This window comes from Elaeis guineensis, chromosome 10 (assembly GCF_000442705.2).
Source record: "Elaeis guineensis isolate ETL-2024a chromosome 10, EG11, whole genome shotgun sequence".
Lineage (NCBI taxonomy): Eukaryota > Viridiplantae > Streptophyta > Magnoliopsida > Arecales > Arecaceae > Elaeis > Elaeis guineensis.
In genome coordinates, this window is record NC_026002.2 from 34,724,346 (window position 1) to 34,796,434 (window position 72,089).

Below are 72,089 nucleotides of genomic sequence, written 5' to 3' on the forward strand. Positions count from 1 at the left end.
AACACTAAATTTTAGATAGCATTGCCCACAGGTTTGAAGAAGATGGGACGAATTTTACCAAATTTTAGTATGAGAAGATGGCCTCTACTTCTGGACTACCTTACGGAGTTTGGACTTTGGAGGACTTGCATGTGATTTTTTTTTTTTGAGTAAATTACATTTGATCTTGAGCCACTTGATTGGTAGACTCCAACCACACCCACCTGCTTAACTGTGGAGAAAGTCCACTGGGGCAAATGGTTTTGTGAATCCGGTGGGCCTTCTCATCACCAACATCATTTCTGTGGGGAGACTCGGCTAATGGTGGTTTGAGTATAAATTATTTTGGGAGATCGTAGACTCTCCTACTAAATAAAGAAAACAGACCCTATAATTTGTAACGCTGGTTAATTAATTGAAACAAACGAATTTATTTTTCTTTTTTGATAAGAATTCATTTCTTTATTTGAAAGTAAGAAAAGCTCTGATTCTAGCAACATGAAAAAATTCGTGCATGGAGCCAGGAGTCCTATATCGTGGTGCCCTGCAGTTGCTCTCCCCTTTGTAAGGAGATTTATGCTCGTGGGACTGCTATTTTGGCTCAGATTAAATAGCTAATTGGAGATAGAACTTCGGTGACCGTGAGCCAGGATGCTTAAATCTACAATCTTTTTTTTTTTTTCAGTGATTAACCTACATCAACAGTGAAGTGGATGATCATCTAAGTGTCTGCAATCTACTCAACACCGATGGTACAGACTGAAGAGTATAGGAGATCACTAGATTATTTGGAGGTCCGCTTGCTAATCTAATCCTCACCACTCCTATTTCGGTTTACCGCACTCAGAATCTAAGGGTGTGAGGCTGATCTTGCTGCCCTAGAATTCTCCCGAGGGATCTTTATGAGTTGTGTAGGCCGGCGATGGGCGATGGTTAGGAGGATTGAGGCAACTTAGATTTGAAAAGTATTCGCCCACCCCAGAATGAGAAACTTTCTTTGAAAGCTTGCATGGGATTGATTTTCGACGCGCATGATTCTCAAAAATAGGAGCATGGAGTTGTCAATTTCTTGCCCAATCTATGGGTTGAAAGATGAGTCAACACAGCATGCCATCCTGCATTGTCCGAGGGTCAGGCTGATTTGAAGAAGGGCCAGCGGCTGGCCTTAAGAGATGACTGGGGATGATTGGTTGGTGTCTTTCTTGAGTACGATCCATCGGAGTGCAGCTGACAAGATGACCTTTACTTAAGAGGTACGATGGTATATATCGCCTATCAGATTTGGCTTTCCAGAATAGCCTAATTTTCGATGGTAAGGTAGTTCCTGTACACCAGATGTTGGAGAGAGCAATCTGCTTGGTAGTGAAGTACAGTCATTTGGATGCTGCTAACCCGTTTCTTGATGCTTCCATTCGCTGGGACTCCCTTGCTGCTCCTGTATTAATCCGGAGGGTCAGTTTCATCTTCTGGGAGCCTCCTCTTTCAGGGTTTGTCAAGATGAACTTTAATAGTAGTGTCAGAGATGGAAGGAGTAATGCGAGATTTGTCATCTAGAGCTCGAATGCCAAGCAATTAGCAGCTGGAGGTTCTCATCTCTTCGAGCCTTCAGTTATGAGAGCTGAGCTTCATGTCGCTTGGACAGACATTATTTTTGTCAGACAGAAGCTGCGAACGGAGAGAATTTTTGTCGAGAGTGACTCTACTACTGCGATTGGATAGATCCGTAACATTAGGAGACAGCTATAAATCCATCTTCTCTCTGACATCTGGACTATGTTTCGCCTCTCAGATGCAGTGGTGGTGTGGCATATCTATCAGGAGGTAAATAGTATAGCAAATTGGGTAGCATCATTTGTTGCAGATCCTCTGGAGGCTGAGCTTAGTGATAAGGTGACAGTATCCCACCAGTGATGCGGGAACTCTTGTATTAGAACTTCTTAGGCTGCTCTCACATCAAAGTGGTATAACCATCCGCATGTACTAAAAAAAATTCATGCATAGCTGGCCAAACATTGCACCAGCCTTTGGAGGGTTTTTGGTTCGCAATCGGAATCGAAATTAGAATTAAAATGAAAATAGATTAGAATTGAAATTGAAATGATCGTATCTCTTGAAGTATTTGATTCATGACCAAAATTATAATTGGAATTGCAATCACAATCGTAATAGAGATTTGAATCGTTAGGAAAGAGTTGGGATTAAATTTTGGAGGATTGAACCATTCCATTTCATTTAGAATCGGAATCAAAATAGGACTCTCCCAACTTTTCAACCAAATAATTGAATGAGAGTCATCCATTTTCATTTCCATTCGAGATCTCATCCTTTCCCCACTCCCCCCAATCCGGTTGGGTTTTAAATCCTCCTCCGCTATAATTATTATTATGCAGGTCCTTGTTCCAAAGGAGAACACCACAAAAACGTGTGTGACGTGCCACAAAAGATTGGTAATTCAAACATTTTTCATATCCTTCCAAAAAATAATACCATATTTGTTCAAATATGTGAGGTCTTATCTACAAATATCTAGAAGTAAAATAATAATTATTAAATAATTATTATATATTATTCAAAAATTAACAAAAAAGTGACAATAAAATGAGATTATCTTATAAAATATTTTCTTAATTCAGAATTAAGAAAACATAATTATTTATTTAAACAATTGAAATAAAATTTCGAGTTTGAAACATTTGTGTTATTTATATAGATAATACGTAAGTTAGATGACAACGACTATTCTCATTATATGATAATTATTGTAATAAAGAACATTCACATAATAGTTGTTATTTATATTTTCATTTACGATATATATATATATTCATGAAAACAAAGGAACAACCTCAGCCATTATTTTGTTTCAATGTTTATGTTTCAACTTTTTCTTGACCTTTTCTCTGTTTTTTCCGTCGACGGAGTGGGGCCCGGATCGAGTTGGTAGGAGCGGTAGGTAAGGTCCAGGTCCGGTCCTGTGACATTCAGCGAACAGCAATTTAATTTGGGGTACGTGTCCACATTTGAAGAGGTTGGGTGTTAGCCAAAATTTTTGAGTGGATTCTCGCAGGTAGAGAAGCGTGGCATCGTGGGAACGGAAGCATGACGCTACTGTCCTCCAACCCAAAAAAACTTATCCGAGGCCATTATCTTTGAGCACCAAATGAGCACAAGAGTAAATTACAAAAGTCTCTGGAAATTAAAAGTAAATCACACTTACATATAAAAATTTGAAAAATTTATATTTATCCTTCTAAAATTTATTTTTATTTCATATTTTAACTTGTTGAAATAAATTGACTGACATCCATACGTCGATCAATCTCCAGCATAATCCGCTTGACACCCGATTCAGATCCATTAAATAAAGACGACCCTGAAAGTGATTACCAACTCGACAGACGGATGCTATTCTCGACCAACCAACCGAACATCCCTCACCGAATCAAGATCAGTGGACGGCCAATATTCGGACTCTACAGACAATAAACTACTTCGATTGTCGGTATTTCAGAGTTACTAACCGACAACCGACTCCCGACGCACAGTCGGCAGACTCATTCAAATATATCATAACCGTCACGGATGATTACTCCACTGATATCATGGCGTAATCTTTAGAGATTAATAACCCATTACGAGATTACCGTCCTGTGATTTTACACCGCTAAATGCGGAACCATATCCGACAGTTACGACGATTTACTCTATAAAAAAAAGGTAAGGCAATAAATTTCGGTAAGCTATTTTTCATGCTGAGTTCCGTCACCGTTCTCATTCATTCTAGTATTGCCCAGTCTCCCTCTCTGATTTAAGCATCGGAGGGTTTCCGTCGGAGATAACTTTGGTTGGTGTAGACTTCGTTTTGCAAGTGTTCGTTTCCGACGATAGACGACGAGAGAGTTGGTCGCAACATAACTCATAACTTAATAGAATGTTGGTTAGTCAGTTAATTTTAAATGAAATACAAAAATCATATCAAAATAAATAAAAAAATTATTAAAATAATTTTAACTGACGTAGTAGCTATCTTAAAATATTAGAAAATATGTGTATTCTCTTTTTTTTTCAATAGCAATTTAGATTTTTCATACGAGATAAATAATTTTATTAATATCGTTAACTTAACTGAATATAATATAGATTTTATAAATTATTGAATATAAATATAATAAATATAAATTTTAATAATATTTACTATAAATACAAACAAGCTATTAGTGAATGGTTGCTCATAATAGTATCATTACACAAGCAAGGAGAATGAAAAAGCTTTTAGCTTTGCAGGCCGCATTATACGATAAAGCAGCTTTCATTTCAGAATGCTTTGTGTCTCTCTGATGTATTCATTGCAAGCGCAATTGCCAAAATGACATCACATAATGTTTGATAGTGCTATCATTGCATGGCACAGTTATCCCTTTCCATCTACTTGGGCAAGACTACATGTTTATCCTCAACCCTTTCAAACGCAACCAAGTGGAGTTAACCTCAGAAAAATGCTCTTTCTCTTGCATTGGGCAAATCTGCTAGTTGCCTAACATTAAGAAATTTAATTGACAGGTGAATATAAACCTGATATCTATCGAATACGATGGTGAGAATGTATTCGTCATTCTCTAAGCAAAGGATTACGAGAAACCCTATGCTTATAGAGCTTTAATCCAATGCACTTTATTCTCTATAATTAAGACAATGATGAGGCTTGTACATTCATTCTTAGAACTTCTATTCCCATTAGGATGGCAAGATCCATCAACATCTTCTTAACCTGCACTGTTTGACAATGCAAGAAGAGGGCATTATCACTGGAATTACGCACGATTTCCATGCCTAAGAAAATGTCTGATCAGAACAAATGCATTAGAAGAACAAGATAAAAGAATCTATTGCTGAGAAGTGTGTTCTAAATAGATCTGTTTCTCTTCCATCAAAAATTCCAGCCAATTGGCAATCTCTTATATTCTTTCAATCATATAACAAGTGCATGAGTAACGGCCAATGGTTCTTGCGCTGACGATAACTCATCACGTATTCTTTCTTAACAGACTATTAGAAACCTTGTATGATCTCTTAGAGGCACTACTCATAGTTTAAGATGAGACCCAAAAGCTTCTCTGTAATTGAGGCCCTCGACTCTCTAGGTCCTCACCTCAACTTGCACCTCGAGATTCAAATGCTGCGTCTTTCCCTTGCATGGTGGAGCCACACTATTATCTCAATCCATTGACCCCACTTTGTTTCCTTAGAGATTTTAGTACCTCAAGATATTTGCCTTGTGACTCTGTTTGCATCCCAAGTGCTTTAGCATTTACTGCATTCTTTATCCAGAACTTTTTTTGCCACAAACTAGTGGATCTTTAATCCTTTATGGGCATTAAGGGTGCAAATGGGTCAGATCGGATCAGATCATGAGTGATTCTGATCCAATCCAGTTCCTTGATCGGGTCCTAATGTTGGACCCAGACCCAATCCAATTAAAAATTGGATCAGATCGGGTTGAGTCCATAATCAAAAAATCTGCCGCATAGGATTATTTGGGTTGGATCGGTCCATGTATAATCCGATCCCAATCTAAAAATTTTGGATCCGACTCAGATTCAAATTCTGATCCGAATCTTGTTCATATGATAAACCAACATATGCGAAGTTTATGACAAAAGAAAATAAATATTACTTTATCTTGATAATTAATTTATAAGCAATTTTTCAAAATCTCACGATCAAATTAAGTAAAACTGTATGAAAAATAACAATACTACAAAAGCATTTAAAATTCTAATCACATTTTATTTGTTCTATAGTTTACATGTTGGATTCAATGCTGAATTCAGATTGGATCAAATCCGATCGAATCCAAATTTAGTAAATTCAGACCCGACTCGAAATATTGAATGAATCCAATTTTAGAACCTCATCTGGTCCCATGGATCCTTTAAAATGGATTGGATCGGATCTAAGCAAATTGAATTGGGTCGGATCACAGATCGACCCGACCCATTTGTAGCCTTAGTGGGTATCCATCCTCCCATGCTAACAATAAACAATCCTTGGTCATTCAACACTGAGCACATAGCTTTCCTAATATGCTCCCAACTCTGAGTTCTTGACATCACAACAAACTCAAATGCCCTACTCTTCTAGCATTGACCTACGGTAACTCTTTATCTCTAATACTAGTGTCTAGGACTGTTCATTTGGTTTTAACCGATTCGATCCAATTCGACTCGAACTGATCCAACCCGAAAATCAAATAACAAAAAAATAAAAATCAAAAACTGACCCAAATAAGAGAGGAATAGAATTGAAACCGAACTGAGAATTTCGGTTCAGTTTGATTCAGTTATTTGATTTTTTTAATATTTTTTTTATTTTCAATTATCTATTTTTGGTACAATATATTTAAATAATTATTATCGATTCATTGTTAGTTTGTTACATTACATTTAATTAAATTTAGGATCCGTTGAATTTATTGTTTGATAATTTCTTACATTAAAAATTAATAATGATAAATAATGATATGTTGGTAATTGATAAATAATAAATTAATAATAAATAAAATATAACATATCAAAAATCATATTATCTACAATACAAACAAGCAGTCAAGCATCACAGTAAATTATAATAATAAATCAAATCTAATATCTAATCATCCATCCATATAGCCAACAGATTCTTAAAATAGTAAACAGCATAAATTTAAATTATGATTTCGATTTTTAATTTGATTTTTAGATTTTTTGAGTTTTAACCGAACCAAATCGAAAATTAAAATTTTTGAAAATAAAAATTAAAAATCAATCTGAATTATATTCGATTTGATTGTGATTCAATTTTTTGATTCGACTCAAATTAATTTTCGATCTAAAACTGAATTATAAACAATCTTGCTAATGTTCTGTGTTTACTGCCTACATGTTGGGACATGCTGGGCCAAATCCGGCACACTTGCACCAAAACCCAATAACCAACTTGATTCTACGTGCATCAGCAGCAAGCAATGCACAACAGCCGGTCACAATATTAACATTAGTGTTATACTAATATTCTATTATAATATTATTATATAACTAATAATATTATTTAATGTCATTTCATATTAATTTTAATATTTAAATTAATGACATTATGATGATTAAAAGAGAGCAATATAAGTGATATATAAATAATAATCCAAAATATTATATTAAATAATAAATTTAATTAATAATGGGATAATTAAAGAATATTAAAATTTTAGGAATAAATTTGGCTAATATGCATTGTATAATATATAATTATATAGTTAAAAATAGCATATTCTTAATATAATACACAATATAAAGTATTGATATTAACAATATGATAATAACATGGTACGGTGTAATATTACAAACATATTTTTGTAATATTTATATATATTGAAATATTATATTATAAATAATCAATGTAATATTATGTAATATATTTTTAAAATAAGTAATTTAATAATACATTTTTATTTATCCCATTCTTATTGAAAATCTATATTAAATTTTTTTATTATTTTTTTATTCTTTAATTTCAAAAATACCTCCATCCGGAACTTATTTTCAGAAATACCGTCCACGTATGAAATCACCTCTTGAAAAGGCAATTTCATGTCGTACGTGCCTCCTACGTGGCAGAAAGGATGCCACATGGCCAGGTGCTGAAATCGCCATTTCACGAGGTGATTTTAGAACTCACCCGATCAACCAGCGAGATTAGTAATCACCCCTTCATCCAATGATTTCAGGCGGCCTGTACCAACTCCCCCGATCCCCCTGTTCTCCAGCCGTTCAACCTCTTCCCTATTCCAAGACTGGTCTCCCCACCCGTCTGAGCTTTTCTCTGTTCCCAGATCGATCCTCCAACCCCGTTGCCATCCGTATCGACGTCGTCCGGCCGCACCTTCCCTTCCTTTTTTTTGATTTTTTCTTTTGATTGTTGGATCACCGGCTTCCCCACCCGACCTCCGACTTTCCCACGTGTTTCTCGTATTGCACATTTCCTCAACAGGCCATGGTATTTTTTTTTTTGATTTGATAATTTTAATTTTTTTTCAAAATATGTACTTAGATTTAATTATTTTTGTATTATTATGACTAATTTATGATCTGCTTATTTTATTTTAATTACACTAATTAGGTTGATTTTTTTAATTTGATTATTTAAAATAAATTCAAATAATCAGAAATAAAATGTATTATCTACGATTAAAATAATTTAATTAGGAATAAAATAGATTAATGAGGTTAATTTGATTTATTTTAATAATTTATGTCATAAATTTGATTAATTTGTGTTAGTCACGATTAATTTGTGTAGTGATTATGTTATATTAATCTAATATCCTCATTTGAATTTTTTTATTAATTTGAATAAAATTAGATTAATTAGTTTAATCTGATTAGAATTTGTGCTATGTTAGATTAATTTCTATAATGAATTTGATTAATTAATTTTTGTTAATTAATTTTTGCTATATAATTATTGTATTATTTTGATTAGTGTGAATTTGTTTGATTAATTTGAATTAAGTTGGATTAGTTACATTAATTAGATTTAAAACTGAATAAATAGATTAATTTTTGTGCTATGTCAGATTAAATTTTGTTTTCTTTTATTATAATTTTTGTTAATTTAAATAATTTGAATTAAATTCGAGTTGAACTTGAATTAATTTGAAGTAAATTAGATTATATTAATTAGTTTACTTTGAATTAACTTATATGAATTCGATTAATTTGATTAAGTTGTGTTAATTTAGTGCTAGGTTAAATTAATTTGTGCCATGCATTCGATCAATTTAAATAATTTTTGCTATGTTAATCGGATTAATTTATTCTGTGGGTAATAGAAATGGCAAAAATAGTGATAGTCTTATGGTATATAAATGGTTCTATGGTTAAAGAATCATATGGAATAAAGTGTACTGACCGACCACAAAAGGCTATTAGATTAAAATATGGAATGAAATTTGAGGAGTTGGAGGATAAATTATGTAAAATTTTTCATATAGATAGAAGCCCAAATAGAATAATAGTAACATATAGATATCGCACTATTGTGCAATCGACAATTTTGAACTATGAATCTGTTCCGATTGTTGACGATGAAGATATGGAGATTATATTTTCAACTGTAAGCTCACATTCTTGTTTATCTAGTACGGAGTTCTATATTGATGTGCAACCCATTGAGGACACCATAACTATTCCTGATCTGGAGTACGATGAAGTAGTTGATTAAGATATTAGATTAACAACACAGATGAGCGAACAGGTTGGAGCTTCTAGTCCCTGTATGGCCAGTGTTCCACTAAATACTTATCAAGAGATATGGAGGATCAGGTTCATTTGATAATGGATAGTGATGTGCCAGATCTTATTATCAGACAAGCCTCACTGTACACTATGGCTGATGATGCCGTCCATATTGACAATTGGCTTTTTGAGGAAGATGATGTACATAGTGAAGAAGGTATGGATGATGATGCTCAATAAGTCGGTACATCTCATGATGTATAGCTCCCACCTAGTGTAGAGCACCCAAATTATCCTATGTTTGAAGCTCCTTCAGTCACATTCAGGAGCATTGATTAAACGGCTATCAATGTACCAATGTCTTCTAGATTGCATGCACTTTGTAGTATCTGGGAAAGAGGTGATGAGTTTCATAAAGGGTTCCATTTTGTGGATAACACAGATCTACAAATTATAGTAAGACAATATTCAAAGGACACACATCATGAATTCAAGGTTGTTGAGTCAGAGCCGAATCTTTGGGTTGTTAAATATAAGAATATTGAGGTGGGATGTAATTGAAAGCTCCAAGCCATTAAGCGGACTGATTATTTTGAAATCATAAGATATGTTGGTTCACATATATGTATTTCGATCATACTTTCGTAAGATCATTTTGGACTTAGTTCGAATTCCGTCGTCAACAAAATACGGGATCTTGTAAAAGAAGTACCCATAATTTTCATTGCCGGTATTAGTGCAGTCATAAAGAATAGATTCAATTACACAGTTGGTTATAAAAAAATATGGGAGGCGAAGCAGAAAATAATAGCCTTGGTATATGGAGATTGGGATAAGTCATATGACTTATTGCCAAAGTGGTTGCGTGCTGTAGAAGAATTTAATCCTAGATCTTGGGTGAAGTTTATTAGCACTTCTATCGGTCATCCATCATTTGCTATATTTGATCGTATTTTTTGGGCATCTGCATCATCGATTGATTGGTAATTAGTATTAATGCGACATTTTTATATGAAAAGTATAGAGAGAAATTGATGATCACAACTACTGTTGATGGAAATAATCAGATTTTTTTACTTTTATTTGCAATAGTAGATGAAGAGTTGACAGATACATGGGGCTGGTTTTTAGCTTGTCTGAGATCTCTTATTAGATCATGTCAGGATATTTGTTTGATTTTAGACCAACATGTAGATATATTAGCTACTATACAAAATGAACATCTTGGTTGGTAGCCACCCTCTACACATCATGTATACTGTCTACGTCATGTAGCTAGCAATTTCAACACTAGATTCACGGATACAAGACTAAGAGATTTGTTGAAGAAAACCGATATGCAAACACAACCCAGAAAGTTTGACAAGTACATGAAGAAAATTAAAAAAATAAACTTGAAAGCCTTCCAATAGTTGTCTGAAATTCCAGTAGACAAATGGTATCTTGCACATGATGGTGGCCAAAGATTCGGCCTGATGACTACAAATTTATCTGAATATTTTAATGGAGTGCTAAAAAATGCTCGTTTTCTGTCGGTAATTTCATTGGTACAGCTCACATTCTTTCGGCTTGCATCATATTTTGACGGGAGACATGCCCAAGCAGAGGATGCATTGCATAAAGGTGAAAAATTTATCCTTTTAACTACAACTCGATTGATTGCCAACCAATCTAAAGTCACATCCCACATAATATAACAAGATTCGATAGAGCAAGTGGAATGTTTCTATTACAAATGGCATTTCGTGGACCTTATAAGAATAAAGGCAACACTCGGGTGAAAGCCTAATGCAAGACCTTCATTATATTATTAGAGGATTTTTTTAATAAATGTAGAGATATATTTTTTAAGATTGTAATTAAAATATGCAGATTGTAAGATTGTCAGAGCGTACGTGTACATATCAGAAATGACAGTGCTATCATTTGCCATGCTCCTACTTGATGGTTGCTTGTGCTCATGTATCAATTGATTTCTGACAATATATTGATGGTTGTTACAGTCTGGATGAATACCATTACAGTTACGCTCATCAATTTCATCAATCTCGTATGTCAATTATTGGTCGCAGCAAACAAATGTTATGCTGATAGTACCACAGTACCAACGATTATGGCAGAAAGAAAGACCACGATCCTCGCGGCTTAGTAATGAAATGGATTGGACAGAAGTCGGTAATAGATCTAGATGTCGAATTTGTGGCCAAGAAGAACATGACAGACGTTCATGTCCAACAAATAGAGCATGAACATGAGTTTAAAATGAGTGAAACTTTGTATTACATGTGTTTTCTTGTTAATCCTCATATTGTTCGTAAGCTTTCATGAACATGAGCATGTACATAAGATGTCATGAAACACTTTTGTATCGTTGGATACTAATCCTTATGTTGTATGTAATCTTTAATTATGAAATATTATTTTTTATATTTGCTCAACTTTTGTTATTGTTATACTTATTTGTTGAAATACTTATACGTTGACATTAAACTCTTTTTTGTTATTATTAATGTCAGCAGCATATCATATTTATGGAGCCAGATCCATTAGATCAATTTGTACTCTATGCACAGGCTACTCATCGCTCATCAGCTATCTGGGATGATCAGATATGTATAAACATGAGCTATTGTATCATATATTTATAATTTCAACATCATGTGAACAAAATTATTAGAGTATATTTAAAATTGATAAACCATTTTTATCTGGTGTTGCAGGAGTCCAATTTTTTATGATAATGACGGAGGGATCTTGTTAGGTCTAGGTTGACCTCGTTGGATTTACGTATAGTGCTATATTTACGGCAAGCCGACTTTTACGATATCTTCTATATTGGTTTTATATCGTTAGATTGGCACTTGGTCACTGCTTTTGTAGAGCGGTGGCGTCCGAAGACACATACGTTTTATGTGCCACACAGTGAGTGTACTATCACCTTGGAAGATGTCGGCATCTAGTTGGGTTTACCAATTGATGGGCATACATGTACAATGCATGCACATCATAAGATTGCCGATCAGGCTGCATATGATGATTGGGCTGGGCAGTGCTAGTAGGCTGACTTTTTTCTTCACCAACAGATGTACGCTTCCAACCATCGTCAGTAAAAATGTAGCCCATACGCCTTATAGATGACTTGTTGTAGATGACTTGTTGTAGATGTCGGTGGATCTGACTTCAACAACTTCATCATCATCAGTGATAGGGACATCAAAGGCCTCGAAGATAGCAGTTAGAACAGCTCCATAGGGCAAATATGTTTTGGGGTTTTCAAGACATTCAATCATATAGTTTATCATTACATATGACAGATTAACTTTATCACCCGAAAGAATTTTTGTGAGGAGATAAATATCCATATGTGATACATTGTCTCTATGACCTCCTCTAGGTAGAAAATTATACGTTAAAATATGATGAATTAATCTATTCTTCAATGGTAATAGATGTGCACTAAATTTACTTGTTTGTCCTAAACTATCATCCTCAAAAATAGTTCTAATATAACTACGATAACCTAATCTATTATGACTCCAATAAGTGATATTAAAATATCTATCATCATCTGACTGAATACCTAGAATTTGATCAAAAACATCGCAGTCAAACTCGATAGTCTTTTCTTTCACAAAAGATAAAACAAAACAAACTGATCTATCAAAGCTAAAATTACTATAAAAATATTTAACTATAGTAGGATATGTTGGTTTGTTCAATGTGATCATGGAAAGCTAACCCATTCTTTTAAACAAAAATTCAATTCGAAAATCACTAAAAGAACTTAACTATCCTTCTCCTTACAGCTCTTTGTTGAGAAAAAATTGATTGATATTTTTCATTAGACTCAGAGTTCAGAAATAAATCCTATTTATACCTATCCTGAGACTTTTGTTTTCCTTCGTCTACTTGAGCTATTTTTTTTTTGAAATATTTTTATTTTTTTTTGAAGCCATGAGATTGATTTAGATTACAATGCAGACACAACAGAGAGAAGAGGATGCTCTTGATGCTTAGAGAGGAGGGGCGGGGGGGGGGGGGGGGGGCGTTTAGAGAGGATTCTTAGGGTTTTAGAGAGGGATTTAGAGAGCAACGGAGGTTGGAACTCGCCATTTGAGATGGCGAGTTCATTGAAATCGTCGGTCTCGGTGATTTCTCTAAACTCACCATTTGGATCGGTGATTTCTAAAATTGCCACTTAAACTAGTGAGTTCGTTGAATTTGCTATTTTAAACAGTGATTTTCGGCGCCACATCAGATGCTTTCATGGCTATGAAATTGCCACTTAAATTGGCGATTTCACACGTGGACAGTAAATTCAGAAATAAGTTCTAGACGGCCGCATTTTTGAAAATATTTAATAAAATAATAATAATAATAATAAATCTATCTATATCTATAAAAATCAGAATTTTTATATCCAACTTGAGTTATGAAATATAGCAATAAGTTGTATGGAAATCTGATATCTGTTCTCATCTCAATGAAAGATGGTTCAAATGTGGCATTTTTCAGGTTTGGGCCGCCGGAAAGCATCTTATCTGGCTTCATCACCGTGCGCGCTACTTTAATTTCAAGTCACCGAACCAAAACCTACTTATACCCGTTCCCCCAGGGTCCCTTCCAAGTCCAAGCTTTCAGAATTCAGAAGCCTCGACGCTTCAACCAGAACGCCATGGCGTCTTCGCCCCCTGGAAACCCTAGAGATGATCTCATTGACTCGGAAACCCTAATATATTCCTATCCCAATCGAATCTGGCGAGCTTTTCTCAGCTACCTCCCCTCCCCTGATTCAAGCCTCCTCACCAAACTCGCCAATCTCTTCGCTCTTCGGTCCCGCGGCCGATCCCGGAGGCGGAAGCCAGGTCTTCCGCTTCCGCTGCTCTCCAACGCCATCCAATCCTCTTTGTAAGTCGTTTCGCCTCTTCCTCGTCTTTTCTTGCTGTAAATGGGCCGTCTCCGGGAACAAAATTAACGCAAGAACCGAACAATATCTTGATCTCGGGAATTATGTAGATATTTGGATTATATTTTACCATTTCTGTTTTGCTAGTAAGTGGAATATACGTTTGTTTCCTTTTTCCATTCGCAAAATGACTCAACTTTGTACATTTTTGGCTCTGGAATGTGCCCAATAAATGGAATTTTATTTGACTCGATCAGTACATGCCGTAATACCTGCTGTAAATGGTTCAGCGAGACATTGGACCAATCTCATTTGAATGGTTATGACTGTAATGATTTTTTTATTGCATTTCTTGCTTAGTGTTCTGAATTAGCGTTGGGAAGTTTAATATTAGAGAATTTAGGCCTGATAGCTGAATTGTAGCTGGTTTAGGTAAAACCCCTTGATCCCTCTTTCTTGTTTCTGTCCAACAGGGTAGTAAAGAGCGAAATATTAGAACTTTTGTTTTGAAGTCTCCATGAACGATAGATGTAACGTAAGCAACAAGCCCTAATTTGGTATTAGTATAACATCCGTCCCTCAAGTATTTAAGAGAAATCTTAAGTTCTTCTTCCCATTTGTTCTTGGAGCTGAAACCTTTTCTTCATTTCGTTCTTTTCCTGTATCTGACTTTAACCTTTCTTGTTTAGGAAAGTTTTAAACCATAATATGGATATATCATTCTTCAGTGCAACCAGTTCTACCCTAACCTTCTCCACCAGTTTCATGCTTTCACTACCATGGCCTCATGAAAATTTGTGAAACTGTCGATCACTACTCCATGCCACATTATGTGGCATTGAATAAGGGTGAATACCCCATCAAGTTGACTAAAAACTAACCACAAAATGATTTGAATTGATTAAGCGTAAATTTTATGGAATGGAGGAAACTTTATCAGGAGTTATTTGACTTTTGGAACCACAGAGCGTGATAATGGAAGGTAGTGGTAAAACTTTTGTCCATCCTGTAGTTTTATGAAAATGTGGAGCAGTCAATGATCTGATCCTCATATTGGCTTTATTGAACTTGGATCAAAGATGTTGAATTGGGAGTGGCTGTTCTAAAACATTGGGTTTAATACGGAGATCCTGTTTAAATTTCTCATTTTCACTATTTATTTTAGGTTGAAATTTGTGCTTCTTCTATGATGCAGTATTTATATTCTACCAGTATTTTCATATTTATTCAAATGACCAAAGAGCAGGAAAACAGACTTACTCACCGTCCGTGGTAGAATGAATCAAAATATGTTCTTGGATTGGATTTCCAACTTCTATTATCTTCTTGTCAGGCTACTGTTTAATTGTGCTTTAAAAAAATGCTGTTTTGCAACATTTAAGCATCAGACATTTTGATTTCTGATCAATACATCCTTAAACCATATGGAAAAGCAACTTAATTTCCCAAATCTTCAATTTCAAAAATAACCCTGACTAGATTTCGCTTTCTTTAAAGAGAAAGCATGTTGGACTTCTATAGCAGAAGGGACTCCGAAGACTTGTAAAAAAGATATCGTAGTATATCTGGCTCTAAGAACTTTCAAGGGAGGAAGAGAGATAGTTCTGAACAAAGAGGTGAAGGTGAGATATAATGCATTATGAAAAAATTTAATTTTCTGTTAATTATTTTAGGTCTTTTTAGAATTCAAATTTTAGCTAACTTAACAGTCACATGCATTACAATTCACCATTTAATATGTGTAGATCATTATCAACAAAGTATATTTTCAATCTAAATGCCCTATCATGTGTTTTAGCACATTACCATAATTATTACCATCCATTTTTGCACTCACTTGATATATAGGTCGGAGATCTTTAAAAAATATGATTTTTTTATTTTTATTTTTATGCATTTTTAGAGGTGTGGATTAAAACCGGTATTGTGGATCTTCAATTTGGATGGTTCATTATTTATTTTGGAATTATTAGATCTACGACCAAATATCTCACTTTTATTGTGCAGTCCAATTCTTCTTTTATTTCCTTTTGTTAATGCCATATCTCCCTTAATTTTCATTTTTTATTGTTCTCCTTGATCTGATGATCTTGATCGCTTTCAACATAGAGAAAACAGCAGGCACTTTTGTATAAATTAGAGGATGATCCTTTTGAAGAAGTGGCAATATATATGGAAGGGGATGTGGGACACAGCTTTTATTATGTGGAGGTGAGTGAGTTGACTGCGCATTAGCCAAGACACATGTGACTGGTAGTTTGGTTAGCAAATCAAGTAATTATCAGATTTGTTGGATACTTGGATCAACAAATACATAGAAGATCAGGTTTAATCAGACTGGACTCAGATTGGAGCCAAGTTAGATACAATCCATTGGTTGATGTATGCAGAACTTGTCATGGTTTCTTTGCCTTATTGGAAAGCCAACGTGCATTATAACTATTGGTAAATAAGAGTAAAAGATTTTGAATTTGAAAAACCAGCCATGTACTAGAGATGTGATATGAGATTATATTTGAATGCTCATTCTGCTTTAAGCCTCTGTTAAATTCTTATAGATAAAAGAACTAAAGACCTTCTTTCTGGCCAATGTCAAGAATGTGTTTTATTATCTGTTTCATTTGCTAATATTCAGCCAATTCTTATACATTATCCTTGTCTTTTTTTTTTGATTTGCTGATATTTAATCGATCCTTATATCGTACCGTTTGTTATTTATATGCTATATTTTTCCTCTTTTTTTGTGTCCTGACCTCTTGCAAGACTTTTTTTGGCATATGCCATCTAAGCGAAGTGGAATGGGGGGGGGGGGGTGCAAAGAGAGAAGAGATAGTTTATTTTCCAAGTCTCCCCTAGAAGAATCATGATTGCAATATTAGAAAGCTATTTTGATCCACTGACATGTGATCATGGGAAGAGATAAAATGTCATACTCTATATCTCAAAAAAATTTACATGAGATAATGTTAGTGTGAGGACCCATTCGGGCATGTATCTATTCTCACATCAACTATACACTAGGTAGATCTTGGGTACCTATATAGGACCAAGGAACCTAAATAATATTTTTGGCTTGTCTTTTTGGTTGAGGTCCTGGATTATTATAAATAGTAGTAAAACAAACCTAGCCCATTGCCCATGTGGACTGGAGGACACTGTGGGGCTGACTGTACGGGCATATGCTTAGTCCCACATTGGCTATAAACTGGATAGATCTTGGTTACTTATATAGGGTGAAGGAACCCAAATAATATCTAATTGGCTAGCCTTTTTGGGTGAGGTCCTTAGTTGTTATTGTTAGATTCTAAAATTCCATGGCAAGGTCACCATCAAGAAACAACTCATAATATGTTTATATTATATGGCTGACATTCTAATAACATTTTTTCTCCCTCTAACCTTAGGATTTGGTTGCCTTTGGTGGAAAAGATAGGTAGATGTTGTGAGGGATGTGCCTAACTGCCTATTCCTAGTGTAGTATTCCTAGATTTGTGCTTCAAGAGAGACAGCTTACTCACTCTGTTGTTGTTGAGAAAGGGAGAATGGCTTGATCTTTCCTCATATCATGTGGTAAACGATGTTCAAAGCTGAAGATCTTGGGCAGGATTATTACACCATCATGAGATTTTAAGCATGACCTCGTAAGATGTATCTTGAGGGCAGCTAGTGTCCGATTTTTTGCTCAATGTAGTTTTTTTTTTTTTTTGATTGTAATGAGTTATTTGTAGGATGTATCTAAGTACTATTGCCTGCTGTTTGGGATTTTCATTATTATTTTGTTAAATTCTAGGACCTTTTGTATCCCTTTTGGGTTGTAAGGTATATGCCCTTCTATGTGACCAACTCTAGTTGTGATCATTATAGCTGCATGTGGTATTCTTCTAACATTCCACCAAAAAAGAAAAGCAAGAAAAAAGGGGGGAAAAAAAGGATGTCTAACAGGATGCAGTGTAAAACCTTTTCAACTATATACCGGCCCATATTGCAGAACTACTAAGATTACCAAATGCAGTGTCAAAACTGAACATATATGATGGATATGGTACACAAATGTGAATTTTTTTTTCTGTTTTCCCACCTCATATGCTGCTGAAAATTCACATTAGTGCATTTAACTAACTAATGTACACTTTTTTGGTGCATCTGCATCATAGTGAAAAAAGGCTACACACTATGCTAACTAATTTCAAACTCCGTATTTGCAGGACTGCAGCAAAAGCATCTAGAGCCATTGTTATACTAGAAGATATTATGGAACACATCCTATGTTGTCTACATAATATTCAGAAGAGTCTGGTATTTTGGCAGTCCCGGGCTGAGGTGATATTTATTCTCTACACTGAGAAATTGCAAACTAACTTGTTCACTTTCCTGTAACATCTGTTGGAATTATTTTGGTTTCTTCTGTTTTTTAGGGAACAAAAACTCAGAAAATATACTTCATGATCTTTGAAAGAGGACCCCGAGCATTTGTTGATGGAACATATCAACTGATAAATAGACTTGTCACTGATGTGTCTCCAATACAGCATCTATGTTGTTCTGCATCAGATATGATATCTGACAAGATAGCTGTCTTAACAAGCCTACAACATTGCCTGGCCACCTTTCTTGCACAGGTTAGCATGATCCCAATATATTTGTTAATTTATTACCTTTGTGATGGTAGAGATACAGTTAATTACTTCAACTTTCATATGCTCACAGTTACATAAATGCCAACACTTAGCATTTCTGAATTTGTTCTTATAGGTAGTTTCTTTCAACTCATTCAAAATATGCCTTGCTTCTCAAGGACCACTTGTTATTTTATTTTTGGTTTCTTTGTGCTATTTGTCTAGTGCATGAATTCTGAAACCAGAGGCTTTTCACTTCTTGATATATGCCATTATTGGGTATCATAAACTTGCTATCATTGGCTGTTCTTGTAGGTACATTTGGAGGTAAACAAATACAAAGAAGTGTTGACAAAGGACTCCGGCAGGTCATTGCCTTCATTACTGGTTACCATCAATAACTTTTTTTAAAACTGGAAGCTTCAGTATGCCATCCAAGTGAAATCTACAAGGTTGTATGTTCTAACTTTTTCATAATCCCTCTTCTTTTTTTTTTTTGTTACCAACCCTAAACACTTCAGTTATATAAAATCTGAGAAAAAAGGGCATCCTGCTACCAGCTTTCTGCCCTACTTCTTAATTACTTCATCTTGGGTGCCAGAGTGGTAATTCATTCTCCACAGAAAGGGGCAGCTCATGCGCACTTCTCTTTGAAAAAAATACCTGAAACTGACCCTGAAAGATCACAGTGGACCGATACTGAAATAAGGGATGCTACCAACTTGATTTATCAAAATCTTCAAAAATTGGATTCATATTTATCTTTCATTGTAAGTGGACATCTCTTTTACATTTTTACATAGTTGCCTTCTTTAGTAAGATACGTGTAGGTCGATAACTGGATTAGTGTTGAAACTGTAATAACCACAAATCTTTGCATTTCCTTTTCTGAAAAGTTAGAGGACCACCTATGGTAAGCTGGCTGCCTTAATATTTATGCATACCACATGGTGTTTTATAGTATAGCATGTACTAGGATGCAAAAAAAAAAAGGAGATTTGGTAAATAAACTGATTTTTCCTGAAGAATTTTTTTTGATGCTAGGTTATGAATTAACATATTTGGATTAATTAGTTAACATATTGAAGTGACAAAGTAAACATTATACTTGACCGGTGATGTGTTTGGAGTTTTGGTGTTTAGATTTTTCCCCATCATAGTTTTTCTTTATTTAAATTGTTAAATCGACAAAAAGGGTGTCCTAGTGCACCAGGTACCTGTCACCGCAGGGTATAGGGAGGGTCATGTATGCAACTGAATCCCTACATGTGGGGAGGTTGTTTTCGTGTTTTGAATCCATGTCATCTAGGTCACAGTGAAGCAATCTTATTGTTCAGCGAAGGCTCGCCATGGTTCCATCTATAAGGTGGCCTAGTGCACGAGGTTCTTGCTACCATACAATCTAGGGAGGGTCAGATGTATGTAGTGTTACCCCCACTTGCGGAAAGGCTGTTTTCATGTTTTGAACTTGTGATACATATGTAAAAATGGAGCAACCTTACTATTGTTAAATTAAGTCAACAACTTTTGCTTAATGCACTCTGATTTCTTTCTCTAAGAGGTTATAATGGGAAAGCGCGGGTAGAGTATCTAGAAGTTGTATTTAGTAAGGAAGGGAGTTTCTTTATAGAGGCTAGCCTCATAGCAATGTGCACTCCTACTTTAGAATGTTTCATTCATCTTGTGTTTCTTTTCTCATGATCTTGTCTAAGTTCATGAGAAATGTATTTATGACAAAGATTGTTGGTCTCTTATGCATATAATATAGAAACATATAGAATTACTTGACTGCTTCAAAGTGACGATTTCCATGAGGTGGAGACAGACTTGGAGGTATCCCTAATAAATATAAAATAAAATAAACCAGTATCAATCTTTTCTCTCGGAACTTAACATGAGACTCAGAACTGCAATAATGAAGGCAATTTAAATGTTTATGCTTCATCTGTAGCATCCAATCATATTATTTCTGTGATGATGAGACTGCTGCTACATCAATAATTAATCTATCCTTATAGAATAAAATAGACAAGTATGAATCCTTTTTTTCTGGACTTAACATGAGGCTCAGAACTGCAAGAAATCAGGCAATGTAAATGTTTGTGAATCATCTGTAACATCTGATCATATTGTTTGTGCAACAAGCCTTCTGCTACATCAATGTGTAATGTATCCTGATTTTTATAGGCCAAATTTTGGCTCAATAAGAGATTACTATCTTCTGCTTTGTTATTATGGTTTTTGATATTGTTTTCTAAATAATAGAGTTGGACATGAATAAGATGTAAAATATTAATGGATTTCCAATGACATCATTCATACTTCGCTGTGATTGCTTGGTTATTTTATATTGTTTTGGATTTTTGTTAAGTTGTCTCTGAACTCTGATAAAAGTTTCCTTGGCTGAGAAATTGCTACTGTTCATTTAGCTTTCCAGCTGTCAAAAACCAAGGAGAATGACCTTATACTGGTTGCACTATACCTGTGGAGCAGTTGGCCTCTCAGCATTGGTGGATGTATGCATGTAAATGTGGGGTCAATTGACCCCACAAAAAAATTAAAGGGTAAAACATTGACCTTATATCTCATATATTAGTAGAAAATTTGAAATTGACCTCACTAATTTAATGAATTAATCCCATATCTCATGTAAAATTTTAAAAAAGTAAAAGATAAAAAAGATCACATAAAAAGAGTAATTATGATCTAAATTCTCTTTTTTTAATGACTCATATGTCCAACCTCTCTCTCTCCTTCTCTCTCTTTCTTTATTGATTACTTCTTTTTTATTTATTTTTTAAGACCTCATCCCAACCCCATCCGTCCACCTCTTATATTTAAACCCCATATGAATTTATTTTTTATACCCTAGAAGAACTGGCCACATCAAAAGATAAAAAGAATAATTATGACCTACATTCTCTCTCTATCTAATGACTCACATATCACATCTCTCTCTTTCTCTCACGTCACTTTGACCTCTCTCCCCCTCTCTCTTATTTTTTTTCTTTTTTTATTTATTACTTCTCTATTTATCTTTTAATACTCCATCCCAACCCATGGTCCCTATCTGTCCATCCTTTACATTAAAATCCCACATCAATTTATTTTTTATATCCTAATCAATCCAAATGCAATGGAAAACCTTATATTCTTCCTATCTCTTTTCTCAATATGAATTATGTATGTCCCTTTTGGCTTTTTTTTGTAACACTCTTTTAGTCTTTTTCTTTATCTTCTCCATTTTTTTACTCATATCAAATATATATGATTAGAATAATTTTTGGCTAGCCATTATAATTTTAATGTTTAATAATATCTAAGATTTTACTATGGTGCTCCTTTCTAATATTTTATTATAAAAAATATTTAAAGTATTACATATTATCATTTTTTATATTTTTTTTATTATTTTTTAAAAAAATAATATTTTATTATTGTTATTTTTTCTTTCTTCTTTCTCTCCTACGACTCCTTCGCTTTTTTTTATTATATTGATCCCACAAAGCAAAATTTCTAGATCCGCCACTACCTCTCAGTATGTTCAATTTGGCTTTTGCACCATAGTAGTTTGATGGGAAACTCTGACATTGACAACTGGCTCCGTGAAGCAAAAGAATCAACAGCTGGATTTTGGAAAGATCATGTGGAACAACCAGTAAGATTTCCATGCTTATGTGCTTATTAATACTTCTATGTTATTTCTTTTGAACAACTGTTAGTACTTGGTGCTGACAGGATCTGGTATGGTATTAAGAACCTTTTGCGACTTCTGTTCTTGGAAATAAATTCTGCTAGCAGATATCCTGAATGGAAAGATTTATGCACCAATGGTTTGTTAGTACTTAGTACCTTCAGACATAATATCCTAGCTTGCACTAGATGATTTTGTTCATTCTTAAATTTGTTTCCTCTTGAGATTAATCTTTATTATCTTGATAAATGGTAAAGTAAATATTTTAATTAGGTATAGAGCGCATTAAAATTTTGGGTGTCAATGAACATTGTGAGTGACTGAAGCAGGAAATCATCTACTTCCCAAGATTATTTACAAATATTTATCTGAAGTTCTGAACCATGAAGATTGTGAGTATGTTGGCATGTCTGTGGTCTTGACATGTGTATAAATTTGGCATGGGTCTGTATATGTATGTGCAGATGGATGTATGGTTATGGCTGTGTAAGGTATGCATGCATAATGTTTGTGCAAGTATGTGTATATAGGTTGTCAGATCCAGTATTCATGTATACAAATTTTCTTGGGTGAAAATCGATAATGAAGTTTCCTGAGATTTCACTAACAACTGCAGTTTCACTTGATGCCATATGGAGTTCAGATAAGCATGGGCTTTGTACATGCTACACTATCAAAATGGTGAAAAGAAGTCACTTTACCATTTAAAGCATGGATTCACCCTCTTGGAAATCCTTTTTTCTTTTTTCAATCTACATTTATTTTCTAGAGTATCTTGAAGTTATCTAGACCTTCCTCGGATGGTTGGACCTCATGTAACTGTGGTTTCAAAGAGCACAAATTCATCATCTCTTCCCTAGGGAGTTCTATCATTTGCCATCACATTGATCAAGTACATAACTCATTATTTTTCCACTTTCTGTGAAAGAACTATTACACTGAAGGATGTGCTTTCATATAGTGCCATTCTCTTCCCTCTCCGTTTTGACTGTATTCTATTTAACATTAGTACTTTGTTTCTCCATTGAATTTCCTTGATATTGCACACATGAAATGCTTTTTTACATAATTGATGGTGAAATTTTGATCATGTTCTAACTTGAATCCACAGCTTATTTCCATCAGAGATGAGCTTTTCAAGACATTCAGGAGGAGACATAAAGGTGTGATGGAAGTTGAAGAGGTGAAGTTGACTGAAGATTCCCTGCACATGTAATCCTCAATGTTTCCATATTTTGATTCAGTCCATGGGTCTAATGAGAACCATGATGCTAGAAGTTTGCTCCACTTACCTGCCAAGATGCAAAGGATGAAACACATGTATGTGGTGTGAGCAAGCACATTTTGGACATTATGGGACTTTATGTAGATGAAAACATATAAATGATATGCTGGTCACTTCATGTAAGATTGGAAAATTATGCCAAGAAAAAATAAAATTATCATAGTTTATTTTTTTTTGGTGGCTTTTCAGATCTGCATTTGTGTTTTTTTTAGTGATAAAAACTAAATTTACATAATGATGGGAAAATGTAAAGAAAGAAGATCTTATTCATATAATCTTCTTCATTTCATCATCTAAAAGTCTCAAATTTATAGTTGATTTTAGTAGAGTACATACATGTCAGGGTGCAGCTTGTAAGTTGTTAGACTTTTATCATATTGTGCTCTTAATGTTAGAGGTGGGCTTGCTGGTGAATCTTCACACCCTTGTACCCTGTATACATTTTTAAGCTTTCACATTAATGAGTTGAACATTAATAGAAAGAGTGTCAGGTAAGTTGTTAGAGTCTTTTGTCAAGAGTCTCCAACTTCATAGTTAATTATGAAAAATTGATCTGCAGTTAGAATCATATGATCAAAAAGAGTTACTCTTCTTCCTTCTCATAAAATTGATAAAAATGAATTTAATGAAAAAGAAAATGCACTAGTTTTAAGCTATTTTTTTACACAAAAAGTTACAAAGTTCGAAAAGAAAAAGAAAGAATAATAAAAAAGGATGGAAATGATTTGAGAAGGAGCAACTTGATATGAAATAAACCAACATAACATAACCATTGGCACCTTCACCTTAAATTTTATATATGAATGTAGGACAGTGAAGATATCTCTTATCTTTTAATAAAATGATATTAAAAAGCACTATGCAAAACCCATGAATGTAATATTCTGCTTTCTTAATGGGAATCATATTTCTAAAGATGTGTTTGGGCTATCCTGAAAAACCATTTAAAAGCTACAAAATAGCATTTTCCAATCAAATGGGATAAGTTCTGGTCAGATGGGACTATTCTGCCATTTGGTCAAAATGTTCTATTTCATCCAATAATAAGAAGTTATCCTATTCTTTTGTCTCTGTCTATTTCAAACACAAAAAGAAACTCTCGGAGAGCACTTTATTCTTATGATAAATCTTATTCCAAAAGGATCACCTAAATATAGCTTCTTCTTCTTCTTCAAATAAAAATGCATAATATTAATAGGAACTAAGTAAAAGGAGAATAATTTATTATGAAGAATTTTAATTGAGCCAAACCAAATAAGTAAGAGTGTGAAGCAAAAGTAGTAAAGGTATTATTATAGCATGTATGACAGGATAAGCAATTAAAATTTGTTGTATATATGACAATACTAATGAAATTATGAGGACCTCATTTTTAACATGAACTCTATGATACACAGTAAAATTAATCTACTTTATTTATTTTAGATATTCAACTTATTGAGGAAAGAAAAGATATGCATGGAAATTTAACTAAGACTCAATGAATTTATGTGTAAAAACAATATAAGTTGTTATATTCACAGTCAATAGGGGTAAATATAAACTGCAAATGGATATAAGAAAATATGCATATCATGAACAAGGAAGAAAAGATACTAAAACACGGAAAACGTGTATTTCATGTTAACAATCTATATTTTAGTTAAAGACATGAAAACAAAAGAAGATTTTTGTATCCGTTGCATGCTTTTGATCCACTACTAAAATATGAACCCTAGATGATCTGAAGATAAAAATTTAGTGTGAAAAGTGAATCAACCAAAAGAATCTACTAATTGATGCGCATACATATACATGCTTGTTCTTGGACCTATGTGTAGTGCTTCTTTAATGAAACTAATGACTACCTAACGAACTCTCATGGCAATTTATGGGGGAAGAATCCTTTTAAAATCCACAACTATCATTTTTGAAGTTGACTAGAATCAGTGACTCTTGTCAGTTTATGCCAGATTTAAAGATACACTAGTTCTTCAATTGGATTTTTGGTATCATTTAAAAAGGCTGTTGATGCTGATGCTCGATATTTTTTTATCCCTTTTTCTCCTGAGGTGTATATAATTGCATTTAATTATCTTTGACTCAAAAACATTTACCAATAAAAATCACTGTCACAAAAAATTTATATATGTTCTTGTGACATTATATCAATGATCATAGAGGTGGTTAGAAACATATTTTTCACCTACAGTTTTGTAAGGAGTCTTGGAGGTGCATCAGGCAGACTAGCTGATGATCCTTATAATTTTATTTCTGTGTTTTGCACTTTGTTTTGTAAGAAAAGTATTAGATGGAATTGCTGAAAAGAAGCCTGCATCTATAATAGCAAGCCCTGCATCCTCTTAGCTGGTCATTATCAAAAATCCTGGAAAAAAGTAATGTTTCACTTCACTATTAATATTAGAATACCACAAACTTCAGTTACAGAATGAAATCTCGGATCCTCTGTAGATTACCAATGCATGTTGGAAATGAAGATCATAGCTATAGGTAACTGCACCATTTGCCTAGTTTGTTGCTCTATTGTTTACTTGCTCCCTTTGTAATATGGATGAATTTAGAGTCATTGTAGCTGGATATGTTTTGACTAGATTTGATGTTAGAGCTGAAAATGCTATATTTTCTACATGCAGTTTATGTGCATCTAACTTCTTCGTACATTTGTCATTTATTCTCACTTCAGTTATTTATCCCTGATAGGATGTTGTTGGCATTCTGTGAGCAAACAAAAGGTCAAAAGATACCAGAGAATATACCGGATCAGGAAATGCTGGAAATAGTCATGGCAAGGTATCAAATTTTCTTTTCAGATTTTAACAACTAGCTACTAAGTGCAATTTATCAAGTAATCGACTCTCTCGCCAAAACAATTATCTATCTTAAACTTTCTTTAATGTATTTGTTTGTCTGCTTCTCTGTTTATGTTTCACTTTATTGTCCCTTTTAAAGATCTTTATCATGATCAAGGATATTATATTAGTTTATTTAATATGCTATGCTATTGCACTTAACATATGATTATTTTGTTGCCTATTGCTACCATAACATATAGCAATTTTAAAACATTTTTCATTCTCAATTGTTTGTATCAGCATAATATTTTATTTGTTTATTTATATATCTGTCTGAGTCTCTCCTTCATGCCAAATTCAACAAGATTTCAATTTGAGTTCTATCCCTATATTATTCTTGATGCATTCAATCTGCTGAGCATAGACCAAGATGACCCATCTTGTCCATTCTGCTTTCTTCCCTACAATAACACTGTTTGATATGCATAACACGAAGTTTTTTACATCTAAAGTGTAAATTAAGGCATAAGCCTTCGGGGAAGTAACCATCATGGTCTGGATGCAGAGCCCAATAAAAATCAACTAAAAGTTTGAAAGAATGTAGATGTAACAATCGTGTAAACACTTTCAAGTAGATCACACTTCAAACTTGACTTTATTTTTTTGTTTCCATGCAGAATATCCTTATTCACTTAAATACTGAATTTTCACTGAACCAAGCACATTTCCAGGTAACTGTATTGTTAGCTCTATTTTGGAAACCCTTATGGCCTAGAGGTTAAACCCATGTAAGAAGCTCGATGACCCGGACAAACCCATTTAATCATTGGGTCACTGCTTAATGGTTCAACCATGGGTCGACCACAGGTCACTCCATTAACCCGTGGCATCATAAACAAAAAGGTGGGTGAATGGTAATAAACAGAAAAAAAATATTAAAAATTTTAAAAAGGAAAATAGCAAAAAACATGAAAAATTTCTAATAATAATCCGATTATCTAATTTTTAGAAAATAGATTGTAAGAAAATTTTTATCTAATTAAGAAAATATACGAAACTATTAATATTTTCAATTATTATAAATAGTAAATGCTTAAAAATGTATAAGATAATAAATGAATATTTTCATTTGCTGTCAAAGAGAAAATAATTTATTTTTCCTATAGTTATTGCAATATCACGACTTATTAAAATTATTTCATCTGATGACAGGTATTTTGTAAGTATAATAAAACATGACAATAAAACAACATTAAATCTTGGTGCTTAAAATATTTGTAATTGTGTGAAGTGTCACGAGTTTGATACTCAGTTTAATCACTATTTTGATTCTCATCCCCATCACTAGTTTTCCTGGTTATTTTTTGGCCTATGACCTGGATGGGTGGGAACTGAGTCGACCCACTCCTAGGTCAAGTGCTTTAATCATTGGACCAAACAGGTTGAATGGGCCTCTTCGAATCCTGGGTCCCTGAGTGACCCAGGGGCTCATGGGTGATGGGACGGGCAGGTTGTCCCAATTTATACAGTATTGCTCATTGCATAAGTTACTCAGCTATATTGTTTGGTCAAACAAGTGTTGGCAAGCATCATTACAGCTTAGGTACATTATCGATATCGATATAATAAATTAACTTTAAGGTAGCTTGCCATGTTCAATTGCCCAAAGGATGTTTCTTAGCTTGGAGGCATGAACTAATATTTTGCCTTGCATGATGTCTCCTTCTCACTTACAGTGATGTGGAATATACTGGATAAACCATGAATGATGTATTCAGGATATATCATCATGGTGTTGTAACTGTGTGATTTCTCGTGGTGCATGAGCAATTGCCCAACCCCCCCTCCTCTTCTCTCTCTCTCTCTCTCATCAAGTGCTAATTGTGATGCCTTGAATGATATATCAATCTTGGTTGAATGAATACTCGGTTAATAACATGCCCTGTCCAACTGCCCAAAGGATGTCTCTGAACCTTTGAGGCAAGAATGTAGATCATAGTTAGAATTAAACTAGCAGTAGATGATTTTTCATCGCTCCATATAAGGCACATAATGTAGTAGTTGTTTGAGAGACCACAAGTTTAGATTCCTTGCTTCACCTCTTCAGCAATCAATCAAGCTAAACATGTTTCTTTCTATCAAGGGCAACTTGACATTCTCAATAAATGACAGTTTTCAACTGCTAAATGGAAGTTATTGTTTGGTTTGACATCAAGTAATTTTATCATTTAAGGCCAAAATTGTCTAGTACTTTCTTGTTTGTGCTGTTGACAATGTATCATAATTATTTGCATTCAGATTCATTTTATGAATACCTTTAGTACAGATATGAGAAGGAGCTGATGCATCCACTCCAAAATCTTCTTAGTGGAGAGCTTGCTTGTGCTATGCTTATTCAGGTTTTCTTTTTTTCTTTTTTCTTTTTAGTTTTGGTAAAGTTTAACCATCTTTTACCATTGGTTATCATTGTATTGCTTATGAACTGTGTGGATTTGCAGATTCAAAAGCTGAAACTGGATCTTGAGATGTAAGTTGAGTTATTCCAGTTGTTTGATTATTGTGTGATTATAAATGGTAGAAATTTACTTCTGATTCTGCACAGGACTGAACGATATTGCTGTTTAACAGGGCAATGCTTGAATTAGATCAAATTCTCAAGGCAAATGAAATCAATTTTGCAGTTCTTGCTGCTTTACCGGCATTTTTCATTTCTATTCTTCTGATCATGTTAGTGCGGGCATGGGTTCGGCAAGTGAGTATATGATGTTATTACATCTTTATAATCTCGAATTGCTTACCATCTCAATTAAATTTTGTTCCAGTACATTATTGTTTTTGAAATTTCTTTGGCACCTTTTGCGTGTCAATAACATTCTCGATATAATTTAGTTGACTGTTTTAGTCTTTGTTGACATAACATTTGGTAGGCACCCTGTGAACATTGCTGTCCGCATCCATTCTGTTCTTCTCATTTTCACATTTGTCATCATCACTTCAGCTTGCTGATTTCATTATGGGATCTTGCAATGTCTAAAACTTGTTGGTGGACACTTTTTGAGTTGTTCTCATGAATGGTTTTTCTTTTTCTTTCTGGTAGGTAAATTTCTTATCGTCTTGTGCATCTTCGTTCACAATATAATGTGTCTGCGCACATTTAACTTAGAATATTTTTATTGAATTCTGTATAGAATTTGTTTCCACATTTTCCTTTTAAGCTAACCTTGCAGAAAATTTTATACATTATAGGCTCCACAAAATACACCCATTGTTAATCTTTATTGTGCAGCATGCGGTCTAATTACTAAAAGTTAGAATAAATCAGGACAAAAGTGCGGAAGGCAGAGGAAGGATTGCTTGCCGTCAAAGAAGGCTTTTAGTGGTTGAAGTTGAGAAAAGACTCATGCAGTTTCAAACTTTCATGGATCAAGGAATGGTGAAGTTTGAATGACTTGCTCATTAATTAGCATATTTAATTCATTAATGTTCATGTATAAGCAGTCCTTTTTGATTTTTGTTGGGGGTGTAACTGAGATAATCTAACAAAAAGATATCATTGTGATACATCCAATAAAATACAACTTTCAGCATTCCTCACTATATCTCTTGCCATTTCAGCAATATAAATATGATAAAGGACTAGAAGTACAGGCTTTTTTTTTTTAAACATATTACTAAGGCCCAAGAAAGGTTTGCTCATGGTACGTTAACTTCAAAAATGACTTTGATGCAACATGGTTGGCAATATTTGTTTTTGCTAAATTATGGAAGGGTAAATTCAAGGTTTTATATCCCGACGGGATGGGGGGCGTCCTAGCCATCTTGTCCCGTTCTTATGAGAAAACGGGACCAAGACGAGGTCAGGACTCCGAAATCCGTCCATATAGAGAAAAAAGAAGAAAGAGGAAAGAAAGAAAGGAAGATGAAAAAAAGAAAAAAATAAAAGAAAAGAAGAAGAAAAACAAAAGAAAAAAAAGGAAGGGACAAGAAAAGGATAGGAAGGAAAGAAGGAAGAAGGAAAGGGAAAGAAAGAAAAAAGGAAAAAAAAGAAAGAAAGGAAGGGATGACAAAAAGAAAGAAAAAAAAGGAAAGAAAAGAAGGTAGAAGAAAAAGAAAAAAAATAAAAAAAAAAGAAAAAAAAAAGAGAAGGGAGAGAGATGGAGGATATCTATCGGGATGCATGAGCGGTTTTCGAGACAGGACGGGACAAACCTAGGCTCTGATACCCATTGTTAAATCTGAAATTAAAATTTTTAGATCAATCACGAACTGCAGGTTGTCCTGCTGTAAGGTTTACCCCTTACAGTGCAAAGGTTGTCATAGTTCGTGTAAATCTATCTTTAATCATAAATTTGTTAGATGTGATTTAGATTAAATTTATGATTTATTAGATTTAAAAGGTGTTTAAATCTAAAATAAAATCTCTTTGTTAATAATTTCCGCGCAAAGAACCATCATATATTTGTCTGAAAAATTTGTGCAGTTTAAAGTTGAAATTATTTCAATTACATGAACCTGTTTAGATTAGATCTAAAATAGTTTCATGCTTATTTCACTTGCATTTTGATTGTAAATCAAACATGCAACTTGGTTGGTAGAACCATATTATAAAAATATTTTATAAATATAAAAATTATTTTCGAAAAGCCGAATCCCAACCCTCAGTCCAAAACTTAATTGAGAATTAAGAAGTTGTTTGATTAGGTTTTAGGATTGTGAATTAAAGAACCTAAGACCCAAACCATAACACATTGGGTTAATGGGTTAGTGGGAATTGGGTCCATTAATTGGATTAGACCTAAGGTTAGATTAAAGATGGACTTAATTAGAGAATTGACTAAATCTAATCAATTATTGTCTTAGATTAGGTCAAGGATTCTCTAGATGAATTACAATAGTTGTAGTTGGTTAAGTCTATATCTTTAACGAGAACCAAATGGACTTGATTTTTGGCTAAGCGGTCTAGCACGAACTGTTAGGTTAATCTAATCGAAATTAATTAAATCAGTTGGTGACTAAGGTAAACCAGACCGGTGGTTTTTAATTGGCAACCCATTTATCTGGTCATTTCTGATGGTGTCTAAGGCAAGCTTTGACAGACCCTCCCACTGATCGAACTTACCTGGCCTCTTGGTGAAATTATATTTTGGTCGGATCGCTTGACTATTCGAGCTGACCCATGTCAGCTAGGTAAATCAGTGTGACTGATTTAGGTGCTCCTAGACCAGCCCTTTTAATGATCTCCCTTAAGCTGACTTGGTGAAGCCAGTGGAAGGATCATGATAAGCTGGTTCATCTAACCTCTTCCTCTAAATCAATTAAATCCTCTAAAATTATTAGGTCCTTAAAATGAAATAGTTATGGTGATAACTAGATCATAACCTCCCATTAAGTAGATGATAATGGGTCCATCAGTTGGATAATCATTGGAGGCCCAAAGGCCTGGTGCTTATTGACTGATGGAATTATCATTCATAATATGATTTCTTGACTGCATCTTTCTAAATGGTGATTAGGTTAGCCAACCAAAGTTGGGCCTAATCATTCATTGGCTAGATGGGCCAAGTATGGTCATGTTAATGGTTAACCTAATTAGACCTTTTTAGTGGAGACCAAAGCCTACTGATTAGAGACGGGCAAAATTAAAATTACTAGAAATTGTTTAGAGAAACAATTGGTTATGAACCTATCTTTAGATGTACATGGGTTGTCCGACCAAAGTTGGGCTTGTGTGCAGTCTAAGTGGATTCTAGTACTCACTAAGGAATTAAGGTAATTCCTCGAATGGGAGGTAGAGGCTACTAATTCGAATAAAATAGTGGGAGAAATCTTTTGATTAAAGTTCAAATCTTTAGGTTTAATGAATCAATTACTAATTAGGTTATAATTTTTCTTTGTGCAGATATGGCCACTTCCCTATCGCTTCGATCATTGTTGGACAATGATAAGTTGGTGGGATCCAACTTCGGTAGCTGGTACCGAAAGTTGAAGATTGTCCTGGAGCATGAATGGATCCTATATGTGATAACGGATCCTACACCTGAGGAGCCAGCTGCCAATGCACGTGGAACAGTCAGAGACACTTATCAGAAGTGGCTCAGTGACCGGATCACGGTGCGCTGCATCATGTTGGCTGCCATGAGCAACGAGTTCAATCGCAGATTTGAGACGGCTCAGCCAAAGGACATGCTTCAAGTGTTGGAGGATGCCTTTGGCACACCCGATGACGTGGAGAGGCACAAGACTAGTTGTGCCATCTTCAATGCCAAAATGCGGGATGGTGCCTCTGTCACTGATCATGTATTGTACATGATTGAGCTGATGGAGCGTTTGAGCAAGCTCGGCTTTTCCTTGCATGAGCAGTTTGGGAAAGATGCAATACTAAACTCGCTGCCCAAGTCTTATCTCCCATTCCTCACTCATTATAGAATGACAAAGCCTAAAATAAACTACCACGGGTTACTGGGGTTGCTTCAGAACTTTGAGAAAGATCACCAACTCCACAAGGAGTCGGTGAACTTAGTGGGAGGTTCGTCTTCTGGTTCTCGATCCTTTAAGAAAGGAAAGAAGAACAAGAAGAAGAAAGTGAAGAAGGTACAAGTTCAGGCTGGAACATCAGTGTAGGACCAGACCAGAAAGATCAAGCCCGATAAGAGTCAAGCTGAATGCTTCTTTTGCAAGAAGCGGGGGCACTGGAAGAGGAATTGTTCTTAGTACATTACCTCCCTGGATCCGAACAGGCAGAGAAAGAAGCAAGCTGCTGCTGGGCAAGGTATTTATATGATAACTCCTTGTAATTTGTCTATTTGTGATAAAACTGACTGGGTATTGGATACCGGTAGCTCTTACCATATTTGCAATTTGTTGTAGGGGTTGCAGGTCAGTAGGAGATTCGAGCAAGATGAGAGGTTCCTGAACGTTGGAGATGGAAGATCAGTTCTAGTTCTAGCATTAGGAATCTTGAAACTTGTATTTGAGTCCCATACCGTTGTTCTTAATGATTGTCATTTTTGTCTCAGTTTTTTTTTAAATGTTATTTCTGTAGGCCTTCTGGCCAAAAAATGATTATAAAATTTCAATAAAGAAACAAGTTTGTAATATCATTATGAATGGTATTACTATTTTTTGTGAACATTTGAACAATGGTGTGTATATGTTATCACAATCTGTTAACGTAGTTTATTCTACTGGCAAGCACCCTAGATTAGATAGTATATCAGATATCTACTTATGGCACTATAGGCTAGGTCATATAAACAAGAACAGGATAAACAGGTTGATTCAAGAGGGAATCTTTAAAGTCAGTGATTGTGAATCACTTCCAACCTGTGAGTCCTGTCTTCTTGGTAAAATGATCAAGTCATCTTTTATTGAAAAATGTGAGAGAGCTACTGAGCTCTTGGGCCCAGTACATACTGATGTATGCGGGCCCATGAGTACAAGTGCTAGAGATGGATATTTCTACTTCATCACTTTCACGGATGATCTATCCAGATATGGATATGTCTATCTGATGAAATATAAGTTGGATTCATTTAAAATGTTCAAACGATTCCGAAGTGAAGTAGAAAAATAAATTGAGAAGAATATTAAAACTCTTTGGTCTGACCGAGGAAAGGAATACCTTTCTGATGAGTTTCTCACATATCTAGGAGAGAATGAGATTCTCTCCTAATGGACTCCTTCAGGAACATCATAGCATAATGGTGTGTCTGAAAGGAGAAATCGGACTCTGTTAGACATGGTCCGATCCATGATGGGTTTTGCCAGCTTGCCGATATCCTTCTGAGGATATGCACTCGAATCGGCCTGTTATCTGTTAAATAGGATTTCAAGTAAGTCTATAATTAAGACTCCATATGAGATATGGATAGGACGTAAGCCAGCACTTTCACACTTTAGGGTCTGGGGGTACCCGGCCTATGTCAAACGGTTAGTTACAGATAAACTTGGACCTAGGTCTGACAAATACATATTCATAGGGTACCTCAAAGAGACCAAAGGATATTTTTTCTACCATGCTGATGAACAAAAGGTGTTCGTCAGCCTTAAGGCAACTTTTTTAGAAAAAGAGTTCCTTGGTGAAGGAACCGTTGCTTCTAAAATTGAACTTGATGAAGTTCAACAGGTAGAAGGACTGACACCAATAGCTGAACCTGAGTTGAATTTGATTAGATCATATCCGGAGCCCAATGTACCTACACCATTAAGGTGATCCGGTAGAGTACCGCGTCAGCCGGACAGATACTACGATTTCTTGGTCCGAGACGGTGATCCCATCGAATTCGATGAGAACGATGAGGATCCGATCACCTATATGGATGCAATGCAGAGATCTGATTCTAAGAAATGGCTTGAAGCCATGAAATCTGAAATAGAGTCCATGAAGGTCAACGATGTATGGACATTGGTTGACCCACCTGAAGGGGTTAAACCCATTGGGTGTAAATGGGTCTTCAAAAGGAAGAGGGGCGCAGACGGAAAGGTGGAGACCTATAAAGTCCGTTTGATTGCCAAGGGGTATCGTCAATATTATGGTATTGACTATAACGAGACGTTCTCCCCTGTGGCAATGCTCAAATCTATTCGGATAATGCTTGCAATAGCTGCCCATCTGGATTATGAGATCTGACAGATGGATGTAAAGACAGCTTTCCTGAATGGAGAGCTGATCGAAGAGGTGTATATGATACAACTTGAGGGGTTTACATCCACAGATGAGTCCAAGGTATGCAAACTTCAGAGATCCATTTATGGATTGAAGCAAGCTTCTCGGAGTTGGAACATGCGTTTTGATAAGGTGATCAAAATGTATGGCTTCGTTAAGAACGGAGAAGAGCCCTGCATCTATAAATGGGCAAATGGTCCAGTTGTGGTATTCCTTGTCTTGTACGTGGATGACATTCTCTTAATCGGGAATGATATCCCCGCACTACAGGGAATAAAAGTTTGGTTGTCATCGTAGTTCTCCATGAAGGACTTGGGTGAAGCATCCTACATCCTAAGGATGAAGATCTATAGGGATAGATCTAAAAGGATGCTTGGGTTATCCCAGTCCACGTACATAGACACTGTGCTGAAGAAGTTCAGCATGGAGAATTCCAAGAAGGTCTATCTATCGATAGGCCATGGAATTTCTCTCTAAGAAGGATTGTCCGACGACTGCTGAAGAGAGAGAGCGTATGAGTAGAGTCCCATATGCTTCGATCGTGGGATCTATCATGTACGCCATGACATGTATAAGGCCAGATGTGGCATACTCACTAGGAGTAGTGAGTAGATACCATTCTGATCCTGGAGAAAATTATTGGAAAGTGGTTAAAGCCATCCTTAAGTATTTGAGAAATACTAAGGACCAATGGTTGGTTTATGGCGAGTCAGATATGAAACTTGTGGGGTTCACAGACTCCAGCTTTCAATTTGACCATGATGATAGCAGAAGCATGTTAGGTTATATCTTTACTCTGAACGGTGGAGCCATCTGCTGGAAGAGTTTCAAGCAGCATACTGTGGCAGACTCTGTTTATGAGGCGGAGTACATCGCAGCATCGGATGTTGCGAAGAAAGCTGTGTGGCTGAAGAAATTCATCATCGAGTTCGGAGTAGCACCCTCCTTCGATGGTCCGGTCCTGCTCTACTGCGACAGCACTGGTGCCATTGCTCAGGCGAAGGAATCCAAAGCACACCAGCGGATGAAGCACATTTTGCACCGCTTCTATCTGGTCCGGGAGATCGTGGATCGAGGTGACGTCGACCTTCAGAAGATCGACGGAAAGGAGAACCTGGCCGACCCCTTCACTAAAGCCCTGGCGATAAAGGAGTTCGACAACCACAAGTCGAAGATGGATATTAGATACTGTGCCAAGTGGCTTTAGGACAAGTGGGAGTTGTTGGAAAATATGTCTCAAAAGCCAATCGTCAACCTGTTGACGGTTGAGCAACCTTGTATTGTAATTGATTTGTTAATAAATAAAATATATTTTTGGTATTTTCATCACAAGTTTTCATCTTCTAATGAACTTCGTTGTTGTGATGAAGTCCTTAGGACTATTTAGATTCGATAAAGAGAAGATTTATCGATTAGTCCTTAAAACTATTCACGACCAAATGATGGGCTGTTAATAAGGACGACAGCTTCTATCGAGCATAGGTCACTGTAGGCCATATGAATTGGTTGTCCTCTTAATCAAAGAGTGTGGAGACACTGGTATGGCATACAGGTGTAATGTAAGGATACATCGTCATTGAACGTGACCAACTCCAGAGCATTCTGCTGTCAAGAATGTCTCTGATGGGATATAGGTATAAGTGTCCCTTAGACTTGAGATCGCCTCAGTGACTTGCAAGCAACTCACTGTGCTTTGGTACTGGACTAACTGAATTTTTAATTCAGTGACGGAAGGCTTCTGGGCACAGTCAAATGCTTGCGAAGTCGGAGTGTGATTAAGATGGAATTGACCACTCCAAGAGTTGGAGAAGAATGAGTCGCTGTATTTCAATTTAACAAAATCTTGGCCAGGGTAATCCATCAGATGGATTTGATATTTTGAAATACAATGTGGACAACCTGATCAGAGTTAACAGTTGAACTCTGAGGTGTTCTATGAGCATTTTGGTCAAGAGGATGAATTATATGAAAACTATATCCGCATGGATTCTAAGGATGTTGTTCTATACATTCGACCTATCCGACCGTCGGGTATCATTGCTAGATGGTCACTTCGATTGGTACAGAAATTTATTCCAGTGCTACCGACTTAGGTTCGGACCTATGAGATCACACACATTAGAGTTCACGATCCGATCGGATGGTTGATCAACGATTAAGAATCGTTCTAGGGTTAAATGATCAATACGATTGACATTTAACCTAGTGCAAGTATTGCAGGAGGATCGATTAGCAATTCGATTGCTAATTGGCTTAATTTGATTAAGCCAATGGGCTGAGATTAAGTCTAATTGAATATGATTTAACTAGATTTGGTTTGGGCTTGATTCGATCAAGTCCAATTGGTTTATTGGATAAGCCAAGTGCAAGGAAAAACTAGTCGTAGTCCAATTAGGACTTAGGTCAACCTAATTTCTAATTCGATTAGAAAATTAAATCAGATTTAAATCTAATTTAATCTGATTAAATTAGGTTCTTAATTGGGTTAAAACCTATTTTAATTGGATTGATTTGGTTTTGGTTTGATTTGGTTTGAGAAACCAAATTTGAACAAGTCATAGATTGAATCCTAGTAAGACTAGGATTCCATGTTGCGCCACCTTAGCCCCCCACGCCCACTCTCTCTTATTTTGTGCGACAAAACCTTCTCTCCCAGGCCTTCACGCACGTCCAAAGCTTTTCACTCTTTCTCTCTTACATGAAATGTGGTTGTGGACCAAGTCAAAATAGGAATTAGTTTGGATTTCAAATTCTATGAGATAGAATTTTAAGAAACCAAAACTCTTTCCTTATGGCACTGATTTTACCCAAATTTTTTCTGAGATTTTCGTGGCTTTTATGGCACATATTGTGCGCCTTTTGCTGGTGGTCCATGACAGAAAAAGGAGGGGGTGCCCAAGAGTTGGGCACCACTTGTCTTGCCCTGTTTGGATTTTCTTTGACTAGGTATTTGACCTAGACAAGGATTCTTCGTATCTCTTTATTTAAGACGAAATTTTTTTTGAAATTTTCGTGGATTATAGAGCAATAAGAGACCTTTGGGACGTGTGAAAATCAGGGAGAAAGAGTGTTGGGGCATGGAGATATAATAGACACAAAACTAAGTGTCTAGGTGAGAGCAAAGAGAAGAAGAAGAGGGTCTTCTTCTAGGGTTGCTGAGTTCACCCCTTCCCTTCCTCCATCTGTGAGTTTTCTGAGAGTGTCTCACATGTAAAACTCTTTCTCCTACTTCTCATCTTTGGAAGAGTCCAAATCAAGGAGGCATCTGATCGACCATCGAAGAAGGATTAGCACAGTACTAGCATACTGTGCTGATTTTCTGAACTAGAACTTCTGATCGTGATTCATGGGCTCGTGTGGACGACTCCTAGAGGCCAGACGCGTGTGCAGCTCGCAACATCATCCTCAAGTCCGGATCAGCAAAGTTAGAATGTCTAACTTGCAAGGTAATAGATCTGATCTATTATATTTTATATACATTAGATGTAGTATAGAAACATGTTGATATGATCAACATGTAGTTCTTGCTCTTTATATTTTAATTTGTGATTTAATGCCATGTAATAATTATGTAATAGGATCTTAAATTTAGGGATTCTCTGGTTTTATAAGATAAATTTTGATTTATTTTAGTCTTCTGCTGCCTGATCTTGAAAAAATTTTCAGATCTAACCCTGAAACCCTAGATCTGGTTCCTTCAATTAGTATCAGTTGGGTGTTCTGGAGATGCCAGGACAGTGGGGCGTCCCGGAGATATCAGGATACCTCTGTCCCATGAGATTTAAAACCTTGGGTAAATTACAATTTATATACTTACGTAGTTCAATTATTGGGGGTTGGCAGAGTTGGAATTTGGAATTTTTATGGTCACTTTTTAAGATTGGCAAATATGTAGAAGAATGCACACCTTAATAATACTATTTTTTAAATATTCAATGCTACAATTTAAGATATTAATGTAGATGCAATTTTATGAATATTCTTTTTAATGTAGCCCTGCATCTGAATTTTATTTCTCTTGTTGAATTAAACACAGGGATGTGTCCAAATCAGACTCTAATTCCCAAATCAATGCCACACTGCTTGCAAGTAGAACTTCCATGTGACTTAGGTTTCCTTGCAAAATATATAAATTTTGGTTTAGTCTATAAGTCTAATTGAATTTATCATGACGATAATAAGAATATTCTTGATGCCATTGAAAATTTGTTGACTTATCTCAGTTTTTTCCTTGACTGAATGGTCTTTCATTATTCTCCACAATCAAATGTGAAGTAAATTAATTGTTCTTGAATTATAGCATTTCACGATTTATTCCTGACTAATTTTAAGAAATCTTAGTATCTTACAAAAATGATACCATATATTGTTGGTGTTGGTGGTGTTGTTTTTCCCTTATGTTTGTTATTCTTGCCTTTTCCTTGAAATCCTGATCTTTCTTGCTAGCTGACTTGTCTAAAAACCAAATGCTAAACCTTTGATCTCCACAATCAAATGTGAAGTAAATTAATTGTTCTTGAATTATAGCATTTCACGATTTATTCCTGACTAATTTTAAGAAATCTTAGTATCTTACAAAAATGATACCATATATTGTTGGTGGTGTTGTTTTTCCCTTATGTTTGTTATTCTTGCCTTTTCCTTGAAGTCCTGATCTTTATCGCTAGCTGACTAGTCTAAAAATCAAATGCTAAACCTTTGACTATGATTGTGATCAATAGCAAGTCTTAGAAACTTGTCCTAGTCATATCTCTCCTTAAATGATGTTTCTAATTTGTCAAGTCAAAGCAATTTGTTTCAATTTGCTTAACACAAATTGATTTGCCAAATAAAACATGGTTTTCTGTGATAGTTGTTTTGGTAATTTCACATGCTAGTTTTCGTAAACAGTAATTTTTTATTACTAAATCAAGGTAATAACTTTTCTAGTTATATGTAGCTATTGCTTTCACATCTGGTTTTGCTGTTAGAGTACCTTGTTATTTGAAAGCTCTTAAGCTATAGCCATAAACATCTAGGCCATCCCACCTATTTGGGGTTGGTTTTATAGATCCCATCCCACCTTGTACTGACTGACAATTCTGAGACAATACCTTTGAATGGAACATGTGCATCTAAGTGAGCTGACCTTAAGTGCTGATTGAAACGTGCTTAATGAAGCTTGTCCCTTTCTTTGTCATGTAGGAGGATGATGCTCAATGCATGTTTGGATTGGTGTTGTATAGCCTTGATCATTTGTACAAGACTGTGGAAAGGCATGCAAAGGAAACAGGCGAGTGGCTAAGGTTAGTGGCTTCATTCATGAGTTTCTTTCTGAAGATGTGCAAAATCTAGAACAAAGTTTACTAAAGGGGGAGTCTATTTGATTTTTCTGGTGCAGCCTGAGACCGGATATTGTTGACATTGGGAAGCCTGGTTTGAAAACTGCATACAAGCTTGCTATAGTATCACGAATGGAGAGGATGTATGAATGCTTGCTTCCTTCCTCAAAACGCAAGTAAATCATTCCTCTGTTTTGTCAGTCATGTTCTGGGATGTTGCTTATTTTTTAGATCATTTCTTTCCCCATCTTTTCCTTTCATTTTTTTCTCTTAATTTTTAACTCAATGAAGAGCTTCAATTAGGAGAAACTATAATTAAGCACGAGTTGCATGCAGTTCTATGCATGAATTTTGTATTTCTCATTGATAGGAATTTACTTAAGGAAAAAAAAAATAATGCAATCTTTTTTAATGGGATTTCATCAGATATTCATTTCAATTGAACTGGCCATGCTTGCATGACTAGATCTTATTTACATCAAATATTTCTTTGCTTGAGTTCAATACCTCCATCCTTTTGTGAATGTCTCTCTGTCATGCAGCAAAATTCTTGCCCCAATCGGTCACTTGCTCTATAAAAAAAACATTGTGGCAGTTAAAAAACTTGATGCTAAGCAGAAAAAATTTGTTGGCGAAAAGATTGACACTCCCAAGTATTTGTCAGGTGGCAGTATTGTAGCCCGTCATTGAGAATTTCAACCTGAACTTGTGATGTGCATGCGTATGGATGATAGCCATCTGTTGAATGGGAAAAGTGATGCGACAAACAGGCAAGAGACAATGGTTTGGAGTTGATAAGGGGCTGACTTCCACAGAAAAGCATAGGCTGCTTCTCATTATGATGAAAAAAAGAAATCTAAATTATCGCTGCAGCATCAATTTGTCCCATTCAAGATTTTGTCCTCCATCCATTTTACTTATTTTTTTTCCAAAATTCTACTAGCATTCAACACGTCAGATGCATTGTGATAGTATTTGTGTGTAATTTAATTGATCTAAATTTTATTTATATTCTACCAGCATAAGACACGAAAATGCACGTGATAGCATGTTTGTGTGCTTGATCTCAATTTTATTTATATTCTACATCTTCACAATGGGATTCCAGAGCCCAGGGCAGGTCGGCAGAATCATCACAGCCAACCCCTCTAATGTTGAACACATGCTCAAAACCAACTTTGAGAACTACCCGAAAGGCGAGCGGTCCAGCACGATGCTAGGACACTTCCATGATGAAGGGTTTTCAACTGTTTTGTCGAGCAATGGAAGTGGCAGCAGAAGGTGATGGGCAATGAACTCAAATTTTGTGGTGAACACTGTCTATTATGACATTATCCAGAGACTGTTACCTCTACTGAAGAAAGCAGCAAAAAGAATGAGATTGTAAACTTACAAGATGTTCTACGACACTTTGCATTTGAAAGCATCTGCAAGGTGGCCTTCAATGAAGACCCTGCCTTTCTTACTGAAGAAAGAGCAGGCGATATTATCTCTTCAAACTTCATGAAAGTCTATGAAGAAGCAAGAAGGCTTTTGGAGTAGTACAATGATCTTCTGTCCCGATTTGCTTCAAACAAAAACAAACATGGAAAAATTCCTTGGAGATATTGTGACAAACTTCTTCTTGCTGGCCATGAGACGACATCATCTTGCTGGCTCCTCTCTACAAGTCATGATGTGGAGAAAAGATAGCAGAAAAAATCAGATTAATTTGGGGCCTGAATCAAAATTCAGATGCGATATACAATTTCCATGAGCTACAAGAGAAGCATTATCTCGATGCTGTAATATCAGAGTCAATGAGGTTGTACCCTCCTGTGCCCATAGACACAATCATGCAAAGAGAGATGACAACCATGCCTGATGAAACCTTTGGAGGTAAAAGATGGGGTGTCACATATAGTGCTTATGCTACGGGAAGGACTACAATGACTGTAAGCCAGAGAGGTGGCTGGAAAAGGGGGTCTTCCAGCCAGAAAGTTTATTTGAGAATCCGGTGTTTCATGCTGGTCCAAGGATTTGCTCAGGGAAGAAAATGGCACACATATAGATGAGTTGATCGTAGCTTGTTTGCTAGAAAGATTTCAAATCAATGTTGTGAGGATGGACAAAACTCCAGAAAGGTGGAATGCTAATTGGGTTTAGAGAAAGGGCAAATATTGATGAACTAACAGTGTTTTGAGGCATCGAAAAACTATATCCCTACTAAGAGGTAACTAGCCCATAATCATATGGTTTGTGTTATATTGTCACGATTCAAGTAATGAAATTTTGCAGGTCATGCTTTTGTATAGAAAGGTATGTATGTACAAAATCATTACCATCCTACTGGTGGCAGACAGAAAAGATGCATGTCTTGCTGAATGTTCTCCCTGAAGGCTCATTGAAGGTCGACATCAAAGTGTCATGTCCTTACAATTATAAACCTCAATAACTAACAAAGAACTGACTATTTAATGCCACAACAGGGCAGTTGAATGCCTCTCACAAACCATGACTCGGAATCTAAAAGTTGTAGCCCAAAAACATGGTAATCCACTTATCAGAACAATCATTAACTCTGGCTAGATTGCAAGGACCAACCAGATAAAACAGGCACTAAGAAAATCTTCATACCGCTTGGGCTGCAGGAGGCCAACCACCTGTGCCCCAAGCCTAACATCTTCACCTCTATTTATAAATACAAGCAACATTATCGATCCATTCTTCATAAGCTAATTCTTTTGTATCCATAACAAATAGATGGGCTATGTAAACATCCAAATCTCGCATTTGTTGCCAGCATCCGATCATTTAAAAATAAACCATGTGGAACCCTCCTCTACAAAATGTCTATTTTTTAATCTTCTAAGCTTCCTCGTTGAAGTAGTGTAACAAAACGAGCAGCTGAAGCAGTTATTCCAATTCAGTAACATTCCTCTATCTATCGTCATATTGTTACGGTAAACATCCAAAAATTTTCAGTCATATTTTCATTAATTATATTTCTAATTCTAAAGGCACATTGACATTGGAAGCATGACAACATGACAAGCTCAACAGCCCAGCTAGAACAAACAAGGAACACTGCTGGAAATGCCCTATAATTAACTAAACAAATTAGCACGACCATGAGTATGAAACAACCAAATTCAAAGAAGATTAGTGGAGAACTACACCCCAAGTGTTTGATTTTATATTAACCTCGCAGCTGCAGTAGTTGACAAGCCAATGAGTAGCTGCACAAACTATAATCCAAGCTTGGCTTTGTTCATTGCATCACTGTTTCCAATTCAGAGAGGCACCATTCAAATGGAGCTTTTGATAAAGGTGTATCTAGTGTCTTAACACTCCAGAAACTTCAAAATAAGATATCAGAGCTATGCCATTCCTTCTTGTTCCTTTGAACTTTTGGGTAATGATTTTGGACACAGGATACTTAATTGCAACAACAATTTTGAGGAGATAATTGTCAACAGGCTTTGATATAAACAGTTCCACCATATATTTCTTATATTAGCTGAATGGATATTGCTAATATATCACCATATGGTGTTAATTGGGAAAACAAGTTCACACACCCAACAACCTCTTCAGCCAACGGCAAGGTTTTAGAAATTTAAACTTTAATTGAGAGATAAATTACCATGCTCTGAGACTAGAAGAAAATTATTTAGGAGAAAAGAGTGCAACAAGATTGAAGGAAGGTTACTGTTATGTGAGGATGCTGGCCTAATTAATCATAAAGAAAAGTTTGTGGGACTTGTTTAGCAGCTGGGGATGTAGCTCAAATGGTAGAGCGCTCGCTTTGCATGCGAGAGGTACAGGGTTCGATCCCCTGCATCTCCAATTTATTCAAAATAATAAATTTTAGTTTTTTTTCTCTAACCTGGATTGACCTTTGTATTCTTCTCCATTTACACACTGGCTTTTTTCCTTTAACTGGCTTATAGGACAAGCGAAGAGCCATCCTTCTTGTTTCTCTACAACTCCAAGAAGTTCTTATTAAAAATTAAAATGAATGAGTTTTATAAAAATGATTGTTTTGTTGTGTCCCATAAAATCTATTTTGCCAGATCTGTTGAGTAAAATTTCTAAAATATGCATGTTTTTTTGTAGAGCTAACCCCATAGTTTATGTGACACAATAATTTATCTTAAACAAAATAAGATATGATCATTATATAAATAATATAACCTTCTCCTTCTTCTCTATGGTTAATATTATTACATTGTTAATTATGGAGGATCCAAGAAAAGTTGCATGACACAATTTGTAGCTATAACCCATAGATATAAATGCAGCCTTTCATGATCCATCGTACAGCTAAATTTATTGTTGCTGCTGAAATCCCACACTTGAGGTTGGAGGCGATCTTGGTGGCTGAGATGACAAGGGTGAGCGGAGGCTGACTCCAAGGACTTGCAAAAAATCCTAATCAGAGTTTTCTCGATGAGAACTCTCCAACACTTAAGTCAGAAAGTGGAGAATAAACAGAAGGAGAGAATAATTTTTTGAAAGCTTACCTTAAGAGTCTCTGCGCCCCTCTATTTATAGAAAGAGAAATAGAGTTATATACACCTTGGAGTCAGACCAATTCTTGATTATTGCACCTAGATTAGATTGGCGGCAGTTTTTTTTTCATTCGGGGCATGATCTAATTGCGAAGATATCCTTTCTTATCAGGACATTTCATAATCGAAAAGAGGATGGATTCCATCAACGGAGTATGCTATATTTCACAACAAGAAGTCAGCTTGGGCCAACCTGAAAATATCTCATCTCCGATCGAGGTGAAGTTACTTTGGCTGAAGCTAAGCTCCGAGTTGCCATCTATATGTTCCCTGAAGTCCTTAGGCCAACCGGAAACAACTTTCATGTTCGCCGAAATCCAATCTCTAAGATCTTCAGCCAACGTCGAGGATGCAAGTGGCCAAAGCCGAGGTGGAGATCCACGATGCTTATAATGCAGACATCAACAATCGTAAAAGAGTCAAACTTATAATAGAGCTCTTTTCCTAAATAATACAAAAAAAAAATATTTACATAAATAATACAAAATCTAACTTATTTACGAAAATAATGCAAAAGGAAAAAACGTCATTTTGAATGGCATTTTCTCCCTGCCACGTCACCCATTTTTTTCTACATAGGCATCATCCGAAAAAAAAAAAATAGAAAACGCCATTTAAAATGACATTTTTAAAAACGCCGTTCAAAATGGTGTTTTTTACTTTTCTTCCAAAAAAAAAAATCGAAAAAAAATGGGAAAAAAATAAATTTTAAAATTTTAAAATAATAAATAAATTAAAATTTTAATTTTGAATGAAATTTAAAATATAAAAATTTGAATTTATAATTCAAATAAAAAAGATAATTTTAGATAAATTTTTTTTAAATTAATTTTTTTTTAAAAATGCTAAACAAAAATCTTAAAAATTTAAAAAATTAAAAATATCATAGAAAAAGAAAAAAGAGAAAGAAATGCGAAAGCAATAAAAATTATAAATTTGAATTTAAAAAAATAAAAAATTTAAATTTAATTCAAAAACATCATTTCAAATTATTGCCAAAAATATTCAAAAAAATAAAAAAATAAAAAAATAAAAAGTGCCATTAAAAAATCAAAATTTTAAAAAAATCAAAAAAAAATAAGAATTATAATTTGAAATTTAAAAGAAATAAAATTTTTAAAATTAATTGAAATAAAAATATCATTTCAAATTACGTTCTCAAATTCAAATTAATTTATTTAAAAAATATTCAAAAGAAATAAAAAAATAGCCTAAAAAAATTTCATAAAAAATAGAAAGAAATGAAAAAAATAGAAAAATTATATAATTATAAATTTAAATTAAAAAAAATTAAAATTTTAATTTGAATTAAATTTTGATAAAAAAAATAAATGCATAAAAAAGTAAAAAAATGAGGAAAAAAAGTGAAAAAAAGAAATTTATAAATTAAACTTTAAAAAAAATAAAAAATTTAACTTAAATTCAAATAAAAAATATTATTTCAAATTACATTGTCCATTTCAAATTATTTTTTAAAAAAAATGATCTCAAGAAAAGAAAAAAATGTTGTAAAAAAATAAAAAATATCCTAAAAAAGAAAAAAAAGGAAAAAAATAGAATTGAAAAAAATAGAAATTGTAATTCTAATTGAAAAACAAAATTTATAATTTTTAATTTTAAGAAATAAAAATTATAATTATAATTGAAATAAAAAATATCATTTTAAACAACTAAATTAATTTAAATATAATTGTTTAAAAAATATTTTAAATAAAGGAAAAAAATACGTAATAGAATGCTAAAAAGATAAAAATGGAAGAAAACTAAAATTATAATTTCAAATTATAAAAATTTTAAATTAAATTTCAAAAAAAATATCATAAAAGAAGTAAATAAAAGAGAAAAAAATTATAATAAAATAAAAATTATAATTATAAATTAAAAAAAATTAACTTTAATTTAAATTAAAAATTATCATTCAAATTACTATCCTCATTATTTAATTAAATTTATTTATTAAAAAAATCATAAAAAAATAATTAAAGAAATTAAGAAAAAAATTTAAAAAAACCAAAAAAAAGAAAAAATAAAAAAAAGGAGAACGCCAAAGGGAATAGCATTTTCTCCTTCCCCCCTTCTTCTCTCCTTCTCCCTTCTCCCTCTTCTCCCTCTTCTCCCTTCTCTGGCATCTCTCCGGTGGTACGGCGGGACGGCGATGAGCTCTCGATGGCAGTGAGCTACCTCCTCTCTCTCCCTCTTCCTCTCTCTCTCTCTCTTTTTCGTTGGCCGACGGCGGGCCCCGCACCCCGACGGCGGGCCCCGACCCCCTCCTCTCTCTCTCTTCCTCTCTCTCTACCTTTTCCTTGGCTGCCGGCCACAAACGGCCGGCGGCGGGCCGCGTGCCCCGACGGCGGGCCCCAGCCCCCTCCTCTCCCTCTTCCTCTCTCTCTCCCTTTTCCTTGGCCGCCGGCCACGGACGGCCGGCGGCGGGCCCCGGCCCCCTCCTCTCCCTCTTTCTCTCTCTCTCTCTTCCTCTCTCTCTCTCTTTTTCCTTGGCCGCCGGTCACAGACGGCCGGCGCGCGGGCCGCACGCCCCGACGGCGGGCCCCGGCCCCCTCCTCTCCCTCTTCCTCTCTCTCTCTTCCTCTCTCTCTTCCTCTTTTTCTTTGGCCGCCGGCGACAGACGGCCGACGGCGGGCCCCGACGGCGGCGGCCCATGCGGCCGCGGGCGGGCCCCGCGGGGGGCGGGCGGCAGGCCCCGTCGGGGGGGCTGCGGGCCCTGGCGGCGGCCCCTGTGGTAGGCCCCAACCCTCCCCTTCTTTGGCGGCGGGCCCCGACGGTGGCCCTGTGGGGGTCTGGCGGCGGGCCCCACCGTGGCACGGCGGCGGCCCCCTGTGGCGGGCCCTGACCCTCCCATTCTCCGACGGTGGGATACGGCAGGTCCCACGCGATGGGCCGCGATGGCGGTGGGCCCCATCGGGCTCCGACGGTCGCTCTGTGACGGTTCTTGACGGCGGCTCCGCGACGGCCCCCGCGACGGGCCGTCTATTTCAATCTTTTTATTTTTTTATCTCATTATTTTTTATTTTTATTTTTATCTCATTAGATTCAGATGTATTTTAAAATTTAATTTGATCGTATTTTAAAAATTTTAAAATATATTGCATTTCATGAAAACGTAGACCCGTCAATTGATCAATGTAGAATATTCTACGTTATCTGTATAAAATATATATTTAAATATATATTTTTATATGAATATCATAAAATATATATATTGGTCAATTGATTGTCCAGTTTGGATAGTTTGAGAATTGCATTTAATTCTATAGATAATTACATTATTCGAATGATATGCGGAGGGTTCGAGAGAAATTTTGGACAGTATTTTTCTTTAGTTCTCCTCGCATATTTTGAGTTGTGTGAGGAGAACTAAGAAAAAATACTGTCGAAATTTCTTTCGATCTTTTTTGCGTATCGTTTGATTAATGTAATTAATCTATACAATTAATGTAATTTCCGAATGGGACAGGATCTATCTGTACCTATTTGTTGATGATATGATGCATGTATCATGTAAATCTTTTGAAACGATAAAATAATTAATAATATTAAATATTTTAATTTTAATTTTATCATAGATTTCTCTGAGAAAATGGTCAGTACTCGAGTTCGTGTACTATTATATTATGATGGCATGATACAGAATGATGAAACTGATGTGCAGTACAGTCACCCTGCAAATCGGATGATTAGAGTATCTTCATTATTATCACGTCAAGAATTATTGGATCATTTATACAGCAGTATTCCTATAGACAAAGAAAAATATGAAATAAAATTGAAATGGAAATCTCCTAATATGTCGGGATAGTTAATGCAGAGTAAATATATCTTAGTTCCAATTGATGACGATGAAGATATCGAAGAAATGCTGACCTTTCCTTTGAAATATTCAGAATATCGATTTTTAGAATTATATATTGAAAAGGAAGATGTACCAAGCTTTGGATACCATAGTCAGCTTTTAACTCAAACAGACAATAATGTTGGGCCTTCCTCACCTTTCGTAACTCCTATGATGCAAACCGATAGTGTTGAGGCCATTTTTGCAGAACAACATTTCACTACTGCCGGTCTTAGTTGTCCAATTATTCCAAGTCCTATGGTGACTTCTCCTGTGTCTTCTGCTATGGTGATTTCTCCTTTGCTAGAAGTAGTGGTAAGTGCGGGAGACGACACTCATATAGGAAATGATGACTGGGTAGTCGGTGGAATAAATTCTGATAGTCTAGGCTTTGAGTCAGATGAAAATGGAGATGAAGACTGTTGGATGGATGAGGACAGTAGCAGTAATAATGATGATGGTGAAGATGAGAATGATGATGAAGATGTTCAGGCTAATATTAATGTGGAAGAACCTCAACCTCGTTTGCACGAACCTCCACAATATTTTAACGATATAAATTTAGATGATGGTGGTTGTGTTAGTGCTGGTCGAAGATTGAACTCTGATAATCAGTTTTGGGACTCCTTGGTGACTGAATTTTCTAAAGGTCTAATGTTTGAGAGTAAAGATTATGTAAGGAGAGCTGTTGATCTTTATCACATTATGAAGCATCGGACATACAATGTAGTTCAGTCGCATTCGAAATTATGGTCCGTACGATGCACATCATCAGATAATGTTCAACATTGTAAATGGAGGCTTCATGCTGCATTGTTGAAAAAATATGGATATTTTCAAATCATAAAATATGAGGGTCCTCACATTTGTTTGTTTACGGGATTGAGTCGAGACCACAAACATGTCAGTGGAAGGATGATTAGCACATTAGTCCGACATATTATTGAGAAAGATTTCGGTGTTAAAGTTGAAGCTATTGTGACAGCCGTTAATGATCAATTTCAATATACAGTGTCATATAGGAAAGCATGGTGTGAAAAGCAGAAGGCATTGGTTGATATTTATGGAGAATGGGAGCCGTCTTATGCTAAATTATCCTATTATATGGCTGCACTTCAACATGCAAATCCCGGTACAGTTGTTTCATGGAATTTTTTTCAAACTGTGAATTTCAATGTCTGAGTTTTAAATTATATTTTTTGGGCTTTCAAACCATCTATCCAGGGTTTTATACACTACCGTCCTGTAATCAGCATTGATTGCATGCACTTGTATGAAAAATTTAAAGGTAAGATGTTAATTGCAACAGAAATTGATGCAGAGAATGAGATATTTCCATTAGCATATGCAATTATGGATGAGGAGACGACTGCAAGTTGGAGTTGGTTTCTTTTCCAACTCAGAACACATATCGTTAAAGATAGAAATGGAATATGCTTAATTTCTGACAGGCATCCAGGTATATTAAATACCATCGCAGATGAGTTTATTGAATGGAGTCCACCACGTGCCTATCATCGATACTGTTTAAGACATATCTGCAGTAATTTCAACACTCATTTCAAAAATGTGCAGCTGAAAAGAGCAGTATGGCAAGCAGGAAGCGCTCATCAAGTTCGCAAGTTCAACTTTATCATGGGTAGGATCAGAACAGTGAATAAAGAGGCTTGGAGCTGGTTGTCCAAGATAGAAAAGGAGAAGTGGACGTTGGCACATAATGATGGCCTGCGCTATGGTGTCTTAACTATAAATTTGTCGGAGGTTTTTAACAGTGTTTTACGAGGAGCTAGAAATGTGCCAATTATAGCTTGTGTTCAAATGACATTTATCGTCTTGTGAAATACTTCAATACGAGGCATGCCCAAGCCTTGAGATATGTAGAGGAGAATCCAAATAATCTTTTTACTCCTCATGTTGCAATTAAGATTGCTGAAGATCAAGTTAAAGCTAACCAGCATCGAGTAAAGCATTCAATCTTCAAAAAAATATATATGAAGTGCTTACGAGGAGAGCAAGCAGAGGGTTACGAGGTGGAGAAAATTTTCATATTGTTACTTTAGCTGAAAAAAAATATTCTTGTGGAAAGTGGAGCATGTACAAATATCTATGTTCACATGTTTTAGCTGTGTGTCAAGAAATTGCTGTACATTTTAGTGGTTTTGTGGATGATGCATATACAATTACAGCATATATGAATGTTTGGAGCGGTGATTTTAATCCATTACCACATGAAGATTATTGGATGCATACACGTATGTTCAAATGTATTCCTGATCATCATCGTTTGAGATTCAAGCAGAAAGGTAGACCAAAGTCAACGAGACTACGAAATGAGATGGATGATAGGCAAATAAGAAGTAAGAACCACTGTGGCATTTGTAGGGAACAGGGTCATGACCGTCGTTGCTGTCCTAGGATATTTCAACATACTTCAACTTCAAGTAGTGGAAGAAATTAAAGGCTTCGAAGATTTATTTTCGTCATTATTTTATATATTTCTGTGAGATTGTATTTGAATTTACATGTTTAATATCTTGAGATGAACTGAATTTTGTGTTTAAGTTGTATTGTGTGACAATATTATGTTTAATTTTTTTTTTTAAATATATTGTGTCTTATTTTTTAATACATCTATGATAATATCGTTATTTTAGATTCATTAGCGTATTATGGCTTACGATCCGCGATATCCTGATCCTCGAGACAGCAATATTCTTATATTGCAGGAGCACCATCGATCACATACTATTTTAGATGGCGGTGTAAGTATTACAATCTTATTTACTATTTAAATTTTTATTTTAAAAGTCATGTACATTATCTAATTATTATATTTTATTATAAGAGCCCAGACACCTTCGTCTACGACGATCCGATGCTGACTTCTGGAGGACAGAGGACATCCCACATAGAGTGTTAGATTATTTACAATATCTGAGATTTTATGGAGTATATCGGATTGATCGTATACAGATGGACGTTGGTCTTATTACTGCTTTGCTTGAGAGATGGCGTCCAGAGATACACACATTTCATCTTTCATTTGGTGAGGCGACCATCACTTTACAAGATGTCAGCATCTTTACTGGACTATCAGTTGATGACGATCCAGTTATCGGAGTTGATCCCACGCTTACCATTCCGGAGTGACAGGCTTTGTGCTTGCGATTGTTAGGGTTTGAGCCCGACGCATATTTTTTCGATCATTCACGACTCAGGATTGAGTGTTTGGATGATCGTTATCGATATTTTCATATTACGGATGATGCACCAGAGGAGATGGTGCAGCAGTATGTTAGGGGTTAGGTACTGCGGTTGTTAGGTGGTGTCCTGTTACTCGATACTTTATCGAATAAGATGAAGTTGATGTTTTTGTCATTATTAGAGGATTTAGACTTCGCTCGTCGACTCAGTTGGGGCAGTGCAGTACTAGCTTGCCTATATAGAGCTATGTGTCAGGGTTCTTATGCTGATCAGAGTGAGATTGGTAGTTATCTTGTATTATTACAGGTATGTAAATTAAAAATTTTTATTTTAATATTTAATTATATTTTACATTAGATATATCATCTATTTAATTTTTAAAATTTACAGATTTGGGTATGGGAGCGTATGCCGACTATCAGTCCATTACGACGATAGTTGCTCGAGATGCCATCAGAGCAGCAGGATCCTGATGTTCCATTCAGACTAGACGGACCATTGAGATATAGATATCGAAATATTATTTTTTTATTTCAAATTTACTATTTTAAATTCGATAAAATTTATTTAACATTAATACATTGTGAAACAGATGGAACGTTGCATTCAACGTTCATCACGTATCGACGAGAGTGGCATGGGTTTATAGGTGTCAGTTGGATACATTAGTTGATACATATAGACGGATAAATTTTAAATTTTTTATAAATATCATTTTATAGTATTTATAATCTATTAAAATTTTAGCTTACTAATTTTTTTTATTTTAACTATATCAGTTTTTGTGGGAGCCATATACAGATGAGATATTGGCTATACTACCGTAGATGTGTACAGTTGGACACGACATATGGACTACTAGGGTGCCACTTATTTATTTTGATGTGGTAGAGTGGCATCTTTCCGATCGTGTCCTGCGGCAGTTTGGTCAGATTCAGGACATCCCAAAGCAGTTTGATACCAGTCAGGGACTTCATCGTATTGATCGATGAGGGAGAGCTCGTATTGACTGACGTATCAGACATGCAGAGTACATCGATATTTGGGATGCACGTCGAGATCACATTATTTATGGTAATCTTATTTTGAGAGACCGTTCATATACCGATGACTACATGGCTTAGTTTTTTAGCATTACGGTGCGAGTCATTGGATAGTCTCGGTATGCAGTTCCTGGATACGAGGGCGAGTGTTCTACTGTGCGTCTTTTGGTAAGATTACGAAAATTACTTTATGTTATTTGTATTATATTTTTATTTTATATTTTACACTATACTGATTGTTTTATTTTTATTTTGTAGACTGATTCTATGTCGGATCTCGTATTGGACGCTCGTCGTGCTTTATCTATGACTGATGAGGATGAACGGATTCGAATACTGTGGGAGATAGAGAGAACAAGTTTCGAAACATTGGTGGCGATTGGTGTTGATCCATATAGCTGTGCACCTTGGTATGGAGCAGCTCCGACGTCAGATCTTAGATATACGCCGTCACCATATGTTTCACATATGCCATCACTGTATATTCTGCAGATGTCATCATTAGATGCTGCACAGATGCCACCGCCTTTTGATCCACAGATGGCAGCACCTTCTTCTTCCTACATCCCCCAGATGACATCATCGGGTATCAGTTGGCCACATGAGTATGATACTTTCTTTTCAGGTCTATCCGTGTATCCAGATTAGAGGGTTGAACGGGTCTTTCAGTCCGTAGATGCGACAGCATCAGTTATTCCTTAGCAGCATGATCAGCAGATCTCCTCCACTGATATAGGGGAGGAACCATCACAGCAGGAGCAGCCGGCGAGGACCTTCCTGAGAAGGTCCAAGTGACCACGGACACCGCGACGTCCTTGTGGGACTTAGTCTTTGTTATATTTGTACTTAGTATTTTTTATATTTTTATTGTACTATTTTTTGTACGTTTGATATTTTTATTCTATTTAATAATATTAAATATTAATTTTATTTTATATTATTTAATTTCAAGTGATCGAATATTATGCTTTGTGCATATGGATACACATACTCGAATGTATCTCAGAACATTAGGAGAGAAAAAGTTATGCTAAAAGAACTATAAAAATTATAACGTAAATAATAAAATATCGAATGTTGCTCTTTGAATTGATTTTGATGATTACAAAGCATTTGAGGGGATTACTAATGATTTTGGCTTGAAAAAAGATTTATTGTATTTCAGAGGCAAAATCGTAATTTTATCAAACCTGATTCGGAAGCCTCAAGAGCAAGAACAAAAGATGTGTAATCTATTGGAGGTAATTTCAACATTTTTGAAAGTGTATTTTGTAAGAAAAGTAGGTTTATATTTTTGAGTCGACCCCATGAATCGTCGACTCATGGCTAAAAGGGTGAAACGGCATGCAAAATTTTTGGCTGGCACACTCTATGAGTCGACCCCATGAGTCGACTCTTTGGTTTCTTTATGATAATTTTTATTTTTTAAATTTATTATTTTTTTTGATATTTTTTTAAAATTTAATTTTAAATGAGAAAAGTAAGTTGAAATGATATTTTTTATTTCAATTGAAATTAGATTTTTTTTTAAATTCAAAATTATTCTTTATATTTTTTTACCGACCCTTTGACGCCGGCGACCAACGAAAAAGAGGAAGAGAGAGAGAGAGGAAGAGGGAGAGAGAGGAGGCAGCTCACCGCCGTGCCGCCGGAGAGACGCCGGAGAAGGGAGAAGAGGGAGAAGAGGGAGAAGGGAGAAGGGAGAAGAAGGGGGGGAAGGAGAAAACGCCATTCTCTTTGGCGTTTTCTCCTTTTTTTTTCTCTTTTCTTTTTTTAGTTTTTTTTAAATTTTTTTCTTAATTTTTTTAATTATTTTTTATAATTTTTTAATAAATAATTTTAATTAAATGATGAGGATAGTAATTTGAATGATAATTTTTAATTTAAATTAAAGTTAATTTTTTTTAATTTATAATTATAATTTCTATTTTATTACCATTTTTTCTCTTTTATTTACTTCTTTTATGACATTTTTTTTTGAAATTTAATTTAAAATTTTTATAATTTGAAATTATAATTTTAGTTTTCTTCCATTTTTATCTTTTTGGTATTCTATTACGTATTTTTTTTATTTATTTAAATTTTTTTTAAATAATTATATTTAAATTAATTTAATTATTTAAAATGATATTTTTTATTTCAATTATAATTATAATTTTTATTTCTTAAAATTGAAAATTATAAATTTTGTTTTTCAATTAGAATTACAATTTCTATTTTTTTTCAATTCTATTTTTTCCTTTTTTTCTTTTTTTAGGGTATTTTTTATTTTTTTACAATATTTTTTTTCTTTTTTTGAGATAATTTTTTTAAAAAATAATTTGAAATGGACAACGTAATTTGAAATGATATTTTTTATTTGAATTAAAGTTAAAATTCTTATTTTTTTAAAGTTTAATTTACAAATTTCTTTTTTTTCATATTTTTTCCTCATTTTTTCACTTTTTTATGACATTTATTTTTTTATCAAAATTTAATTCAAATTAAAAAATTATTTTTTTTAATTAAAATTTATAATTATATAATTTTTCTATTTTTTTCATTTCTTTCTGTTTTTATGAAATTTTTTTAGGCTTTTTTTTTTATTTCTTTCGAATATTTTTTAAATAAATTAATTTGAATTTAAGAAAGTAATTTGAAATGATATTTTTATTTTAATTAATTTTTAAAAATTTTATTTCTTTTAAATTTTAAATTATAATTTTTATTTTTTTAATTTTTTTAAAATTTTGATTTTTTAATGGTACTTTTTATTTTTTTATTTTTTTGAACATTTTTGGCAAGAGTTTGAAATGATGTTTTTGAATTAAATTTAAAATTTTTATTTTTCTAAATTCAAAGTTATAATTTTTATTTCTTTTGCATTTCTTTCTCTTTTTTTTTCTTTTTCTATGATATTTTTAATTTTTTAAATTTTTAAGATTTTTGTTTAGATATTTTTTTAAAAAATTAATTTGAAAAAAATCATCTAAAATTATCTTTTTTATTTGAATTACAAATTTAAATTTTTATATTTTAAATTTTATTCAAAATTAAAATTTTAATTTATTTATTAGTTTAAAATTTTAAAATTTATTTTTTTCTTGGGAGGAAAAATAGAAAACGCCATTCAAAATGGCTTTTTTAAAAACGTCATTTTAAATGACGTTTTTTGTTTTTTTTTTTTTCGGACGATGCCTACGTGAAAAAAAATAGGTGACGTGGCAGAGAGAAAATGACATTCAAAATGATATTTTTTTTTTACATTATTTTTATAAATAAATTAAATTTTATAATATTTATGTAAATAAATTTTTTTTTTGTATTATTTAGGAAAAGAGCAGGTCACTGAATTTTTCCGGTTATAAATCTTAATCCAAATCAAATCTCATTAAAATAAAATTCCAAAACCGAAACTGAAGTCAACCGACCATTAGGGTCGGATCCGGATCTTTCTTGGGTCTGACCCATGTCCAACCCGTTCACACTCCTTACCAATCAAACCGGGATCATGTCTGGTCTCCACCAGTACCACGTTGTTGAGCCGATTCGGATCGGATTCAAAACCGAACCCGATCCGACCACTAGCAGCAAAGAAGCAATACGAGTTTGGCTAATAAGCCGTACGAGGCTTGCTAGGGTTTTATCCTTCGATCCTAAAGCGAAAGGAAGAAAACAAAAAATCTTCTCCCTCGCGTTCTCCTTTCATTTTTCTGGTTCGGTTCGTACCCTTCTTCTTTCTTCGATTTCTTCTATTGCAATCGTTTCGTGTTTTGGTTTGGGATCTTTTATCTCGAGTTATCAGTTCTGGTTATTGGTTCGCCGACGGATGCATCAAGAGTTCTATTTATATTTTTGTCCAAGTTTGTTTGGTTTTTGTTGTTCTTAAGCTCGATTCACTTTCAAACCCTAGCAGTGATTGCATTAGATGATGCCCTTGAGCTGTTCTTGTTATCGTGTGACGAATCTGAAATGACTTTTCTCGATGATCTGTTTGAAGAAGTAAGACAGGTGAATAAGGTAGAAATGATATTCTTGACGATGAACACAGAAGATAGGTGGCATCTAATAATGGTTCTTAGAGACAATATGGTTTTTGATCACGACCAAAGCACGGTGCTTCTTTATCCATAAAGCGGCACAAAAGAGTGACACGCACGCAAATATGTGTATTTTTGTGCTCCATATTTTAGGTTAGTTTTATGGCTGCATGGGATTGTGCAAGGAAGTCTTATCTTATTTAGAAATGTATTTCTTTTCTGAAAATTTGCTTATATAATTTTGGTACTTAGTTGTAAATTAAATGAGTATCGGATAAATTTCAATCTCGTGCATAGCCACGACTGAAAGATGAAGAGACTATAAATGTACCCGTGACACCATATTGCATATGTTGCAGAAGGTGGAATGACTTCGATTTCTTGCAAAATTCATGGCATTCTGAAGTAAATCTTCCATGTTCCTTTTCCTAATGATTGTAAAGAAAGTAATAGAGTTATGGTTTTAAAAAAATGATCGGCTGGGTTGCATGCCGAGCATATGAGATATTTATGTAAAGACTGGTCAATCTTAATCAGTGGTTTTTTTGTCAACGTCGTAATGGTGTGATTCATTTCATTATTGGCTTTAGGTTTTCTAAATCTGGTTCTATACAAAGTAAATGATTTCCAAATTTACTTCACTTTATCGATCATTTGTTTTGGTCAAATAGATTATGAGTTCGCAAATTCAATCTTGGGAACTTGCTCAAACAAAACTCAATCTTTGACATTTGTTTTTCTTTCTTTTTTAAATATGCGAGGTGTGGATTATTATTATTTTTTTTGTTTTTATTCAAATGATGAAAGTGGATTACTTCTCCCTGCCAATTGTATTTTGTGGGAGAAAAAGGAGTGGTGTCGACGGCATGTATGTAATTAAGGCAATGGATGGATCCTTTATTGTGATAAATAATATTAATCTATGTTAAGGTTTTACGTCCTGATGGGACAAGGAACGTCCTGACCGTTCCGTCTCATTCCTATGAGAAAACGGGAGTAGGATAGGGTCGGAACTTCGAAACCCATCTATGTAGGGAGAGAAGAAGCAAAAGAAAAAAAGGAAGGAAAGATGAAGAAAAGGACAAAGTGAAAGGAAAGAAGAAGAAGAAGAATGAAAGAAAGGAAGGAAAGATGAAGCAAAATAAAGGAAAGAAGGAAGAATGGAAAGAGAAAGAAGAAAGAAAAGAAAAAAGAAAGGAAGGCAAAAAAAAAGAAAGGGAAGAAAGAGAAAAAAAGAAAGGGAGAAAGACGGAGGATATATAGTGGGATTCATGACTAGGACTGCTATCGAGATGGGACAAGACAACGAAACATCCAGTTCCATGAAGAAATTGGGAGATCTTCGTCCCATGGGATTTAAAACCTTGATCTATGTTAGCGAAGCAAAGTTTATTGTACTAATCTATACTGGTAAGATTTTGTTATTATGCTTGATACAGTACTTTAGGACACATGGTACGGTTGTTGTCTTGGTTCTATCAATGTATTGTATCAATATGGGGGTGTATCGTGATAACCTATACCATACTAGTAAGCTATCAACAAACCTTGCAATGAAGCAATGAGTCTTATGGGTTTGGTGTGGACCCCAAACTTACAAGCGAACCTCTTTTGTGCTAGGATACTAATCTAGATATACTTGCCACCCTATACCCTCACTCCCCCAAAGAGGGGACATAAAAAGAAAAGAAAAGAAAAGAACCTACGAAAGGTCCACTCTAGCCAAACGAAAATCAATTCAGATCCTACCCTGAGCAGTAATCAGACATGATCAAGTGAAAGCATTGGATTTAATCTAGATTCTTAACTTGAAGCTGAATTAGAGCAGTATTGAACCTAGATCTGACCAACTGTACTTTGTTTGACTGTCAATTGAAGGAAAAGTTTCGTAGAAGCAAAATCTTCAAATCTGAGATATTGACAATCTCGATCATTGGTTGTCACCAAGATAAATCAAGATCTCGATTTTATCTTGATTAAGATGGTAGGCTGGAAAATTTTGCAAAAACTGAGATACGCTGAGCCGATATACAGGAATGATGGCCGATAAAGTAAAACTGAAATCAATTACCTTTTGGAGGCATCGATTTCCATATTTGATAATCAAGAAACCAAGCTCAGATTGAACATAAAGGACTAATAATACTAGCCAATATATTAAAATTCTGTTGGTTGATATCTCAAGATTAACTGATGTTCCAAGATTATAGGGGCTAAGATTCCATGTACATTGTAGCAGTGAGTGTTTGATACCAATGCAAACTGATAATCGAGATGAAGAACCAGGTTTGAAAAAACCTCCCTTACCTCTGAAAGGCTTGGGTATTAAGAGAAAATTCAAAAATAAAGGAAAGAAAAAAAATTAGGTCCTAATTTTTTCCTCCTATTTGAGCTGCATTTGAGAAAACGTAAGGACAAGGCCAGTGACCTAGACTGTCCTTATTTCTTATTCCAACATATAGGGGAAAGTTCTTAAGCTTCTCTTCTTCAGATTTTATATTGTTTTCCTTTTATTTTATTGGAAACAAGATGGTGCTTTTGTGAATTTTCTTTGCATGATTCCTAAAAATAGTTAGTTCACGTAATATTCTATAAGCTGAAATCAGTAGAAGAAATGGATGCTGATTTCAATGGTTAATTACTATGGTGTTGATATTAATCTGAAGCATTTCAGTGGATGTAACTTTCTGTTCTCTGGTTTGCATTCTCAAGTGCATGGTCCTTTGTATGTATATTCCCTTAAAGGGGTATCTTTTTTGTTCTTTATTTGTTGGATCTGTCACTGTAAAGGTTTACAGGGGTAGTAGGCATATCTATTTTTTAACTTTTCTGGATCTCATCAGCTTTATTTCTGCTGATCCAAAATTCTGATGTCTTCATGTGTTCAATATGTAATTCTCTAAATGCATTTTTGTTTGGTTATGACCTGTGCTATCATTTTCCAGCAGCGTGCAATGGCTGGTAGAGGTCGTGTACCTCGGAATGTTAATGATGGGCGGCGAGGTTATCCTGATATGCTGGAAGGGCCATTTATTCGTGGCCCTGTCCCGCGTCCACCCCATCCTGCCTTGTATGAGGAACTTGAATTGCAGCAAATTGAAATCCGGAGGCTTTTGGCAGACCATCATGCTTTTGTTGAAGATCGTGCTGCTCTGCAGCAAGAACTAATGGCTGCCAAAGAAGAAATTTATCGCATGAATATGGTCATTGCTGATATGCGTGCTGATAAGGAGGCTCATTGTAGAGAGTTGATTGAGAAAGGCTTGAAGCTAGAGTCTGATCTTAGAGCAGCTGAACTTCTAAGAAACGAGGCAATACAACTTCGATCAGAAATTCAAAAACTGAATGTCATGAGACAAGACCTTGTTGGACAGGTCCAGACTTGTCAACAGGAACTGACAAGGGCACAAGCTGATAACAAACAGATTGCCATTCTGAGGAGTGAGATTGATGGTCTGCGACAGGAACTTATGCGTGCTAGGTTGTGCCCCATCTTTTTCCACTCCATGGCATATTATCTTTCTATAGTTTCTCTTGTTACCTGCCATACACATTGAGTGGTATGGGAGCACATGTATACTTCAACCTTAAAATTGTTTCTCTGCAGGACTGCTTTTGAGTATGAGAAGAAGGAAAATATTGAGTTAATGGAACAAAGGCAAGGAATGGAGAAAAATTTGGTATCCATGGCACGTGAAATTGAAAAGCTGCGGGCTGACTTAGCAACCATTGATGGGAGGCCACGGGCTGCGGGTAATTTGCTTCCCTCAAATGCCTATGCTTAAATGGAAGCAATAGGTTATCATGTTGTCAGCTCGGTGCTATTTAATCTGATTGGTTTAGTGACATCGCTTCTTTCATTTTGTTTACTTTACCCATTATTAAGGATAAGCTGGTTGGTTATGTTCATTTTCGTATCATTATTTTGTGATAATGTGATGATTGTTTTTTAGAATGTTACTGAGTTCTTGTATCTATTACACCATTTTAGCTGGCTGTTGTTTAAATACTGTTGCTTTTATTATTTGAAGCTATGCTGTGTGTTGCCAAGAGTTTGTTGTAAGAGAGTACGCCGCGATATTTTTACAATTATTTGTTACATGGATTTTCTGCCACATTAGTCAGTCTTTAGGGCAAACTTATTCAAACTGCTTGAAGTTATGGATATGAAAACTCATGAATGATGGCCTCTTTTCATCTACTGTTTCTGACTCGTGTGCATATAGTTGCATATCTTTGATCCTGCTTTCTTCCTGTGTTACTTTTACTTTGGTAATTTCCATTCTCATGTTATTGTCTGCTCCAACACATGGTTAGTTTGTTGAAGTTCCCCTCTATTTTTTTTTTTTTTTTTTAAGGTGGAGCCTATGGGAAGAAACTTGGTAGTCCTGAAGGACCCTTCCCTTCATCATTTGGGGATAGCTACAACCTTCATTCGGTATGATTTCCTCAAAGATGTCTAGTACAGGCAGTTCCTTTCTAGCTTATGTCATTAATTTAAGAGATTTCAGTATACATGTTTATACTGATTCAGTTTTTTTATTTTATTATGTTCTGAATGTTGATAATCAGGGTGTTGCCGACAAGGCCCCTGTGTATGGCGGGCGTTCGGGTCCGTGGGGAGCATTTGACAAGTCTCGCCCTGGACGCCATTGAGAATGAAAGTTGAATTGTCCTCTAAAATGCACATGGATGCCCTTTAGTTTACTCATGGTGGTTATATTTTTAAGGTTTAGAATTTCTTAGCCTCCTGCGTTAGTGCACAGTCCACCAGTGTTCTCTTGACAAGATGGTTATGGTCGTTACAAACTAAACATGTTTTTCACTTGTGATCTAATTTTTATATTTTGTATTTCATAGTGCTTGTGAAACCAAATAGCTATATATTGGAATATTCTGGTTTTACTTTTGATCGAAAATTTACATGTTTTGTTGTTAGCATGGTTTGTGAGAATAGTTGTTGCTACCTTATTCATGCTCTTGGGTTAAGCATGTGAAACAGTAAATAGTCTATAAATACATTTTAATAATGGGGTGGGTCAATGCACGAGGCTCCAGCTACTGCAGGGTTTGGGGAGGGCCAAATGTACACAACCTTACCCCCACATGTGGAGGGGCCATTCCCATGTTTCAAAATCGTGACACCTTGGTCATAATGGAGCAACCTTATCATTGCACCGAGGATCACCCTCTAAATAGTTCTTTTGATACTAAGCTTATATTATTTGCTAGTCTATTCAGATGATATTAGCTTATTTAGTGGTAACTCTGTAACTATGGCATAAAGGTTTGTGATCTAAGATGGTTTACATTATTAACTCTTCAGGAAATAATGTAGCAGATTATTGATAAGCGACATCCAGTGTGCATATATGATGTTTGACATGATTTTGTCTACTTGTTAGAGCATTAGTTGATTGTCCTTGGCCAAGATGATCTAAGATGAACAGTTTGGTTGCTGGGCATCTTCGCCTGATAATTGTGACCATATTGTTTCCTTGGCCATCTTCCTCATGAGCTGACACAGAAAAAAAATATCTATAGCAACAGATGGATGAGAAACAAGACATATCCTTTAGGTCTTGATGGAAAATAGTGAGGTATAACCTAATGAAAATTAGTCATCATTTACCTCTGATGCATGCACCTTGTAATTTGATCATTTGGGTAGTATGTATCCACTTAAAATGGGGCTGCTTGATTATCTAACTTATGAGATGTGGTAGATATTATTTCTCCAAACTGATCAAGCTGGTGCATCATGTTGTTGAGATACAAGACATGGTCTTCATCTCTCTAGTATATTTGTGGACTTTCTTTATAAATTTGTGGACTAGTGAAGCCAGTCATTGAAGCAAAGGGGTGGATCTGAATGGCTTAGTACTGTAAAGAATAACCTGTCTTTATTGGCTTCTCTCAATGGATCTGCACAGCGTCAGATAATAAAGTCACCTCTTGACATGTGCAATATTGATGTCCCTATTCTAAACCTACTATTTGCTGGTGGATTTTTTTTTTCCTTTTTCTGGCCATAGGTGTCATAAAGTCAGTTTATGTCTCCTTTTAGTTGTGGTTGGAGTGCAGAGTCAGTATGATTGATGAGCCAAGCAGACTATTTTGGATTAGGTATAAATGGTATGATGTTTTCCTTGTGCAGAATTTTCAGTTTTCCATCTTATGTGTGTGGTAAAACTGATTTCACTCTGCCATGCTAAATTACAAGGAGATCTATGTAGTGGAAAAATGTGGGTGCGGATGTGTAGATTATGAGCCAACAAAGCATACCATATGTATGGTTTCTGGGTTGCAACTAAATATGTGCAAATGTGCTAATTTGTGTGTTCACAGGGTGACTTTTGCTGAAAGTGCCACGAATATGCTTGCTCATGATCTTCCATTAACAGAAAATTTGATGTTCATGTGACTTTGCATTACCATTGGAAGCACTAATACAGCATGGAAAGCATATTAATTATTTCAAATGATAATTCAGCCATGAATTGTGAGGTTTTACCTAAAGGGGCTTAATAGGGATGGTACTTCTGAAATGAATATGGATGGCAGCATCAAGATTTTGCTGGATTTTCTTATCTAGAGTTGTTGACCAAGCTTGTGATTGAATACGAACCTTAGAGAAGTGTATCTGGGCGTCCAGCAAAGTTGCCTTGATCAATCTTTTATCCATCTAGAGCAGGATTTTAGTTTTTTTTTTAAGGTTCATAATCTGCTTCAAGTTTCTAACGGCTATTTATTAATTTGTAGTTTGCCTTATAAAATTTAATAATAAAAAATATGTGCATACATTATGATATACAATGTGTCCTATCATGATTGGAGATCATCCTGGATTATTTCAAGTGATGCGGGTCATGTGCAGACAGCTGGCTACTTATCGAGAGGCAAGTAACTTTTTTCTTCCATATCAGGGATAAGATTATTCATAAATGTTCCTTTTTGAGACTCTGTTACATATGCTTATAAGCGGTAGTTTCTGTATTAGGTGATTGGTGATCACCCCCTTTTCTTATCCTTTAGATATTTAGAGATTGCTCTAACAACTTTCAGCATAGACCCTTGAATCATTGATTCGCAGTAGTCTATGATTCTCCATCACAGCATTCTGGATTCTGAAGTTTTTCTGGATTGCAGCACTCCTGTACATATTTCTGCTGCTTCTGGCGCAAGTCCAGATGTATTGTACTGAATTTCATGCATCACCTGTTTATTTTTGCTTATCACTTGGTCAATCAAGGCAATGGGCATGAATGATATATTATTTACCATAATTTGAGCTGGAAAACTTTTGGGGCTTAAGATCCTTTCTTTTGAGTTCTTACATGAGCTTGGCTTAGGGGATGACTAAAATATCTTCCTCAGAAACAAGAGGAGTCAAATAAGTTCTGATGTGAAGTGTTTTTTAGCTATTTAAGTGGATATTGGACCTTTTTCTTAGTCAAGATTTATTTACTAAATCATCCCTGGGCTGTGTGAGATCTAGGACAGCAAATTGAATAATTATTTGAAAGGATCACGTTTGGAAGTTGAGAAATATGATTTGGAAAGGCTACCGAAGACATGATACAACAGTGGCTGTCTGAAATTACCTTCCTATCAAAAAAAAAAAGAAAAGAAAGTAAAACATTCTGGGTACTAGTTATGATTTAGATACATGTTTATAGGGATTTGTATTCTCCTTACATGGAAGAGGGCTAAATGGATGTGTTATAGGTAGCTATATAAGGAATTGGGTCAAGATAGCGTTAGAAACAAGAAATTGGCCATCTTGTTCTTCTAGCAACTTTATCCTGACCAATTGAATATTCAGCCAAGCTGAAGGCCTTATACTGCTCCATGCCTGAGTAATGCTTAGTGACAGGACTATATATAATTAGTTAATTGTGATATAGCATCAGCTCCTCATCTAGTGTCTCATGATTTTTAATGGCTACATTATACTATGTTACTCGTGTGTTTTTTGTGTGTTTGAACGATTGAAGATTATTTCTTCTCACTTAAATTTTGTATTCTGTTGAAAGTTTTTTGTTATTTTAATGAGCTGGAAGAGGATTTGCAGTAAATTCTTCTTCATCAGGATGGTTTTGGACCAACTGATGGATGTTTTGACATTTGGCAAGAACATTTCTCCCTTGCTAGCTAATTAAGCTTGCTGCAACCCACTTTATATAAAAGGACCCTTGATGGGTAGCAGAACCTTGGAGTAAGGGACAGCTCAAAGATTGGATCTTGTGAATATTGAGACCTTTACCATTATGTGTCGGTTGAAGCTACCAATTAGAATAATTCTGCTCAGGCAGCGGATTGAAGGGATTTTAGTGAATGTTGAATTCCAAATGCATTAATACTGGAAGCAATCATGTGTTAACTGCAAGAAAGAGGCTTTTAGTGGTGTTGCATAGAAATCTCAAGAAAGAGGAAAACAGTCAGGAGGGGAATAAACTATCTTAGAGATTGAAATCCAAGGTTGTAGTTGAAGGGGAGGGATAGCAACCCAGTTTTCTTCCATAAAACTGCTGGTGGAAGATGACTAATAAACAACTTGAAAGGATGTTGAGATTGATGGTAAAACAAAAGTTCTAGATGAGATACATTGTAGCGGTTTGATTGTTTCCGCACACATTGATGGAGCAGGCAGTTGGAGGCCGAGCCTTAAACACAAGAGAAAGGCTGGAAGTTAATGATTTGTTATGCATCTTTTTGAAGATAGAGTTGTCTGATTTGTATGTTTTCTTCTTTTTGTAACTTTAGGATCATAGGGCACCACATTTTATGGTGGTTGTATTGCACCTTTTCAAAAGTATTACAAAAGATACTATTGTCTTTACAAGTTGATGGAAAATGAATGCTCTAAAATTGGAAATGGAGGCTATTTTACTATTCTTTTGTCATCTGTGAGTAATATATGGGAGTCATGATGATGGATTTTAGGATTTGCTGGAGGATGAGATTTGGTATAACAAACAATCTTCTTTTGTGATGATGAGATGTCTCCAGGATACAGTTAAGAAGAGCGGTATCATCGTGCAGGAAATTGGGGAAAAACATAAGGCAGAAAAATATTTGAGGCAAATTTAAGAAGAAATTGGAAAGTCCAGACAATTTTAACTTAATGTTATGCCTAAAGTAGAACATAGCCCAGATCATGCAGGATGTTGGAGTTAGAATCACAGTTGCAGCATTGAGGAATGAGTATGAAAACTGATACACAAACTGTAGCCGTTGAGTATATGGTTCATTTCATGTCTTAACATTATTGTAGTATCTTGTTTTCTGAGCCATTCCCCATAATTATTCCCTTCTGTGTCTGCTTCATGTGCATTTTGTTTTAGTCTTGTGGAACTGTATGCAATAGGCTTCTCCCAAGTGTTTCCTGGGAAATGTTCCTGATTGGATGCATTCTCCCATTGGTGTCTACTGTCTAGAATGTCATTCTTTCATTTTTCTTGGCACTCTGTTTAGTCTTGGGTCATTTTTCTTGGCACTCTGCTTAATCTTGGGCCCTTTACCACCCTTCTATGGGATCACTTCTGTATTTTGATGTCCATAGACCATATTTTCATAAGGATGGAAGCTGGCTGGGATTGTGAAGGAGCATTAAAGACCTTGTACTTGTTGCCAGTAATCTGATTGTCTGACATTTATCAGAGCCACTGTGACTTGTTTCATTTGCTTCATTAATTGGTTCCAGGCATCCAGCATATTGTCTGATATTTTTTGCTTTCTAGCATGTGAGCTCATGTTTGCCTCATCAACCATCTGTGCAGCATAATGGTGTATACTGAAGATCATACATACTATGTTAAGATCAGACTTTTGCACCTCTTCAATTCATCAAGAACCTCCCTCATTTTGATGGTTTTCCTTTCTCCAAAAACATTTATGGTGGCTTTTGGCCATCTTCCTATTTTCACTTCTTTTTTCAATGAAAAATGCTTTAAGTGCATCTTGCATCCTTGCATAAATGAGTCCTCAAGCAGATTGAAAATGCTGAGGCTAACTAAATTTCTTTCTTCAAACCGGCTAACTAAATTTCTTTCTTCAAACCTTCTTTTTCCACTACTTAACATGTGAGTCTTCTAAACAGATGCGGCTAGTTATTTGACTCTTTAGTAAAATAGTGTGTAACATGTATGCAATAGCTTAGCTCTTGAGACTGCTCTCTTTTTTGTAAAGGAAAAAAGAGAAAAAACTTTATTGACTCAAAAGTCCAATTTATTCCAAAAAATTGATCAAGTGGGAACATCCGCAAACTACATAAACATTATATATATATATATATAGAGAGAGAGAGAGAGAGACACACACACACACACACATACATACATATATATGTACATATACATATATATATGTACATATATATATATATATATATATATATATATATATATGTATGTATGTACGTATATGTACATATATGTATGTATGTATGTACACGCTCGCACGCGCACACATACACACATACATACATACATACATATATGTATGTATGTATGTATATGTACATATATGTATGTACACGCTCGCGCGCGCACGCGCGCGCGCGCACACACACACACACACATATATATATATGTATGTGCGCGCGCGCGCGCGTGTACATATATATATATATATATATATATATATATATATATATATATATATAGATCTGCATATGTACATGTACATCTACATATGTAGATATATGTATATGTACATGTACATCTATATATGTATATGTAGATGTATATGTATATGTGTGTGTGTGCATGCATATATGCATACATGTATGCATGTATGCATATATGTATATGTAGATGTATATGCATATATGTATATGTAGATGTATATATATGCATATATATGTATATGTAGATGTATATATGTATATATATGTATGTATATATGTATATGTAGATGTATATATATGTATATGTAGATGTATATATGTATATATATGTATGTAGATGTGTATATATATATATGTATATATGTACATATATATATATCTATATGTACATATATACATATATATATATCTATATGTACATATATACATATATGTATATGTATATGTATATGTGTGTATATATATATATATGTATGTATGTATGTATGTGTATGCGTACGTATATGTATGTGTATATGTATCTATACATACATATACATATACATACACGCATGCATGCACGCACACGCACGCACGCACACACATATACATACATATACATACATACATACATACATATACATATATATATATACATACATCTACATACATACATATACATATATATATATATATACATACATACATATACATATATGTACATATATATATATACATACATACATTCATATACATATATATACATATATATATACATATATGTGTGTGTGTGTGTGTGTGTATCAGAAAAATGTCAGCTTTTATTGATTATATTGCTTACAATCTTGATAATGCTATTGATCCACATACTGATTATATGTGCCTCATGGTTTTTTGTCAGAGACAACTGTTATTTCTATAATCAATCCTTCTTGGGCCTGACAGTTTTTTGTTCTACTCATGAGCATGGTGTACTGCAACTTCTGTGCTGTTTTTATGATGTTTAGCTCCTTTAACTGGCCTTCCAACTTCTGTGTTATAATGCCCACACACATGTGACTGATAAGGTATGTAACTGAATTTAAGTTTCAACCAGGCAAGGGAGGAGCCATCACTGGTTACCCTTTTCACTCTAAGCTTCTAGAGTGCAGACCGACATAAAATAAAAATGAAAATACCAAAAAAAAAAAAATCAATTACTGATATCCACTAAAGAATTATGTAAAACAGAAAGCGGGTACTCATTAACTACATGTCAGGTAGTTTCAATTTTCTAGAAGAAAGACCTTAAATTCTTCATGATAGTGCTTGTGTGAAACAAGGGCATTCAGTCTTATGTTCCCTTATGAAGTTTACTAGCTGTAGTTCTTCTCTTCCACATGGATGGTACTGATTACTTAATTTAATTTAATAAATTGTTAGTGACTATTTCAACGTTCTTTTGGCAAATTGTATGTAAAATCAGTAGTATGCTTAAGATTCTGGAATAATCTGCCATGAGGCAAGATTAGTATTCCTATTATCACTAATATAAGTGAAGCTGTCATGTTTCGTTTTGGGTTTCAAGAACTTTGCAAATGAACCTTGTTGAACCTAGTATTAGATATGAATCACAACTAAGCCCTCAGTTTTGTCTGTGAAGGCACATGTTCATGAGGCCAAAATGTAGGCTTTGAAATGGCTGAATAGCTCATTGCTTAGAGTTGTGTTGTGATGCTTGCATGTTTGTTTTTACGTTTTAGCATTTCTTGATGGGTGCCAAGCTTATTTAGGCTGTTGATTATATTTGCTTCTGTTTAATTGAGTATCAATATTATCATGTTATTGTGTTATGGAACTTGTTGACAAGACAAATTTATTGGTTTCCACCATCATTTCCATAATCATTTTTTATTCTTTTGCAGGATAAGGCTACCCATACATTGGAAGGACCGAGCATACCTTCTCCCCTTTAGGGGATAGAAATTAGATCTCACTGAAAAAAATCAGGAGAGAATTAGGAAAGCAAAACAAGTGCAGTAGTATCTCAGAGAAGAAGATTTTCGCTAATCCTTAAATGGCTGCCATGTTGCCTTCCATGATGCCCATGAGATATCTCAAGGGGATGACAAAATTAGTGTGGCAAGATAGGCAGAGATGAAGCGAAGTTTTCCGGTTGGAGCTCAACACTGCAGATACATCCATATATGGTATGGACCAACTCAATCTAAAGTTCTCCAAGTTCTTGGAGTTGTGAGATCCCCACACGGTGGCGAAAAAAACTTTGGGATCGTGGGATCTACTGGTTCTCTGAAACGTCATATTGGACCCCTTGTTTGCCTTGTTTGTTTAGCCAGATTTAATGCTTTGAGATGGGACATTAACGGACGATTGGCTCGGCAATGTGTCTGACCACTGTCGCATAGGGAGACGGCATGAACATTAATGGAAGCCGCTAACGGGGAAGAGTGGATCAGTGACCCTAATTGTTGCATAAACTAGTTGGCTAGTTCAATGGAGCAGAAGAGTTAACAGAACCCAAAAGGTAGAACGCAGCATTCCTTGCAATATGTCTCGTTTCAGATGGTGAGCCTGTCCCGGATTTGTATCCCAAGGAATGATCATCGAAGCTATCTGTTTCATACGGTGTGCGGTGTAAGTGGGGGAGTTGATTTGAGTGCATGCAACCGAGAGTCTCTTTCTTCATATCATGTGCGTGATATGCCTTTCCTGCACGGATATAATGTGGGCATCTTTATGGAGAATCAGAACAAAACCATGTCTTATGTGCATATCTCAAAAGATTAGAACAAAAGTTTTCAGTGGTGTAGGATTGCTGAGAACTAATTTGTGCCTGGAGGACCAACTCATACATGAGTCCTTTTCGTCCGATATCATATTGCTGTCTCAATTAAAAGGGAAGGATCACTCAACCATGGATCCTACTAAAGCTTCTGAACTTATTTGCAGGTTACGGTGCTCAAGTGTTGTATTTTCATGGCCTGCTATTGGGCTCCAGAATATAATTGTCAGTGCACATGGGCCAAAGTCGAGCACTGCAGTAGAGGCAAAGAACGTTCTACTCTTATCTGATAGGGGATATCAGAATCATAATTCCAATAGAAGGGTCTCCAGAGACCCAATCTGTTATTACCTTTGCATTAGCTAACAGAGGACGGGGACATTACCCCAGCTGACTTGGCATGAGGTTATATTTGGTAGGCTAACTATTGCCTAACTTGTTACAGGCACAGGACAGATCTATCCTTCGTATCAATTTAACTGTCTACGGATTTTGATGAAAGGTGGATGTTATTTGTTCGAAATGAGAGAATGTATACGAAATTGGAGGGGATAGGTGATGAGCAATTTTCAATAATAAAGCAGCGGGGTCTTAATCGGATAGAATGCATTAGATAGGGATGGAAATCTGCTTGATTCGAGCTCATGATCTCAGTTTGCTTTCCTTGATTCATTTGGGGACTTTCCTTGAAAGGATGCAAGGAATAATGAATGGAGTACATGAAAGATGAATTTTTATGTTCACAAAAATATCCCTCATCTTTTTTTTTTTTTTTTGACAAAAAAAATGAGATCTATGTTCTATATATATTTTTATTAAATGATAATTTATTTAAAAATATTATATAAATATTATTTATTTATTTTTTCATTCTTTTGATATCCAATGAAAATGAAAATCATTTTCATCAATCCTCCATGTTTCATAAAATATAAATACGCATCTCCATTTATCCTTTTCTTCATCTATCCTCTCTTATCTATTCTTCTTCCAATCCATCATTTGTATCAAAATGGAGGGTTTAGAATATTCGAGTACAAATCCCACTCATCTCGCTGTAGGTCTATCTGTGGCCTTAAGTGATCAATGAGATTCTGTTGTGCAACAGGACCTAGCGGAGATGGTCCAAAACCCTGCTTGTTTAGGAGAGCTTTTAGCTCTCGCCGAACGTGTGCAGCCATGTGAGGGGTTAGGACGATCACTAACCACCCTAATTGAGCTGAATAGTTGGGAGGTCTATTTATGCAACGTGCACTCGAGTTAGGAGGATCATTAACCATCATTCCAGCTTCACCAATCATCAAGCATCACACAAATGATAGGCATGGCATTTCCCAAGACTTATAGCTCTTCATTCATTTCTAACCAGCAAATAGAGGCCATCTCCTCGTGTACCATCATCTCTTGTTATTCTTTACCTTCTTTACAGCCTTAGATTCCAACAAGGAACTGAAGTTATCGAACTCATTATCGTAGACGTAGATCTCTAATTTAATGTGCGAACA

General features: G+C 35.2%; 2 protein-coding genes, 1 non-coding gene and 1 pseudogene across 7 annotated transcripts; all 4 read left to right on the forward strand.

Annotated features, from left to right (window-relative positions):
* The first annotated feature begins 13,765 nt into the window (after nucleotides 1–13,765).
* On the forward strand, nucleotides 13,766–41,039 carry LOC105052440 (protein DGS1, mitochondrial-like). Its single transcript, XM_073244592.1, is given in 17 exon segments — nucleotides 13,766–14,156; nucleotides 18,360–18,474; nucleotides 18,570–18,773; nucleotides 19,086–19,167; nucleotides 19,170–19,222; nucleotides 19,372–19,425; nucleotides 19,427–19,540; nucleotides 21,200–21,280; nucleotides 22,291–22,428; nucleotides 23,576–23,676; nucleotides 26,450–26,539; nucleotides 28,868–28,940; nucleotides 29,040–29,068; nucleotides 29,170–29,293; nucleotides 29,864–29,974; nucleotides 40,391–40,491; nucleotides 40,587–41,039. Coding segments are annotated over 17 exon segments (1,824 nt in total). The 5' UTR covers nucleotides 13,766–13,923; the 3' UTR covers nucleotides 40,708–41,039.
* Nucleotides 41,040–41,623: 584 nt separating this feature from the next.
* Nucleotides 41,624–42,824, forward strand: LOC109506331 (cytochrome P450 CYP94D108-like; annotated as a pseudogene).
* Nucleotides 42,825–44,282: 1,458 nt separating this feature from the next.
* Nucleotides 44,283–44,355, forward strand: TRNAA-UGC (transfer RNA alanine (anticodon UGC)). The gene has a single exon. It is a non-coding gene; the product is annotated as a tRNA-Ala (tRNA).
* A 12,399-nt stretch (nucleotides 44,356–56,754) lies between these two features.
* On the forward strand, nucleotides 56,755–71,085 carry LOC105052438 (protein FLX-like 3). Of its 5 annotated transcripts, none has more exons than XM_073244148.1 (5): nucleotides 56,755–56,869; nucleotides 60,139–60,674; nucleotides 60,801–60,946; nucleotides 61,552–61,631; nucleotides 69,707–71,085. In XM_073244148.1, exons 2-5 carry the CDS (start codon nucleotides 60,148–60,150, stop codon nucleotides 69,755–69,757), a joined length of 804 nt encoding a protein of 267 aa, XP_073100249.1. In that variant the 5' UTR covers nucleotides 56,755–56,869; nucleotides 60,139–60,147; the 3' UTR covers nucleotides 69,758–71,085. The 5 variants fall into 5 exon arrangements, with proteins under 5 accessions (XP_073100249.1, XP_010931542.1, XP_010931543.1 ...); XM_010933240.4 differs by lacking the exon at nucleotides 69,707–71,085 and adding an exon at nucleotides 61,766–62,112; XM_010933241.4 differs by lacking the exon at nucleotides 69,707–71,085 and adding an exon at nucleotides 61,766–62,112 and having other exon boundaries at nucleotides 56,757–56,874; nucleotides 60,142–60,674.
* Nucleotides 71,086–72,089: the final 1,004 nt, after the last annotated feature.

Coding starts and splice junctions, on each gene's coding strand:
- LOC105052438 (XM_010933240.4), top strand. CDS start 60,148: ATGGCTGGTAGAGGTCGTGTACCTCGGAATGTTAATGATGGGCGGCGA. Junction 60,947..61,551: donor TGGGAGGCCACGGGCTGCGG/GTAATTTGCTTC, acceptor TTTTTTTTTAAG/GTGGAGCCTATGGGAAGAAA. Junction 61,632..61,765: donor ATAGCTACAACCTTCATTCG/GTATGATTTCCT, acceptor GTTGATAATCAG/GGTGTTGCCGACAAGGCCCC.